General features: G+C 47.2%; 1 protein-coding gene across 2 annotated transcripts; it reads right to left on the bottom strand.

Annotated features, from left to right (window-relative positions):
* Window positions 1–28,103: 28,103 nt before the first annotated feature.
* Window positions 28,104–38,005, bottom strand: PAX1 (paired box 1). Of its 2 annotated transcripts, XM_049699125.1 has the most exons (6): window positions 37,747–38,005; window positions 36,707–37,336; window positions 35,039–35,181; window positions 34,329–34,551; window positions 31,632–31,635; window positions 28,104–29,480 (listed from the first exon to the last, which is right to left on the bottom strand). In XM_049699125.1, exons 1-6 carry the CDS (start codon window positions 38,003–38,005, stop codon window positions 29,387–29,389), a joined length of 1,353 nt encoding a protein of 450 aa, XP_049555082.1. In that variant the 3' UTR covers window positions 28,104–29,386. The 2 variants fall into 2 exon arrangements, with proteins under 2 accessions (XP_049555082.1, XP_004270473.1); XM_004270425.2 differs by lacking the exon at window positions 31,632–31,635 and having other exon boundaries at window positions 28,104–29,494.
* Between the last annotated feature and the right edge of the window lie 33,800 nt (window positions 38,006–71,805).

The raw sequence follows: 71,805 nt of genomic DNA on the forward strand, positions 1-71,805 counted from the left end.
TCCAGTCCACACTCAAGGAACAAGGACTTCAGCTCCATCTTTTGAAAGAATGTCAAAGACTTTGTGGCTATACCTTAAACTCCCATAATGACCATGTTTTTCTTCCATCCCCTCTAAGCCTACCACACAAACACGTCATTCTCAGCCCACACTCAAATGTCCCAGCCCTGTCATCCCAACTCTATCCGCCAGCCCACTCTTTGATACTCCTTATTCTAACCCAAGCATCTGTTTGCAGGTCCTCACACACACACAGGGCTGCTGCATCCGTAAGCCTTTCTTATGTTTGTTCTTTGAACAGGAATATTCTGCAGACATTTTGGCATCGTCATCTGCTACCCATCCATCAAACTGAGCTTGACCTTCACCTTCTCCATGATGCCTTCCCAGTACCCCCACGGAAATCCTAAAGCATGTTGTACCCTCTATGGTTCTAGTCACTTTCTTATACTTTAAACATATTAGTGTTCGTGCCTTCTCTTTCTCAATTAGACGGTAAGTTCCTTGAGGTGAGGCCCAGTCACATCACCGTACGTTCAAGAGTGTATCTCCCGATAATCTAATCTTTACCAGATGAACTAGACCAGGAGTCAGCAAATGCTTTCTGGAAAAGACCAGATGGCAAATATTTTAGGCTTTTCAAGCCATGTGGTCTCTGTCACAGCTACTCAACTCTGCGGTGTATTTCCCAAGCAGCCAGAGACAGTCTGTAAACATATGGGTTCTGTTCCAATCAAACCTTACCTACAAACAGACGGCCGGCTGGATTTAGCCCACAGGCCATGGTTTGCCAACCCCTAAACTAAATATTTCTTATAGATTGTCAAGTTCTAGAATTCTAAGATTCAGATACAGGGATTTCTATAACTATTTTTACATAATTTTTTTTTCTGTTGTGGAACTGTGCATATTTTCTACTGTTTCTAAATCTGGGTATATTTCCTTCATAAAAACAAAAAAAGATATTTTAACTTTACAAATCTTTCATAGTTTTAAAAATCATCTCAAGGGAATAGAGGCTAGATGAGGTATACATACAATTATATATTAACCACTTTATTCCCATATTTTTAACACAAAAGTCTCTAATTATTGTATACTTTCCTATCTCATGTGAAAAGCAACTTGTTTTATTCCCAGTTTTAGCAAGACTACAATTCTTTAATGGTTAAACAATAATTTCTGTTTGAAGCTGAGTTTTAGATCCTTGTTCTAGAGGCAGATCTTAATTTCATCTTTGACTCATATATTAGCTTCCTTTATACAAAGAGAGTTGCATGAATAGTAATAGTTTAAGAATCAGTGACCCACAACCATATACATGGATATAATATCATTACTTAAGGAGTGAAGTTGAGCTCAATAAGGGTATAATACAAAAATAAATAACTGTCAAGTTGTATTGAAACAGCCAGAGGATGTGAAGGGATGTTAGTCTGAAAAGTGGAATTATGGGTTTTCACGAGGAAGTTACAGTGCTCAACAGAACCACTCCTAAAAAACTCAGCTCACCTTTACAACAGTGGATATGAAGCTTGAAAACTAACCTAGTGATAGAAAGAAACTTGCCGTTTTCAGGGAAATGTCAGGATGCAAACTATATCCTTGTTTAAACAGAGCTAAAAGAGACGCCACTGTGTGTTTGACAGTGACAAACGGCTTCCAAAGTAAACGGCAGGGTCTGCCCACTCCTGCTGTCTGTAACCTGTTTTGCCGGCTGTCAAACCTTTGGCCTCCTTTCTACCTGTTGCAAGTGATCATGGGAAACGATCATGAATTACCTAGTGTCCTGAAATGTAGATAGACCCCTTCATTTCAAGTAGTTCACATCACCTCAAACTCTATATACAAGAGGAGAAGAACGTTGAAGTGTAATTCAAAAGCAAATGTAGAAGACATTCAAACCAGCTTTTGACTGACTTCTCTGCCTTTTCAGAGGGCAAGCCTTCCCTAGTTGTCCGTGGGACTTTGAGGATAATATAATTAAGCCTCAGTATTTCAGAAAATACTTAGAAGAAAAAGAAGGAAAAAAAAAGATCCTGATCTCACAAGTGAGAAGGTACATACTTAGGTCAAATTCTTTGACCGTTTATTTCAAAGGATAGTCCAAATTTGATGAGCTAGATCTGGAAAATGATGGAAGAATCTAGAAAGTCTTTTCTTATACTGTGCAAAGACCTCTATTTTAATTATGGGACACTATTTGTAGGTAATTAGGTTTACTAAAACGTTATTCAAGAATATGCCTGTCCCAACTCCCTGGTGGTCCAGTGGTTAAGACGACACACTTTCACTGCTAAGATCCCACAAGCCGCGCAGTACCGCCAAAAATAAATAAATAAATAAAAATAAAGAATATGCCTGTCCCATCAACAAGAGAATGGATAAATAAAATGTGGTTTACTTTTACAGTATAATACTACACAACAATAAGAAGAACAAACTACTGGTACCCTTAAAACATGGGTGAATCTCACAATACTGGGCCAGACACAAGAGTACTAACAGTATGAATCCATTTACATGAAGTTGAAGGACAAGCAAACTAATACATGGTGATGGAAGTCGGGGTGGTGGTTAATTCCCGGTAGAGATGGAGATAGACTGGGAGAAGGAGTGAGAGAACCCCATGGGTTCCTGATCTTGGTGGTAGTTAACACGGGTCTTTACGTTTAGAAAAATTCACCAAAGTACATACGTAAGACTAATGTACAGTACACACTTTACTGGTCTATGCTAATCCTCAATTTTAAAGCTCCCTAAAGCAAAAGTCAAGCAACTGTAAATAACTCTGAAATCAAAGAGAGTAACTGTAGGAAAGATCCAACAGGAAACAGGCAAATCACTCACGGGGAAATAAAAACTTGGGAATATAAATGGAGAAAAGAGGAAGAGAGAAGGAAAACAGGAAAGAAGGAAAAGGAGTGGGAGCAGGAAATAAAACACTAATTTTGAGTGAAGGACAAGAAAGAAATTAACTATGTGCTTAACAACTCTACCGGAGCCTGTGTGATCTACAGTTTCTTCACACCTATCTTTTAATCTTTTATTTCCTCATCAAGAAGAATAAATTGGTAAGAAGAGCTAGAATTTTTGCAATAAAAAGAAGAAGGAGAAGGAGGGGGGGAGGGGAGGGGGAAGAGGGGAGGCGGGGGGAGGAGGGGGAGGAGGAGGGGGAGGAGGAGGAGGAGGAGGAGGAGAGGTAGAAGAAGTGGCCCGTTGATCATGTATCAAAACACACTAGAGGGCTTCCCTGGTGGCGCAGTGGTTGAGAGTCCGCCTGCCGATGCAGGGGACGCGGGTTCGTGCCCCGGTCCAGGAAAATCCCACATGCCGCGGAGCGGCTGGGCCCGTGAGCCATGGCCGCTGAGCCTGCGCGTCCGGAGCCTGTGCTCCGCAACGGGAGAGGCCACAGCAGTGAGAGGCCCGCGTACCGCAAAAAAAAAAAAAAAAAAAAAACACACTAGAAAAGCACAAAAATCCAATCACTGTGGCAACAGTGCAAAATACATAGGCAAGCTAAGAGAGTAAAATAGACAACCCAGAAACTAGCACATTTAATTTAATATATTATAAAAAAGTTAGCAAACGTGAATAAGGATGGGGGAAAATATTCGATATAATTGGTTAAATCCTGGATAACCTTCCCAATGTGAAACCAGATGCATTCCCTAAAGGGCCAAAAAGCCTGGAAGTCTTAGGAAATCTGATTACTAGGAAAGATAAGCATTTGCAGAAAAGGTGAAATAAATATAGGCCATGAACACAGAGTTATCCAGGAACATGTTAAAAGAAATACAAATTTGTGGTGTTGTCAGAAGCCCGTATTGAAATATCCACAGGTCTCCCTCTCCCATGGGTTCAGAGGCTACTCAAGGGAGGTGTATCTGTTACTGTCCCTTTTCTATTTTGTGATAAAATCATCCTCTTCTCAAACCCTCTTGATGGAAGTGGAGTTCCCACAGGGTCTTACAGACTCACACACAACAGCATGGTCTCTTGCCCGCTTTTCAGCATTTGATGATGGTACCTGGGGAGATAAAGATAAGAAGGAAGGAGGAGAAACACTTGCTCACATACAGTACTTCATAAACTTTATATGAACAGTCCTGTTCAAGAAAATGTGTTGTAAAGTGATTTGTAGCAAAATTTGGAAACAAGCTACATGTCCACCTAAAGGAAACTGATTAAATAACTGTAATGTCCCTATGGTGGAACATTATACAACCGGTAACACTTGTGCATTTGAAGACTGCACGAAGCACCTGGCATGCATTATTCCATCTACTCCTCATCAAATCCTACGGGATGTGTACTATTCTCACTCACATTTTACAGAGAAGAAACCCCTCAGCATGGTTACTGGCAGGGGTCTCAGCTCCTCGCCATTCGGACTTCTCCATAGAACTGCTTGAGTGTCCTCAAGACACGGCAGCTGGCTTCCCCCAGGGCAGGTGATGTGAGAGCAGCAGGGCAGGAGCCGCAGTGTCTTTTGTGACCCAACCTCAGAAGTCACGTGCCATAATTTCCATCGTATCCTGTGGGTAACACAGGTCAGCCCTGTTCAGGGTGGGAAGGGCTACGGAAGAGATGGACACCACACCAGGAGCAGAGAGTCAGTGGAGCCCCTCCTGGGTCTTCAGGAAGGGCAAGCTGCCCAAGATGCTTCCTGGGGCTTCACTGGGGAACCAAAGACCAAGCCAGAGACTGTTGCTGAATGTCTTCTGTTGGATTTTTGGCTACCCATTGGAGAGTCATTCCTTCAGAGACTGAAGAACAAATTCTCCCCTTGCTTGAGGATGTTGGAGACCTGGTGGTGTTGTGGATCCAACAAACACATATATGTGTAAGGCCTGGAGATACCAAGCTGGCGGTGCCTCTTCCCAGGGAAAAACACCCCTGTGGCCCACTGACCCTTTTCCCCTTCAGGCTGTAAATTCCTCTCCTATGTATCAGCCTAGATGGCATCTGGCAGGTAAATTGCTCATGCCTTCATTCAGCGAGAGGACTCGAGTGTCCGCTACCTGCTAGGTGCCGAGAACTTAACACTGAGACAGACACGTGTTCAGGAGAACAGGTAGCAGGTGTCATCTGTGGGCAGATCTTCAGAACTCTTAGCCTCATCAATGCAGAATCCACTTGACCATCTACAATTTAAATTAGAGGAATGCAGTCCAGTTTTCCAAGAGTAAGTCATCTCCATCACCATGGCTGCAGAGGCGTGTTCTGGGATAAGGTAATGGTTCAAGTCCCTGCCCCGAGTGAGGCCGTTTGACAAGGATGCAACCTGGCACGTCATCTTGAAGTTCCTCTTCCAAAAACCCAGAGTCCTCACTCCCCAAAGTCTCAGGCATTGGGCCTGATGGAAAAACAAGGTGGTCTTTGGAGGTACCAGTGGATCAGCCCAGAGTTCCCCCAGAGGAACTATTCTGAGGTCTCCCATAATATAATTTTGGTTGAACAGTAATATAAAGCGCTATATATTTTGTGACCAACACCGGAAAAAGGATATGAGGAATGTGGGGAAATTTTCTATTTTATTTCTATTTCAGGTAGACCCTTTCTCCAAGGAGCTCTGGGGGCTGCTTGAACACTAGTCAACATTATATATGGTGCTTCTGTTCACACATTTTCTTAGATTGTCCAGTCCGGCTTCTGCTGTGGTTACTTTTTTTCCTTTCTTTCTCTCATTGCCTCTCACGGTTGTAATGTTCTGGTTTATCCATTTACTTAAGTGACCTGAGACTTCTGTTTTAGAAATCTAGAATACCGAAACGACATGCTTAAAAATAGAATAGTTTTTACGATCGCAACATGTCGATCCAGGCTTTTATATATTACATGGTGAATAAATGCATTGACACGCTAAGAAATATTAACAGCGTGTCCTGCTTTTGTCAAAGTGCCAGTAAATGCACATCCAACCACGGGGAGCAAAGTGCCTGCAAAAGTAGGGACAGATGTTCTTCCTGTGAAGGATCAAGTTCAAGGTGATTCTCCCCAGAGGATGGCATGTGACCCACGGGGGATCAAAATAATAGCTTTAGTAGGAGATTTGGCAATAGTCAAATGGGAGGATGTAGCTTGGATGTGAGGCCATGGCGGGCTCCAGGCCAGCCCTAAAGTGGGGAAACCCACCGCTCCATGGCTCTGCCATCAGCTCCAGGTGGGGAGCTGGGTCCCCTGCACAGAGCTTCAGCAGAGTGGAAGGAGGAGAAGCACTTGTCCTGGGCTGCTCACGGCATGGGAGCCTGGGGGTCCAGACACATTTTCCTGATTCGTGAGAGGCAGCACAAGAAAGGAGGAGGTGGGGACTGGGCCCTGTTTTCTTGTTGTTTTGTTTAGTTTTTGCCTTTGAGGCCCAGTCACCCCACCCTTGACATGCAGACCTAAACTACCAGCAAGCTGTCACCAGTCATGTTAGCTCCTACCTTTGGGGCAAGGAAGCAAGAGAAAGGCTGAAAGTTTCTGTTCCATGTTACTCCCCCTGAAAAGTGGAGATAAAATGTACGAAAGGAAGTAAGTGCCCATCTCACGTGCATTGGCCAGAAGACGGGGTCGTTGAAGAGACTGTTCTGATTTTGGACGTTGCTAATCCTCCTTATTCTTGAGGCTGTAGAGGGAAAGGATTTGGGCAAGAGTCTCACCCTGACCTCCATTTTGACACCATGAGTCAACCTCCATGAATCTGGGGGAGAAATGAGGAAAATAACCATTACTGTGTCATCCCCAGCTGTTGGGGGGCCACTAAAAAGCAGTCTTACGGTTTGAGCTCCTCCACAGAATAGCAGACTGGCTTCCCCTTCGGCCTCCTCCCCGTCCATACCAGCCCTGGGCGGCATTCTCTACTTAGCCTCCAGTTAGGGTCAGACTTCAAGCCTCTTGGAGAAATGTGTTGGCTCTTTTCCTCCAGAAGGAGAAATGGTCTGTGGCTAGAACTTCCTGGTGTTACGACTAAAGCTCTTATGTGCTCAGTTCCTCTGAGGCCAAACCAATTGTCCTTCAGGCCCAAGGTGTGATTGGCCTCACGGCCTATGTGTCCTAAAAGCAATAAAGATCCTTGACCAGTTTCCTAAATCAACTGACCACGGGTGGCCAATATTGCCTGAGGAGGCTTCTTACTGTATGTGCCTCTTCGGATCCAGTGGGCCTGGTCACACGTATGGCTGCAAGTCTTACGTTGTGTCCATGAATGAGTGGTGAATGTGGCTTCATCAGAAGTGTGGCTTCAGCCAAGCTCAGAATGAGAACAGTGGCAAACAAGGTGAGCAGACAAGCTGGCTGACCCCTTCAGGCCGTCCCTCAGCTCACTCCTCCCCTCCTGACAGGTACAAACACTCTCTCTGTTGCCTGGGCTGAGGCATCAGCTCTTAGATGTGATTGCTGTGGGGAGCGGTGGCATCTTGAGAGCAGACTGGACAAAGACCTGGTCCAGATTCTGGTTCTGCTCTGAACTAGACAGTTCACCTTGGGAAATAGTTCCATCCTCTTAGTCCTGGATTCATGACTTACAAGATGAGAATAAGTGAGAACTTTTTCTAAAAATTTTATATGTGATTCCAGCTATGGTAGACTAGCTCATGATAAACCAAACCTCCCATACGGAACAACTAAAAACGTTGGATAGAATATTTAAAATACCTGTTCAGAGGCATCAGAGTTGAGAAGGCAGCAAGAATTTGAGGGGCCATGATCCAAGACAGAAGAAGAACAGAAGGGAGCCTGCATTTGGTCCAGCCTTTCTCCTTGAGAGATTTCTGGTTTCCAAAGCAGCAGCCTTAAGGGCTTAGAAGCCTAGAAACTGGGTGGCGGGGGTGGGGAAGAAAACAGCAGAAAGTGACAGTCAGAAGTCACTGAGACACGCTAGGTGGCAGTTTAAGTGGTGTCACGGTCTCACGAAGCTGGGTGGGGGAAACAGATCCCAGCAAAGAGGAGAAGCCCTGGACAAGGCATGGGCTGTGGGATCGACCATGTCAGGGACACAGCCCGGAAGTAAAGGCAAGCCAGACACAGACCAGCCAGGACAAAGCCTGGGCTCTGCTGCTGCCTGGACGTGGATGGTCTCCCCCTTCTTCAGCAGCCTGCAGGAAGCACAAGTAAAGTCTACAGAGAGGAAGATAAGACTGTCCAGAGCCTCAAAGTATCTCTGACGTTTATCAAACAATGTCTGGTATTTAAGAAAAATTACTTAGCATACCGAGAGACCAGACAACACGACAGGACACAAGTTTAAAAAAACAGACCCAGAGAAAACAGGCAACAGAATTACCAGCAAAGGACTTTAAAACAGCTGGGATAAATTTAATGTTCCAGAAAAATAGAAGAGGGAGAATTTCAGTAGATAATTAAAATAATTTAAGGAAGAATTAAATGCAGATTCTATACTGAAAAATAAACTGAAAAGAAATGCTAAATAGATAGGTTCAAAAGCAGGTAAGAACTGATGTGTTGGAAGAAAGATTAGTAGAAATTAACTGAGACACAGAGAGGAAAAAGATGGAAAATACAGAAAAGAACATATGGGACATGGTGAAGAAGTGTAACATATCATATAATTGGAATCTCAGAAGTAGAGGCACGAGAGAATGCGGCAGAAACATTACTTTAAAAAAATAATGACCAAAAACTCTCTAAAAGTGATGCAAGACATCAAATCTTACATTTAGGAAGGGCTATACACCCTAGGCAGAAAATCGTACAAAGCAAACCACATTTAGGCCCATCATAGTGCTGTTTAACAGAGCAAACAGGAAAAAGTATCAGAGGATATAGAAGTTTTAAATGAGAAAATTATCAAACTTGACGTATTCAGTATATACAGAACATTGCAGGATATACACTCTTTTTGAGCTCTTGTGGAAAGTAGAAAAGTAAATGTAAATATTAAAGCAAGTGTGGGGTCTTTAAAGTTTTAAGGAACTTCAGAGGTTTTAAATCAGAGAGGGGTATATTCTGAGAAGAGTGGAATTAAGCTAATAATCAGTGCAGAAAAGATAACTCACAAAATCCCCTAATGTTTGCAAATTAAGTAATACACTCCTAAATTCCTCATAGACAAAAGAAGAGGTCACAGTGGAAATTAGAAATTATGTAGAACTGGATAGTCATAAAATATAACATATTGAAAGTTGTGGGATACAGCAAAAGTCATAGTCAGGGGAAAATGTACAGCCTCAAAAGAATATTTTAGAAAAAAAAAAAGGATAAAATTAATGAGCAACTCCAGAAGGTGGGGAAAAAAAGAGCAAATTAAACCCAAAGCTGGGAATAATAAAGGTGATAACAGAAATTGGTGATACAGAAAACTAACATATAATACAAAAATCTAGAAATCCAGAAGTTGTTCCTAGAAAGGAAGAGGGAAGGAGGACACAGAGTACCAATATCAGGAATGAAAAGGAGAACATCACTGCAGATCTGAGAACTTCTTTTTAAATGAGAGGATAATATAAACAACTCATTTAAAAACAACTTGCCAACATCATACAAGAGGAAAATAAAAACCTGAATAGTTTTATAACAATTAAAGAAAATATTAAATAAACTGAATATGTAAAAACAAATTTCTTTTACATAAATAAACTGAGTATGTAAAAACAAATTCCCTCAGGGAAAGTACAGCTTCACTGGTGAAATCTACCAAGTACTGAATAAAGAGATAATATCAATCTTACACAAACGTTTCCAGTATACAGATAAAGAGACATTGTTCCTAATAATTTTATGAGGCCAGCATAACCTTGATACCAAAATTTGAAAAATCCATTACAAAGAATGAAATTTGCAGGCCAATGTTACTTGTAAATGTTGGTGCAAATTTTTAAACAAAATTTTAGAAAACCAAATCAAGTTACACGTAAAAATACTAACATGACAAACTTGAATTTATTTCTGAAATGCAATGTTGATTAACATTCAGAAATTAGTAAATAATTCATCACATTGTGAGAATAAAGATAGAATCATATGACTATACAATAGATGCAGAAAAAATTCAATACACTTGTGATAGAAAACAAAAATGGTTTGCACATTGGAAATATAATAAAACTTCCTTAATATAATATAAAAACCAGTATATGTGAAAATCTAGAAGAAACATGATTCATAATGTTGAAATACTGAACATCTTCACTTGAGATCCGATGCCTATTCTAAAATGCAATAAAGCAGACAAAGAAATGTAAAGATAAAGGCTGAAAAGAAAGAATAGAAAGTCATTATTCACAGAATGCATGAATGCATACATATAAAATATGCAAAATATACTTATAAACTATTGAAATTAATAAGTGAATTTAGCCAAGTCAATGGTGTGAAATTAATATACAGCAGTAAACATCTAGAAAATAAAAACTTTAAACAGATACTGCTGATACTACAGATGCTAATTATAGAATCAAATTCTCAGAAATAAGCCTAACAAAAATGTTCAAGATCTCTACACATAAAACTATAGAACATCATTGAGAAAAATGACTGGACGGATATATCATGCTTGGGGATTAAAAAACTCAAGATTGTAATAACATCAATTATCACCAATTTACTCTCTAGATCCAACAAAATCCCAATTAACATTCCAGCAAGCTTTTGTGGAAAAATTTGAAATTATATGTAAATGCAAAGGGCCAAAATAGCCAAGATGATCTTAAGGAAAAAGCTGAAAGATTTACAACACCAGATATCAACTGCATCTGGGCTTCCTTTTTCTGAAGACACTTCAAGAAAAGTTATCTAATTCAAAGAGCAGAAAACAAAAGTATTGAAGGAAAATGAATAGAGTCTCAGAGACCTGCAGGACACTATCAAACAGTCTAACGTGTGTGTAACTGGAGACTGAGAATGAGTCAGAAAAAAAAAATATGAAGACTAATGGCCAAAGTATTCCTAAATATGATTTTTTAACCAATTCTTAGATCCAAGAAATTCATCAAACCCAAAACAGAAGAAAATACAAAGAAAGCGTACCTAGATATATCATAAGCTTCTAAAAAACAAAGATAAAGAAAAAAAAATCTCAAAATCAGGAAAGGGGAGTGGGGAAAGACACATTACATGGAGGAAGAAAAAATACAAACAGCTGACTTCACCTTATAGACAATAGGGGCCAAAGACAATAGAACAATATACATCGTCCCCCAGGATTGGTTCCATGATCCCCCAAGGATACCAAAATCTGCAGATGCTCAAGTTCCTCATATAAAATGGTGTAGTGTTTGCATATAACCGATGCACATCCTCCCATATACTTTAAATCATCTCTAGGTTACTTATAATTCCTAATAAAATGTAAATGTATGTAAATAGTTTTAAGTACAACGTAAGTGCTATGTAAACAGTTGCCAGCATGCAGCAAATTCGAGTTTTGCTTTTAGGAACTTTATGGAACTTTTTTCCAAATGTTTCCAATCTGTGGTTGGTTGAATTTGCAGACATGGAACCCAGGGATGCAGAAGCCCGACAGTATTTAAGATGCTAGATGGAGGGGATGGAGGAAACTATCAACCCAGAATGCAACATCCAGCAAAAATACCCTTCAAAAATGAGGGTCAACTAAAGACATTTTCAGACAAAAGTAACACGGAGAAAACTCTATCTCTAACAGACCAGTGTGGCAAGAAATATTAAAGAATATTCTGCAAGCTGAAGGGAATTGGTAGCAGATAGAAACTTCGATCCACAGGAAGGAATGGTAAATGAGTAAGTATAAAATAGCGTGGAAGGTTTTTTCTTCTCAAAATTTCCTTAAAACACAACTGACTACACAAAATAAAATATAACATTGTAAGGTGAAGTTTATCATGTATGTAGAAGTAAAACTATTGCAACAAAGGCACACATGACAGGGAAAGTCAGTCCTGGAGGCTGGAAGTCCAAGATCAAGGTGTCTGCAGGGTGGGTTCCTTCTGAAGCCTCCCTCCTTGGCTTGTAGATGGTCATCCTCTCCCTGTGTCCTCACATGATCTTCCTCTGTACGTGTCTGTGTCCAAATTTCCTCTTCTTATAAGAATGCCAGTCATATTGAATTAGGGACCACCCGAATGACCTCATTTTAACTTATTTCCTCTGTAAATTCCCTGTCTTCAAATATAGTCACATTATGAAATACTGGGAGTGAAGACTTTAACATGTAAATTTAAGAGGGAGACACAATTCAGCCTACAACAACATGTACCAATAATGGGACAATTAGACAGCTTGTGCCTCATGATACAATAAATTGTAATGAACACAGCATCACTTTTGTGACATTCTTGCCAAAAATCCATAACCTGAATATCACCATGACAAAACACCAGGAAAACCCAAATTGAAGGACATCCTACAAAATTACCAACATACATTCAGGAGTCTAAAGGTGATGAAAGATTAAAGGAGGCTAAACATATACACAACTAATGCAACCTCTGATGCCAGCTTGGTTCTTGGGACAGAGAAAGGGAATAACTGGCCAAATTTGAATAATGTCCACCAGTTACCTAATAGTATAATGCTAATTTCCTGGTTTCAATCATCGTACTGTAGGAGAAGAAGAAAATGCTCTTATTTTTTAGGAAATACACGTGGAAGTGTTTGGACAAAAATCAGAGGAATCTGGGTGAAGAGTTTATAGAAATCCCTTATATTATTTTTGCAATTGTTTTGGAAGTCTAGAATTATTTCAAAATTTAAAAGTTAATAGGGAATTCCCTGGCAGTCCACTGGTTGAGACTCCGTGCTTTCACTGCCAAGGACCAGGGTTCAGTCCCTGGTCGGGGAACTAAGATCTCACAAGGCATGTGGTGTGGTCAAAGGAAGGAAGGGGGGAAGGAAGCGGGGGAGGGAGGGAGGAAGGAAGGAAGGGAGGGAGGGAGGAAAGGTAACAGAAGAAAACAAGCAAAAAAATTAAAACCCCACAATTGGAAAAATTACATCAGGATATGTGTGATGAGCACCAAGCACCCATCCAGGTGCCTAAGAAAACCAGTGACGTTCCACTGGCACATTCGTGCATTTTCAAATGAATGGGAATGAATGATGTAATAAGTTGAAACCAACAGCAAAGTGTGCCTGAACATGCACCTTCTGGGAATCAGATTAACTCACAGATTAAATGGGGTGGGGGAAGGAGGAGGTTTCCCCAGAGATCTTCCTCTTGGGCTTCTCAACTGTTAATATAGCTCAGCTCACATTCTGCTTAAAAATAAACTCTAGGGACTTCCCTGGCAGTCCAGTGGTTAAGACTTCACCTTCATCCTGATCCCTGGTCAGGGAGCTAAGATCCCACATGCCTCACAGCCAAAAAACCAAAACATAAAACAAGCAATATTGTAACAAATTCAATAAAGACTTTAAAATGGTCCATATCAAAAAAAATCTTAAAAAAAAAAGTAAACTCTAAAGAGCATGAACCATTATTAGAACATCAGCGGTGTCACATAGATTTAACTTACATAAAACCAGGTGAAAACACAGGTGAGCTTCCTGTGCCCTGTTTCCCCAGGTGTCACCTCTGAAAACATTGCTACCATCACACAAGCCCCCAAATTTAGACAACTGACAGGAACGTCCCATTCCCAGATAATTATTTCAGCATAGATCCAAGTTATGACCCTCACCCAATTAGGACTCTACTCAAGAATCTTCCTCTTCGTTCACTCCTTATTTAGTCATCCAGCTATTATTGAGTGCCCAGTGTGTACCAGGCACAGTGCTACAAGTTGCATGAATGGAAAGATAAATAAGGCAGAGTAGTTGTCTTTGACAAGCTCACCTTTACTTAAGATGTTGCGAATAAGTGTTTTCCCTTCTTTTATTTAAAAATTTTTATTGAAGTATAGTTGAAGTACAATATTATATGAGTTACAGGTATACAATATAGTGATTCATAATTTTTAAAGGTTATATTCCACTTATAATTATTATAAAATATTGGCTATATTGCCCATGTTGTACAATACATCCTTGTATCTTATTTTATCCATAATAGTTTGTACCTATTCCTCCCCTACCCCTATCTTGTCCCTCTCCTCTCCCCTCTCCCCACTGGTAACCACTAGCTTGTTCTCTAGATCTGTGAGTCTGCTTCTTTTTTGTTATATTCACTAGTTTGTTACATTTTTTTAGATTCCACATATAAGTGACATCATACAGTATTTGTCTTTCTCTGTCTGACTTATTTAACTTAGCGTAATGCCCCCCAAGTCCATCCATATTGCTGCATACGGCAAAATTTCTTTCTTTTTATTGATCTATTCATCTGTTGATGGACACTTAGGTTGCCTGCATATCTCTTTTCCCTTCTTTTTTAAGATTATTATGAAAACTGGAATTATTGGGGATTAAAATCTTGAGTACTGTATTCATATCCTAGAGCTGTCCTAACAAACAGCCGTGACCTGGGTGGCTTCAAACAACAGAAATTTATTTTCTCATAGTTCTGGAACCTAGAAGTTCAAAAGAAAGGTATCAGCACGGCTGGGCTCCCTCTGAGAGTTTGGGTAGAACCCCTCCTTGCCTCTTCCCAGCTCTGAGGGTGGATGTCATCCTGGGTACTCCCTGGCTTGTAGCTGCATCAATCCAATCTCTGCGTCTCTCATCATATAGCATCCTCCTTGTATGTCTTTGTCTTCGTATGGCATTTTCCTCTCCTTATCAGAATGCCAGTCATGTTGGATTATGACCCTCCTAAACGACTTCATCTTAACTTGATTACATCTGCAAAGACCCTGTCTGCAAATAGGATCACCTTCACAAGTACTGGGGCTAAAGATTTCAGCTTATCTCTTGGGATGACACAATTCAACCCATGACATGCAGGTTTCAGTAAACAACTTTGGCCATTTCCTCTGGGAACTTAAATCTTCCTAAGAGAAGACAACATTGGTGTGTTTTTAGGTTTGATTTCCATGATATAAATGAGAATTTTTATGATTTGAGGGGCATATTTCTGGGCCTGTGGAGGAAGTTTAAATGTAATACTTGCCCAATTATGTGGACTGAAAAAGGCCATTTGAGGGGGGTGCCACGTGGGGATCTCAAGGGCTTTCAGATCTGTTATCACAGAAGTACTAATATATATGCTTTAGGTTGGAAAGGGAGGCTGCTGGAAAGAGAGAAAAGGAGGAAGGAGACTGTATAACTGATAGGGTGGATGGTCCAGTCTCCACCCCTGCCATCATTTCACTGTTACCTGCTCCACACAGTGGGCTTCTGCAGAAAGATTCCCTTTGGGGAAAAACTAAAACAAAAACAGTTCTCCAACTTAAAACATTTGAAAACCAAAAGCTTAGATTGCTGGGAAATTTTTCAACATAGCTAAATTGGTAAATTTCATTCCTACTGGTAGTAAAATTAAGTGGATCAATTTATTTTCTAGTTTAAATTATATTTTCCATTCCATTGTTTTTCTGCTCCTGTAAGAATGAAATGCTACTGTCCTAAGTCCCACCGATGGTAAAGTTGTTTGGACAGTAGAAGACTAGAACATTTTGCCTTGGTTTTTCTTAAAAATTCAAATTCCAGTGTTGATTTAAAATGTTATGACTACCATTGATGGATGAAATCTTTTGCATTCACTCTTTTTCTCCTTCTGAATGTTTTCACAATAAACTTCAGCCTTCTAAGATAACTTCCTGTTTCACAGAAGACACATTGCATTAATAAAGTTATTCTTCTTGACATGATTCTCTATGTACCTGCCTTTCTCACTTCTTTTTATATCCTCCCTATTTTATTCTTTTGCTGTTCTCTTCTATTATGGTTAAGCTTCTTGAATTTTTAATTCCTTTTTATTGTAAGCCTTCTTTATTCCTAATGTCATTAGCCCAAATTTTTAAATATCTTATACTTAAGTTATTTGATTTTGGCAGTTTTTCTTTATTCCCTCTTACACCACTTTTAGTAGAAATAAAAAATATACTTTGTCTTAGTAAATGAACATGACCTTTACTGGAAAATTTTCAAACTACGAGTAGATTGTTTTTTAAAACTCCTAGGCTATCACTTCGGACAGCATTTTCAACACTCTATGCTCTATCTACATCCAGCTCTTTGCTTAGCCCCTGTAAATACTTATTTTGTAAAAATGTAAGCATACTGTGAACTGATACTTGTGGGTAGGCCTAGAAAAGCTGCAAGAAATCCATCAGGGAAATCTCAACCGGGAGCAGCCAGCGTGGCCTCTGGGCAGGTGCAGGGGGACTTAGCTGCTGCCCAACAACAGATGGACGTGTCGCACCCAGTTCTGCACTTGCTGGCGCCGGCCCCCAGCTCGCGCTTGCCGCAGGCACTGAACCACAGACTTGCCCTCGAGAAGCTCAGAAGGCACCCCCAAGTGTCCTCGACCTCGTAGCTCCTCTGTTCTCCGCCCCTGATGGCGTGGAGTGTGCAGAGCGCAGGGCCCACCACGTGGGGCTGAGAGTGCCACAGGCACGAAGTCCGTGCAGCCTTTACGAGTGACTTAGCTGCAGAGAGCAGCCTGTCCCCTTGTCCCAAGGTGACCCACTTCAGGGATGGAACGTCCTGACTCTCTCCCACAGGCTGGGACAGCCCTGGAGGGCCATTCCATCCTCAGAGCTCTCACCCAGGCAGCTCTCCCGCAGCCTGTCCTGCATCCTTGCCTCCCTTCCAGGCCTGTGATGCCAACAGCCCTCCCAGATAGGCACCCCTCATGCTAATCTCCATCGGAGTCCACTTCTGAGGACCCCATCCTGAGAGACTGTCATCAGACTGGGCTCCACAAACAGCAGCAGCAACTCTCCTCCCTTGGCCCAGCAGCCCCCCTGCTCCCAGCCCCTCCATGTTTTAAAAGAATCTTTGTGTATTCAGTGCACAAAGGAACAATGATAACCAGTTTTATTTTGCCTTCCTTTGGTTCCTACTGAAGTGTGATTTTGTCTCACTTGCTATCTGCTCATTTGCTCTTATCCTTTGTGACTGCTGTCTAACTCCTGTTATTTTCAGTGGTCCATTTTCTAAGGCAGTGATCATCTTTCCCCTACTGATTGCTATTTTCCCAAAACTATCCTTTGTCTTTGAACTTGATTTACAATACTTTTAAATAAGCTGACGTTTTCATTTGTATGCAGTCAAATCTCTCAGGCTTTTCCTTTGTGACTTGTGTTTTTAATATCTTATATAGAAGGTCCTACCTCAGAGGGAAAGAGGTATTTGTAACTATCTCAAAGAGTACGAAATTGTCTTTACAGATTGGGAAAACTCTGTTAGAGTCTGATTTGTTCCATCAGTGTTTAAAAAAATTATTTTGTCAGGATAGAAAGTAAAAGCCAGCCACTCTGACACCCAGAAAAGTCTGTCCTCCCACAGGCTCTTAAGTCACAGTCATGTCCAGGGGCCAGTCAAGGTCTTGGTCAACCTTCTCCAGGACTAGCTCAGCCTTCACTGCCTTTTAAAATGTCTTTCCTGGGACTGGGACCAGTTCCATAATTTCAGGGTCCAGTACAAAAAGGAAATTGGGGCCCCTTGTTCAAAAATTATTAAGACTTTCAGAATGCCATTTGCAGCAACATGGATGGACCTAGAGATTGTCATCCTGAGTGAAGTAAGTCAGACAGAGAAAGACAAATATCATATGATATTGCTTATATGTGGAATCTAAAAAAATGGTACAAATGAACCTATGTACAAAACAGAAATAGGGTCACAGACGTAGAAAACAAACTTACGGTTACCAAGGGGGAAAGGTGGGGGAGGGATAAATTGGGAGATTGGGACTGACATATACACACTACTATATATAAAATAGATAACTAATAAGAACCTACCGTATAGCACAGGGAAGCCTATTCAATACTCTGTAATGACTTAAATGGGAATAGAATCTAAAAAAGAGTGGATATCTGTATATGTATAACTGATTCACTTTGCTGTAGAGCAGAAACTAACACAGCATTGCAAGTCATCTATACTTCAAAACGAAATTAATTTTAAAAAATTAATGCATTCATCTACCTTGAAAAACATTATTAAGAATTTCAAGAGACCAACAACAGAGCACTGAACCAAGTATGGGGTCCTTCTAAGCATGGAACCCTGTGTGACTACACAGGTCAAAAGCCCATGAACACCCCACCCAGAACATAGAGCCCAGTTCTTCCAGATCAATACCTTTGACCAGTTAGGTCAATCAAGTCCATCCAAAAATGTTTCATGAGTTTTTCACTTGAGTTGCTAAATGGTCGTGACGGTGTTCTTTTTAACTAAATTTGCTGAATCTACTGGGATGGGGGGAGGGTCGCGGGCGGAAGGAGATTATCAGGCTGAAAGTTCTGCAAACAACTTGAGGGTGATATCTGAAGTCTGTTGTCTTTGAAGATCCCAAAGACATAGCTCCAAATTTAAATACTAACCGCCAACCACTAATGATGGCCATCCTCTTAAGATGCTGGGCTAAGGGCACTTACAGGGAAGGTTAGTTGTGGCTCTCATGGCAACCCCATGGGGCAGGCATTGGACAGACCCAACTTACAGATGAGGAACCAGAGTCCTGAGGGAGAGACGGAGTCAATTCTCCAGGTAACACAGTCTGTTAGCAGTGAACGAGGGCTAAAGTCAGGTCTGAATCCCCACCCCCCTGCTTGACCTCCACATTGTTCTAGCACCGCGATCCCAGGCCCCACCTTCTACAGATATTACAAGAGAAAATCTGGATTTGGGAAGGCCGTGCGGAGGCTCACATGGTGGTCTGACACTTCCCTCGCCCTTAAAATGGGCCTCCTCCTTGTAAAAGACCCAGAACTCCCAAATATACCTGAACTTGCAAAAGCCCATACTTCAGGGCTGAGGGAAGTACAACTACTCTGTTTTCAGCTAAAGACAAGGATTTGTTTCCCTTCTCTGTATAAACAGCAGGTTGTTTTCCTAGTTCTTAGCTGAATGCCAGGCCTCAATAAAAAATAAAAGAAAAAAGAAATTCTTGCATAGAACATTAAGGATTCAGCAACATGAATCTCAAAAACATAGGTGTTCAGGCTCCGTGGACACAGCCAGCATTTCGGGTACGTACTTAAGCCCGGCCTCCTCCCGACAGTGTTTCAAGGCTGGAATTAAGAGCTTTGGCATTTAGTTAACCCTCTACTTTCGATCCTACTAGAAATAAAGCTAAAATGACCTGTTCATAGCACTGTGTGTTACTTATCTGCTTTCACAGCTGCCTCCAGGCCCAGGGCAAAGTCTGAAAGCAAGAATTGAACTGACTATGTGATTAAAGCCAAAATCGAGAGGTATATGTGTATATAGCCATATACATATATGACTTCCTCATCTCTCCAGTTCACTGTCTATGTATAGATACTAAAATAAAACACCGAACAACCATAACTTTTCATACTTCCCGTGTTCCCTTCAGGATACAGACAACTGGATAGAAGTTTAAAAAAAATTTATTCGTTCTTCTCACTCAGATCTAATGTGATAACAACCCAGGTGTGCCCCCGATTCCATATCTCATGTTTGTTTTAAACAATGATTGTCAATGCTCTTACTAAGAACCCTGAAACAAGACGCCAAGGTGACTTCCAAGTGACTAAAGATGACATTGTCAATACAATATTGTAAAACCTGTATTTTTTTATGATTACTTAGAAATATATTAACGCATGTATGTGAAAACTAGAAAATAGTACAGATAAACAGGTTTGCAAGGCAGAAATAGAGACACAGATGTAGAGAACAAACGTATGGACACCAAAGGGGGGAGGGGAGGTGGGATGAATTGGGAGATTGGGATTGACATATATACACTAATATGTATAAAGTAGATAACTAAAGAGAATCTGCTGTATAGCACAGGGAACTCTACTTTGCTGTACAGTAGATACTAACACAACATTGTAAAACAACTACACCGTAATAAAAAAAAATGGAATTGGTAATCCTTTTAATATATTACATATATTAATATACATAACATATATATTATACACATTATTTTAATATATATTACATGTATGTACTATTATATATAACATACAATAACATATACATTATATATAATATATACATTACATAAACATATATGTAATATATACTCTATGTGCAATATCTACATACATAAGTATATGTATATAAATGGTGTCTACTGTAGTAGGTTGCAAAAATTGATCATAAATTCCTCCCACCCAAGTATGCAGGCCCCTTTGCAATTGACTTTGCTGTTCTCAAATAAAGAGGTGGAGACTATGTGATCACCTCTAGTGTCTGAGTTGGCCTTGTGACTTGCTTTGACCAATAGAAGGCTGTGGACTTTCAAGGCTAGACTTTGAGAGACCTTGCAGTTTCCACTTTTGCCCTCTTGGGCTATTGCCCTGGGATTGCTAGGTTGGGAAGCTGGTCTAGCTCACTGCCTGAGAGGGGACCGTGCAGAGCAGACCTAAGGAGATCCTGTCAACAGTCAGCACCAACTGTCAGTCATGGAAATGAAGCCACCTTGGACCTGCCAGCCCTGAATGCAGCTTTGGAAGTGAGCCCAGGGGAGACCAGCCAACCAACAGAATCATGAGAAATAATACATTGTTTTTGCTTTAAGCCACTATATTTTGGAATAGTTTGTTACACAGAAATAGATAGCTGATACACATATACTGTAATGTTGCAAGTGTCAGGTACATATGATAAATCTGCCTTTCCTTGAAGCCAATCCCAAGGGTAGGGACTCTACAAGTGTAACATCATACAGACATCAGAAACAGGTAAGACATCAAGAGCAGAGACTCTCCACTTGGGCAGGGAAGGGAGGGGATTATCAGAATCTCCTGGTTTTGCAAGGATTAAGTGCAGGCTCTGAGGCCAAAGTGTATGGACTCAAGTTCTGGACCTGCCAAGATTAGTCGGGTACCCTCAGGCAAGTCATGTTACATCTCTGTTCTGTTCCTCAATTTCTTCATCTGCTGATGAGAACAGATGTAGTACCTCCCCCAAGTGAGGACTGAATTAGAACATATTCACAAAGTATTTTAAAGCATACATGGTGCCTGGTAAGTGCATAATAAATATTAGCTTTTCCTATCGGGGGTGGAGGGAGTCACATAGATGTTGTGTCTTTCTATCTCTGCTAGAACAGCTTGGGACAAACACGGGACTAACATTTCTACCTATACCAGGGTGTCCCATAAAAAAAATGATGGCTCTTTCAAGACTAAAACTTTTTCTCCCAATACTACCTCTTTTTTTTCAGCCATAATACTTATTTTGAAACAAGAATACTTTATATGTGTGAGGGTCTGGGAATTTTATTTTTATCCAAGGAATCCTGAGTTTAAAGGCTCCACGGTGATAAAAACAGATGGAAGTTAACTAGACCATTTATTGTTTTCATGTGTATTAAACTTTCAAAAGAAATCTCTTATGGGACCAATACTCACCACGGTTACAGCCACTGATAACATCACAACCAAAAGTGGAGCTCGCAAGAAAAAAACCTATGCTAATTTGTTTTCATTGAACTCAATGGAATGAAATTCTTGCAGCCAAAATTTCTTCTGATGCTGAGCCTAGTACAACCTGAATAATTCTCAAAGGCGATGTTATCATGACAATTCAAAATAAACTGTTGGCTACATTCCTGACGGAACTGATAGATCTTTGATTCTAAGGTATAAGCACTATTTACATTCTTGAAAGAATCCATTCTGTGGGACCATAAGGACCCAAACATTGTTTTCCCTGTGCTTTTTTCCTCTCTCAGGCTTCTTCTGCCTCAGTGTAAATATTATCAAGATGCCTCAGGTGTTTGACTTGACGATGGTGTTATCCAAATTTAAAAGAGAGTGATAGTATGCTGGGCAGAGCAACCCGGAAGGAGGTACAAGAAGAAATGAGTCCAATGAATTCAAATGGCAAGTGTTACTCTGGAGCGTCGTTCAAAAAAGCATTCTTTGGCGGGGGGGCGTATTAATCATTATCCCATGGTTCAAATGACATCATAAGATGCAGGAGTCTGCTTGCTTTTGAATATTTTAGGCACCTCTGATTATTTTTCAAGTCTAAATGAGAACTAAAAACACATTGTAGCCAGCACATTTTCTTTTAATTTTTAAATTCATGCATATTATTTAAAAAATGGAATCCATATGCTTATAAAAATTCATTTACACTTTGCACTTCACAATGTGTGACAGAGTCTTTTTATAAATCTTTTAATGTCTTTGTTTGCTTTGGAAAACATCCGGTTTGTGAGAAAAAACTCCAAACAAATTCATGTCAGAACCCAACTGCCATATTCAGTTAACATGCACTTTTCACGACTGATAAGGCTGCAAACATTCGGAATAAATCCGAGGTCACCCTCTAGAGCAAAGAAGCGTTGTTAGGTAAGAAGATCTGGATGGATGGAGGTGCATATCACTAAAATACTTGATCCTACAGCTACCTTTTAAATGTTATTTTGTCACATGGATTTGGTGTGTGTTTTCTTAAAGCTTTGAGCATTTGTGGATTTCCTCTAATTAAATTTCAGCAATAGATGAAGATTTCACCTACACTTCCAACTCCAAAATGGACACCTGAAGCGGATAGGTCTTCTCCCCTCCTAAAAGTCTGACACGGTCTTCCAAGGGAGGAGACCATCAGTGCAACTCTTCCTGAAGGTACCAAGTTGAAGGCTTTCAGAGCTACCTCTTCACGTCATAGCCAGAGGGACGGAGTCAGGAATGAGGTGACTTTGACTCAAAATTCATTTACTCAGCAAAGAACAGGAAGACACAGCCGGAGCCCAAGCAGCTCCCATAATCAGCGCGCTAAGGTAAGCAGCAGAGGCAACAAGCTGTTTAACCCCCTTGAGGGGAACAGAGTAGGTTGAGGTCTCTGTACATCAGTTTCCAGCCTCCTGACATGACAGGAAACATGGTCACATAACACTGATGTAAGTGTACTAGCCACACAAAATCTACTTCAGTGCAGTCATGGTGGCTCCTGGGCCATCACTGATCCCCACAGGGCTAGCCATAGATTCATCAAGCACTCCTAAGGTCTTGGTGAACGTCTCAGGGCTATCAGATTTGATAAGTAGCTGACAGTGGCAGCTCCCTCTGATGCTGTGGAAAGTTCCAGTCAATTCAGAGACTAGCACTGGCAGTCTCGGTGGCCTCTGTACCTTTCACAAATCTGATAGACAGCAAATATGGTCTGCAGGGTGGGACATGATTGAATTCACCCTAAAATGTTGATGTGCATGAAAAAAGGAAGAAAATGATAATAACAATACTAATAACAAATGAGCAGAACCCAAACTGAGTCTCTGCTCTTTACATATTATCAAATTTAATCCTCACAACTGCCCAGGGAGGGAGCTGTTAGTCCCATTAAACAGACAAGAAAACCAAGGCTGTCAAGTTTTGTCAAAACTTGACCAAAGTGACACAGCTGCTAAACAGTAAAACCAAGATTTGAACCCAGCCAACTGTGCCACCTTTTAATCACCCCTTACCCATCTCTTCCCAGATTACGTCCCTCGGGCGGGATGGGGGTCAGGGGGGTTCCACAGCTGGTAGTCTGAGTCTAATACATGTAAAAGTGCAGGTGAAAGACAATCAGAGAGCTCCCCCGCTTTGTAAGCTAAGGAGGAAATTCTCTTTACCCCAACTGTAAGTGATCTTTAAGGATTGTATCCTAAAACAAATACAAAAGGGAAGAAATAGTCATTTTCTACCTCTCTACAAAAGATCGCCCCTTACTTTAAATGTGAATCATGATTTTAAATGATTAAGAACTTCAAAAAGATGGCTAAAAATGCTTAAAATGGGGAAGAGTCAAACCCAAATTAATCAAAAGTATCAAAATTGCACGAATACAGATAAAATTCATTTCCTGAAGACAACAGTTTTGACAGGTTGCTCTTTAAAACTCATATTTGTTCTAGATTCAAAGCATTGAATATATGTATCTCTTAGAGTCAAATTTAGAGGTGAAACCTATTTCTAAGGTGATCTTGATTCTCATCTAACTTATTTAATAATTCCCACGTGGATAAGCCTAGAAAATCTGTTTTTCACTATATGCCGAGCCTGTCCTCTTTGTTCCAGAATCAAAGCAACTGATTATCAATTACAATAATAATCACAACAGGAAGAGAACTCCTCTTGTAAACAGGTGTTGTTCACAACTGGACAGGTTACCACTTGAACAGAATGATGAATTTTTTGTATATTTAGTGTTATCTTTGTATTCATCTTTATCTTGGTGGAACAATGTGTGCTCCCCCTGGTGGCCAGAATGATACCTTCGCTTCTCAGATCTAGTTCATCATATCACAGCTTGTTTGCCAAAGGAGAATTTGTTTGCTTTTTTATTTTTGTTTTGTTTATGTTTCACAAGCTTCGAGTTCCAATTTCAACTCTTTTTAAAAGATCAATTTCCTTCAATGCATTCAAATATCTTTCTCATTTTTTCATCCAAGAGGTTTGTTATGAAATTAAAAACATCTAATTAAAGAATTTTTTTTGTTTGTTTGGGGTAAAATTAAATCTTATAAAGCTAAGACCACATCCACCAGTGACCGGAAGAATGTCCCCAAAGTGAAAGTTGTATGGTCAATATAAGACACTGGAGATAATCCATCCAGTCCATATATCTCACTAGAGTAAAAGGAAATAGAATGTTACAGGATGGAAATGTAATTTAATAGCTGAGTGAACACTTGATCAGCTTATTTCATCCTCAAGAAGAAAAAGGGTGAAGGCAACCCAGGTGGTTAAATTGTAATGCAGTTGAAATTCCATCACCCATGAAAACTGTAATTGGGATTCCACTTTTGGACTTGGCCAGCCCAGAAACAGATGTGTGTTCCAACGAGGATCGCAGACTGCTCTCCTGGAGAAGAGCTCTTTAGAGTGAAACAGGGGTTTCAACTGGTTTCAACTCCAAAGAAGAGACTAGACTAAATTGAGTATAATTGTTCCAAGTGTTTAGAATTCCCAAGTTGGATTGTTACTAAATGTGTGGTTTCCCTGTTATTGCCTTGAAAAAAGAAGACAGTGTGATTCCTTCTTACTCTGTTCTTTCTTAAATTTGAGATCCAACAGTTTGGCTAGAAATATCTCAGCCACAGTGAGTGAGGCTATAGTTCAAACAGCAGGGTCAAGGTGAAGACCAAATACCATTTTGTGCGTAATTCCCGCCCATTAAAAGAAGAGAATCAAATGTTTCTCATTACATAGCTTGCCTGGATGCACAATCCTTTGAGCTGAGTTCCTCGGGCACATTTTGGCAAGATTCTAAATTCATATTACCTGGCCTAACATGGAGCAGGTAGAGTTTCTTTTGAAAAGAAACCCTGGCCAATATAATTCTACCTAGAGAAACTGATGCCAGTGGGCTTTAACCCAGACCACCGCTCCATTAAATAAATCCCATTCTCCTTGACAGAAGTCAAGAAACAAGCAAACAGGGAAATACAGTTGTCAATGAGTGGGGTCCACCCCACAGGAGATTAACGCCACATGGTTTTCAAGTGAATTGGGGATAAGTAAAAAGAATGCTCATGCCAGTGTTGGATGTTTACATTTTATTCCTATCCAGTATTTCTTCAAACGAGGGTCTTCCCCATCACTTTGCCTCCATCTCTCTTTCCTGACCTAGAGAGATGGTGTCCTTTCAAAGAAAGGAAAACTGCATTCTTCAGCCCCTGGCAGTTTTGAGCATCGTTGGGTGATCCGTAGGACAAGCCAGGATGTCTTCAGGAAGGACAAACCTCTGTGTCTCCTGTCCTTTGGTTTGCTTTCTTTCCTCCTTGCCCCGAAGCAGCCACCTTTCCTAGGGAAGTTCTTACAATCCATTCTAAGCCCTTTCTCCAATCATGAATGCCACAAAACCCAGTCTTTATTCATTTAAAGCACGAAGCTGGCCCTCTTTACAAATACTCTGTTTCTAATAAACCCTTGTTGATATGCATCCATTCAAGAGAATAAAGTGAATATGCTAGAGCTGGTGGTGTGCAAAGATCAGATCTCCAGACCCCATCTGTGTGCACCCAGCACAGCGCTGTATGTACCTTTAAAGCACAAACACAGAAACAGAGTTCTGCTGGCTGCATTTTTTTTCCTGGAAGGAATCATTAAAAAACTGTAACAGCGTTCACCTTTAAGGACAGAGATGAGGACAGGAAGAAACTTTCACTTTTCATTTCAATGTTTCTGTGCTGCTAGAATTTTCTAACGATGTACATATATTACTTTCATTCTTTTAACAAATCCAAGGGTTATTTGAGTGGTTACATGTCATTTTCTGTTTATTTTATTTTTGGTACTTTATTTTAAAAAATTTATTCTTAAATTAAAAAATAATAAAAGGCAGGTACTAGTGCAAATTGCCTCTAGAGAGTGATTCTTTCTCGAATTATTCTACCCGACATGGTACTTTGTAACCTTATCATGAGTCCCCAGAACAGATAGACCAACATGCAGGGAGAAAAAAAATGCAATCCTTAATGGGCTCTTTTGAAAAGTGTTTCAATGCTGAGTCCTTCCATCAACCATAAAAACGACTCCCCTGCCCTTTGTTAACAGCGAAAAAATAATCATCTCCAGACAGGTGAAGCAACACCAGGGCTGGGCTTCCAGCAGGCCAGTGGTGTCACCGCATGGGAGGGTGCATTTCACAGACAGGACACCGAGGCTTGGCGAAGTCACAGGCCTCCTCCCCACTGAATGGAACAGGGGTTTCACCTAAGCTCGCTGGGACTTTCCAGGGCCCGCAGCCTCCAGGGAGGAGGGAGAGCCCTGCGTATCCCTCAGGACGTGACAAAGCGTGCTGGCCCTCTGACCAGATGCTGTCCATCCTCCGTGAACGCGCCCTCAGCGCCGGCAACCCTGGAAGGCCCGCTTCCAGCCACAGCACACGGGGAGCTGCGGGGGACAATCTTGGAAAGTGCCTCCCTTTGCAGGTGGCAGCCTCCATCCTTCCTGGACTGCATTTTCCAGCTCTTCTCACGCCTGATCCCAGTCAGCCCATACACAGAGCACGACATGGCAGAGAAAAAAAGGATGACAGCAAGGAGAGATGGATTCTTCTCATTTCTTCCGAAAAGGTGAGGTGCTTTCTTCCTGGCCCAAGCCAGCCAGTCCTCCGGGCAGCAAGGATGGTTGTGTGAGATGCTGTGGACGACTGAGCACGTCAAGCTCATCTAAATACTTTATTCCTGTTATCATTATGGGCAGCCTCTCTGCAGGAAATGCTGGCACAGAAGGCTGAGGACCCCAGGCTCAAAGTTTGAGCCCCAATCCTGGCTCTCTAATGAGATGGTGTCACCCAGTTTCCATGTCCAAACCCTGTGATCCAAAGCTTGCTGTATGTGGTCCAGAGAAATAAACTAGGTCTCTAACCCTCAATATTCCTGTTTATAAAATGGAACTTTTTGTATAAGCAAGAGACTTTGAAGACCTGGGAAGAAAAGCCTCTATATGAAAAAAAGCAGATATTCTTTTCATTAGTTTTGATGAATACCTCCAGCAGGTACTATTGCAGTGAGATGCAATGAAAATAATTCCCCCACCGGTTCCCTCCAAGCAGACAGCTCCACTTACAAGCAAAACCTTCAATTCGAAAATCTCTGCTCTCAGTTTTAGAAAAGCAAACAGTGGGAGGAAAAACAAAACAAGTGGCCAGAGACTCCTCTGTAGTGAGAAATCCCTAGGTTATTTGGTAGCCTGTGATAGTTTTCTTCAGCTTTAGAATGTTAAAAAATGTTCTGGGAAAGTCCTCCATTGTTCCTCACTGCCTTCTGCCCATTTTTTCCCTCTAAGAATTAACTTCATTTTAGGATGGTTTCTGCATTCTGTCTCTCTACCTCGAGTTTCCAGGGACCATCCCTGAAAATGTTCCTCCCCTCTCATTTTCTCTTCCACCTCAACCTGGGTTACAAAGTGTTAAGGAGTAAACCAATAAAACAAATCCCTCTTTGCAGGATCTTAGTTCCCCCAACCAAGGATCGAACCCGTGCCCCTTGCGTTGGAAGCATGGGATCTTAACCAGTGGACCGCCAGGGAAGTCCCAGAACAATTCCTTCTCAATAGTGTTTATGCTGGAAACCCAGGGGCTAAGTCATTGAGACATACCTATACAACACTCCAGTCTGGACACAGACTTGCTTACCCTTACAAAGCACACATACAGATGCTTTCCTTTATTCAAAGGTAGCCATGGTTAACAGGTGATGTCAGACTCTCACCAGTGACATTTTTCTGACTACAGAGATTGAAGTTTTATGTCCAGGGTCCTGCCACCAGTGCTCCTGAACTTGGGAGCAGTGAACGGAGCTTGTGTCCTGCTCTAGAAGACACTTTCTGGATTTTTCTGACCCCCATCCCTTTGCAAGCCAGAAGCCAGATTGCACCTTTGTACCCAGAAGCAGTTTGTCGTTTAAATTAACAAATGTGCTGACCCCTGAATACCAAAAAACAGTGCTGATGCGTCTACCATATGCCAGATTCCCTCCTGTTGGGTGTGGAGGGGTAGGAGGGGGCACCCCCAGGGCACGCATGGTTTTCTAACTACAGAAAACACAGTGGCCCCAGTGCCCCTACTCCTACCCCAGTCTTCTTTGGGGTGACATCATCTCAGAGGAAGCAAAGAGAAGCCCAGCCACTGGGCACTGAGAAAACATCCAAAGAAGAATATTTCCTGATAATATCCTTGGGGGTGGGGGAGAAGAAGGGACAGTTCACCGAAGTTTTATCTGGGTTCATGGTTATAAAAATATGAAATAAAAACTGTGGCTTCTCCATTTCCCAGGTTGGAGCCCCTCGGTGAGGCCTGGGGCCCCCGGAGGGGTGGAGGCTAAAAAGAGGAGGGCCTGTCGTGGAGACTGGTCTGGTGCTCTCGGCAAGGGGGTGAGGGTCCGGGCAGTGCCAATAAGGAGAGGCAGAGTCGTGACTTGTAAAGGCCAAGGAGAGAAGACGGCGGACCCGGCTGGACCACAGGAAAGGGAGCCCACGTAGACGGGAAGACGGAGGGAGGAAAGGAAGCGAGATAGAGAGGAAAATGAAGAGGGCGAAGGTGGGGAAGGAAAGGAGGCTCAGGAGGAAGGAGGGAAGAAAGGGAGGAAGAAGGGAAGCGAGGCAGAGCGGGAAAGAGGGAGAGAGGGGAAGGGAGAGAAAGGGAGGGAGGGGCGGTGCCAAACAGCCCGGGGAGAAGTAGGAAAAGACGCTGGAGACCCGCTGGACGAGGGAGGCCACGTCAGAGCAAAGGTCGCGGCGACGAAGATGCAACAGTCTGAAGCCAAAGTTCAGAGAAGCCGAAAACCCCGGCCGATGGAGGAAGCGCGGCTGCCGGGCGCGGGGCCGGGCGAGGCTGGGGCTGATGGGCACTTCGGCCGCGGCGAGTCCTCGGGTCCGCGCCCCACTGCGCCCGCCGCTCCGCCGCCGCCTCCGGGCTCGGGCTTGGGCTCGGCTCACGGACGCGCGGCCCTAGGAGGTCGAGGCCGGGACGGGCAGTCCGTGTAAGCTCCCGAGGCCGTCGGGGGCCTTGCCGCCGGGGCTGGGCGGCTTCCGGTCGGCCACTGCGGGAGGAAGCACACGGCGTGGGGTCACTGCAGGGAGCTGCGCCGAGCGGGAGACCCGGGGACCGCGATACCCGGGAACACGGCCGACAGCGCAGGGTCCCGGGGAGAAGGGGCGGCGCGCGCTCCACATCTCGGGGTTGCAAGGAGGCAGCGAGACCGCGCTCCCCGGAGCCCTCGGCACCCACCCTTCGCGGCCCCGCGGAAGCCTCTCGCCCTCCCAGCCTGGGTCGCGGCTCTCCGCGCAGGGCCCGCCTGCAGACGCCCCGCGCCGCGGGCCCCGCGCCGCTCAGTAAAGCGGGCGCCGGGCGCAGGGAGGCGCTGCAGAGCCAGGCGGCCACGGGCGGGGCGGTGGTCCGATCGCAGACCGGGGAGGGAGCGGGGAGCTGAGATCCGCGCACCCCGCCTCCCGAGCCCCCATCCACGCCAGACCCAGCTGGCGCACCGGCCCAAGAGGCTGCCAGCGCGTCAGGTCACGGTCCTCAAAGCAGCTCAGGGCCCGCGATGGGCCGGGGGCGGGGGGGGGGAATCGAGTGGGGGTGGGTCACCAAAATGCCCCGCAGGGAGGGCCCAGGGTGGCCAGGATCACCCCCGACGTGGGAGGCGGTCGCGCGTTAGGCGGGCGGCAGACTTCGTTCTGCCCCCGCGGCCCGGGGATCCAGATGCGCTCATCACTGTGGGCACAGCACGTCCTGAGGCCTGTGGGCCTCCGGATTTAGTGACAGTGGACTTGCCATATTAGGCAGCATTCAGCGAGTTGCTCTATTATTTAGGGTTTTGGGAAGGGGCCCAAGTTTTGCTACTGGAAGCCAGAAAATTGACGCCACGATTGTGCAACCCCTGTTTTTCCCTTTCCCGACGCCCGGTCCCTCGGCTTCTCCTGCGCTGGAAAGCACAGGCTTATTTATACCTAAAAGCGCCTATTTTCAACTTTCTTTTCTCCTCCACACGTCCTCCTTTAAAGGGGGAGTTTGGGGGCGCCTCAGTTTGGGGTGAGGGGGAGCTCCCGGCTGTTTCCTCCTGCAGCTGCCCTCGCCCCGGCTCTGGCGCACCGCCCCGGGGCCGCGCGGAGCCGGGCCCACACCTCTGCGCCAGGGGCGCGCGCGCGCACATCTGGCTTCGCAGAGGTGGCGAAGGGGTCTGGAGACCTTTCCAGGACCGACCCCTCGCTCTCCCTTGCCTCTCAGCTCTCTTTCCTAAACACAGTTGTGGCCGCTCAGCCGACGAGGTTTTCAGACCTTTTCATTCCACCCAGTACACACACTTGGAGGTGAGGCCCTGTTTAGAAAACAACTCCGGAGTTGGAGGTTTCTCAGCCGAGGGCCGGTTGCCTGAGAGACAAGCGAGAAAATGAACTCGTGAAAAATAAACACCCGGGAGACCAGAGACAGATTTCACTCCGCTCTATGGGGCCGAGCCTGCTGCTGCGTTTGTAGCTCTTCCCCCGCCCCAGTCCCTCCCCATAGGACCCCTCTGCCCCTCCTTTCCCACCTGCAGGAATCTGGGCGACGGAGTGGGTACGTCGCGGGGCCCCCACGAAGGCTCGGGCCGGCGTTAGGCGCTCTGCAAGCTTTTTTAAACTTAATGGGCAGGAATGGGGACAAGCTTTTTAAAAAATATTGGTACTTCCATTCCAGGGCCACTGGGACCCTGGGGTGGGGCAGGGCGGGGATGGGGGAGATGTCAGCGGAGTCCTGGAAAGGGGTCTCCCAAGGCTGTGTCAAAGGAGACCGAGGTTGGCGGCGGCGGGCTCTCAGGCCAACGCTTGCGCCCTAGTGTTCCTGGCAAAGTTCGCTTTTAGGATCCTTCAAGAACTAATCCGGAGCAGGGGCGACTGGAACAAGCCGCGAGTTATCTCTAACAAATATAAAAGACACATATTCTTTGAGCCTATGCAATATCTTATAAATTTGATTTCCAAATCTTTGGTCTTTCCAAAAGCCGGCTGGGAGGGACCTCAGAGCCGGGAGGTTTTGAGGTTTCTGAAAACACTCTGTAAATACCATTTGTCTTGAGGGAATGCCTGATGGGGTCTGTCACCTGTCTGGAAGGGGAAGGGGAGGGAGATGGTCTTGTCTGGATAGGGGTCGGAATTCCTAGAACACGGGCCCCCCTCCACTTGTAGATGAAGTGGAACTTTCCTATGCTCTCAGCCCTTAAGAATTAAAGTTTCCTTCACCGTCGGGAAATGTAAATCACACTGTCTTGCCTAAATAATAGGGAACCCAGACTCACAACCCTCTACCAAGATAAAGTTAATAAATTGTAATGAATAATTTGACATCTGAGTAAGCTTATCTTAGGATAATAATGTTCATTTGTACCTGATGTGGGGACATATTGAAATATATGTATATACATATACAAAATATAATATATATTATTATGTGTATATTGTCCGTGTATGGACTAGGTGATCAGAAGTATTTGTTTTATACTGAGCTGTCGTGATATTAAACCGCCTTCAGTAAAGAAACTGTTTTCTTACTGAAGAAGTTCAATAGACACTATTCCTACTACTCTTATGAACAATTAATGATAGTAAATTGTCTTATGGGATAGGTTTCTTTGAAGACAATTTCTTAAGCAATGATTAGAAAATTAAAGGCAGTGATTCACATTACTTTGCTTTGTAATTTTTCAAAGACCACTTGTGGGTGGGGGCAATCTTTCAGTTCCGTTTCTCTGCCAATGAGAAGAGTAAAAATCCATAACCCAAGTCGATATGCAATTCTCATTATTTATATGTTCCTGTTCAAACACAAACATTTGTGTGCCAGCTGGAGAAATCATTTTCAATGATCGACCTGATTTATTCGATGACCCTTTACTTGGATCTTTAAAGAACTGTCAGGATCAGAACATTGTTATTAATTTAACAATGAATGTAGCTAATTACTGCTGCAGATTTTGGAAATGGGTGGGATGTTTCATAATAGGAAGTGAAAATAATGGTGAAAGGGACAGGAATGCCAGTGTCATTCAATGGCTCTGTATTTCTGAAAGGAAAGTATCTTCCAAAGAAAATTAACCACCAGTGAGTACCCCCTGCCCATCAAATTAACTAGAGTTATCCTAGAACTCAGAACTGTGTGTTTCACCTTTGGATTATTACCTACATTTCATAATTTGTTTCTAAGGTAGCGCTTGAAATACCCTGGGACAGAATGGCTCTGTTAGGAAAGGACCGCATCACTCTGAAGATAGCGAGTCCTTTTTCTAAGTCTTCCTGCTACTTGGGGTCAGCCCAGGGGGAATCGTTTAAATTTGTGGATACACTTTTCTAAATCAAATTAACCTGCTTAGTTAAACGATTAGTCTAATGAGTATAATTTGGTAAATTCCATTTTAATTTCTAGTTCAACAGATAACCTCAGGTGTCAAGAAAACGAGTAGGTCCAAGTCCCAGGACAAGGCTCTGAGCAAAACACTTCCCCTAAGACCCCTTATCTGTCCTTAAAGGGAAAGATCGAAGGAGCTCTGAGTCTCGACTTTTAAAATTCCCTTTACTTAGATTTTCCTGTAAATGAACAAGTCGAATTTTCCTATTATTTAAATTAAATTTAAAGATTGAAGGAGTTCTAAGTCTCAATATTTGTAAATTGATATCCCAGAATTTTCGTGCTCTAAAAAAGTGACAAAAAATTTTTTAACTTTTGTTCCTCCGCTTGACTGTTAATGATGGCATCTTAATCCTCTCTCTCTCTCACTTTCTTTCTGTCTCTCTCTCTCTCTTTCATAGATCACGCTATTATGTCTCAATGAAACTACTTGGAAATAAAGTTTTTGCCTGGGTATCACCAAAGAGGAAGCCCCTCCTTTCCTCTGCCTACCCAGTGCCACCTGCCCCCACTTCTGCCTGGGTGGGTATAAGGCAGATCAGCTGCAAAGACCCTTCGGGAATCTGGAACATCCTTGTGCCCCACGCAGCCCCCAGGTTCGTGCTCAGCCACCTTTGCTACTGAGGCCTAGAGGCCCCACCTCCACCCCGGAGTGACTCCTGCCTTTTCCTAGAGGAGTTGAAGTTGCAAATTCCTGGCGCTCAGAACCTAAAAGCAGGCAGGTTGGAAATTGGCAAATCCAGTCATTCCTTTCACCGTGAGGAAAATGCAGAGTCAAGGGCAGGTGAGCTTTTCCCAAGTTACAGGAAAAACTAGAACCCAAAGGTCAGTGTAAGAAGATGCCCCTCTCACTGTGGACCGTGAATTAAATACCTCAAATCTGTTAGTTGGCTTATCAGAGAGCAGATTTATGGAGGAGGAGGGGAAGAAGAGTCTAGACTTAGAGACACATGATTGAAATGCTGTCTCCTCTCCCAAAGGATGTGTTGAAGAAGATGAATGCAAGGGGAGAACAGGGCCTGCTTGGGAAAAAAAAAAAAACTCGGACATGGAAGAAAGAGATGGGCAGTGCGTGGAAGGGGTCGAGGGCAGGTCCAACCCCACCTGCGGGGTTCAGGTGCCACAGCAGGTCCTCCACAGAAGGTACAGCTCCACAGGCCACAGGAAGGTGCCCCTGGAGGGTGCCTTCTAGACCCTTCTACGGACAGAGAAATGAGACCCAGAGAGGGGGTCTTCTTAATCCATACAAGTTAGGGGACAGTCCTGGGGCCTCTCTCAATCTCTGCCTGCCTTTCTAGGGACACGGCTTATACCTATTAGAAATTAATCTGCTCTGGCTTAAAGTGTAACCCAGAGGAAGAATCTATGCCGGTACCCACTCCAGCCTCTCTGTCTCCTGTCTCTGTCTCTGTCTCTGTCTGTGTCTCTCCTTTGCACCCTTCCTAATCCTCCAGCATTCGTCTGAACCCCTCCCGCCGGCCCGCGCCCCTCACCTTCTCGGCTGGGATGCTTGAAGGTCACGGCTGCGGCAAGCTCCCCGCCGTGTACGGTGACACCGGCCCCGGGGGCCGCCAGCGGGGGCCCCTGCGCCGGCGGCCACGGCGGGCCCGGGGCGAGGTAGCCGCCGGCCGGCGAGCTGTACACACCGTGCTGGTTGGAGGCCGGGTAGGCGCAGGCCGGGAGGAAGCCGCTCACCGCGGGGAGGCCGGAGGCCGACTGCGGGGAGAGAGAGCGACAGACCGTCGGCAGCGGGCAATCCCGCAGGCTTCTCCAGCACCGGCAGTTACCGGGGTGGGGGGGGGGTCCCCATTCTCCCTGCTGTCCCCACAATGATTCCCCATGCGAAGTCTGGCCTCTAATTGTCCTGGCAAGGACTGTGGCAAAGCGATGTCCACTCAAATTGTTAGAAATAATAACAAAAGGTGAAGGGGGGTCATCATATTCACCGTCCGGGACTTAGAGAAAGGGAGTCAGTCCTCAACCTTTTGTGTTAACGGGGCCCAGGTTTTTTAGCAAAAGTGTCTTGGCAAAAGGCAAGTCAATCCCCTCCTAGGAAAGGAGAGAAATATGCCCGCAGACCAGACCTCAACCTTCAGCCCAACTCGCCTCCCCTGGGGGTGGAGGGGGTCTCTTCCCTTTCTCCCTACTCCCTCCCTCTCCCTCTCCCCTGATTACGGACACCTCCTTCCCCGCGCTCAGTTACCTGCGTGTATTTAATGTCTGCCTCCAAGGCAGGTTTCTCGAGCCCGTTCACGGCTGGGCTGGCGGGGAAGGCCGTGCGGTTCACGCCGGCCCAGTCTTCCATCTTCGGGGAGTAGGCGGCGCCTTCGCTCCCCCCCAGGGCCCCTGCGGGGACACAGGAGGATTAGAAGAGGCATCTGAGTCCGCGCTGGGCACACGGGCAGCCCTCCGGCCCGGACATCTAAACGCGTGCCTACAAGCGCCCAGCCCGGGTCCGAAGGCACGACCCAGGCTCCTCTGAACACCCGGCGGCAGATGCTCAGGGCAGCGGGGACCCCAGATTTCGCTGTTGCTCCCAGCGGGGCAGAGAGAGGGTGCTGGGGACCTGCCCCTCGCTCCTCCCAGGTCTCCACCCGCTTCCCACGAAACAGGAAGTTTCTCACAGGGAGAGGCTGACGGCCAGATCTGGGCACCCTCCGCCCAGGCGGCTTTTCCACTTTGCAGAGACGGTGCCCCAAAAGGTCCAAGTTCAAATCCACAGCAGGCTCAAGAGAACTATATGGGCTTCTCAATGTCTCAATAAGCGTCTGGAGGGCTGGAAGCCGTTTCTACTCACAACTCCCTCCAGAGACATCCCAGGCCTCCAGAAAGAGGCATCAACCCAGCCACCCGTGAGCGTCCCCGGCTCAGGTCTGCTCCTCGCACACGTGTGTGTGCAGAAAACCGAGAGAAAGCTCCAGATCTGAGCTCAGGCATGGAGAGGTCACCTCCCCGCTAGCTCCCCACCGGACGCTCCATGGGAAGCTTTGGCCCAAGCCTTCGGCCCAGGCTGGGTTTGAGCCACAAGGAGAAATGAAGCCTGTGCACGGCCTGGAGGCGCGGCCCACAGCCGCTGGAGCTAAGCCTTCAGTTTCTTTCTGGACGCCCCTCCTGTCTCTTGGGCTACGGTGAATTTTGCCTCTTATGCTCCTGCTGAGTCTGCGCACCTAAGAACACGCCACTCTCTGGCCGGCTGCTGGGGGCAGGGGACAGTGCAAAGAGACTACGGACCCGGTCCCGGCCCCCACCCATTCTTCCGAGCCCCTCACCAAAACTGCCCCTAACCTTCCCCCCTCTCCCCGTCCCCTCCCTCCACACCCAGAGATTGCAAGCAAAGGGCAAATCCGTGGGAGCTTTCACCCTGAGGATGGCTGCAGCCTGCAGGCGCCTGTCACCCGCCAGGCCACGGGGCCTGCTGGAGATTCAGGCCACACAGCAAGACCGGCCAGCCAGACCCTTCGCCTTTTACTCAAAGAGCCTTTTTTGGGGAATGGTGAGGGATCCTGAAAGATCGGGATCTTAAGAAAGGGTCGCAGAATTGACTTTGCGGTTTGTTTGGCTTAGATCTGGCGATAGGGGTTTGCATACTTTTTGCAAGAATGAAAAAGCGCAATTTCAAGCCTCCGAATTTGTGGTCGGTGATTGCTCTTCTATTTGGGAAATATTTTCCATATTTGTCATAAAAAGTTCAAGATGTCCGAGGACTCCCACAGAAGGCCCAGGACCCTCAGTCTCCCTGGCCAACCCGGAGCCCTCCCCTGAGCCAAAACCGGTTGGAGAAGGCCCGCGAGAGTGACCCCTCACCCGCATGCCTCCCCCCGCTCCACTTCTGCCCCTTCCAGGAAGGCTACAGAAGGCTGGCGCCACTGACCTGTTTGCTCCATAAACGTCCGGATGCCCAGGATATTGCTGACCGAGTGAGCCGAGGGCCATGAACGGGGGATGCTGACGTGGCCCGCTGTGCCCGGGACCCCGTGGTGGCTGCCCATCTTGGCACCCGTGGGCGACACGGGGCTGGGGTAGGGATACTGGTAGATGTGGTTATAGGGCAGCGCCGGCTGCGGCGGCGGCTGCTTGCTCGCCTCGTACGGGCCGGGCTGCGCCAGGCTGCCAATCTTATTGCGCAGGATGCGGCTGATGGAACTCACAGAGGGCACGTTGTACTTGTCGCAGACGCCGTCGGCTAGCAGCCGGTCGCGGATCTCCCAGGCAAAGATGCCGGGGTCGCCCTGCTTGTAGTCCCGGATGTGCTTGACCACGTTGGGGGTAGTGACGCGGGGTTTGCTGCCCCCAATGGCCCCGGGCAGGATGGAGCCCGTCTCGTTGTAGCGCGCCAGGATCTTGCTCACGCAGCCGTGGGATACGCGAAGCTGCCGGCTGATGTCACAGGGTCGGATGCCCAGCTGCGCCAGCTCCACGATGCGCAGGCGGATGGCGTTGGGCAGGGGGCGGCCGTTGACGAACACGCCGCCCAGCTGGTTCACCTCGCCGTACGTCTGCTCTGCGGACGCGCCCGACGAGAGTGAGGGGAGGGGAAAGAACACCGGCGGGTTAGCCGAGGGTGGCCGCGCAGGGACAGGGGCTGCACCCGGGGCACCTCCGAAGGTGACCGGCGGGTCCTCGGAATCCGAGCAAACGGACCCAGTCCGGTCCCGGGAGTTGGCACCCGCGCAGGGACCACGGCGGGGGGAGCCGCGCACTTCAGCCCTCCGTGCCCTTTCGCGACTTCCGACGCGTCTACTTGGGACATCCCCTCCCGCGACACGCCGAGCGCCCCCCACCCACGCCCGGGGCTGGGAGCGTGCGGAGAACGCGGCCAGTCTGGGACCCGGGACCTGGTCTCCCAGGGACCGCGGGCGTGAGGGAAGGGAGGCGCCGGGACATCCCCCGCCTCGTCCGCCCGCCCCTTACCCATGGCGCGCGGGCCGGCCGGCTGCCTGGCGCCGAGGCGGCCGGGGCTGGGCCCGGCGCGGTCCGGGAGAGCTGGGGCGCCGCCGCCGCGGGAGAGGCATAGAGGGAGGGCGCGCGCGAGCCGAGAGCCGCGGCGGCCGGGCCGCGGGCTGGAAGAGCGCCGTGAGCCGCTGCCGAGCGCGCCGCCGCCCGCCGCCGCCGCCGCCCGCTCCCAGGACACTCTCCACGCCCGCGACCCCAGGCCTAGGGTGAACTTCATCCGATTAGGAGAAATTCGTCTGACCGGGAGGCTGCGGAGTGCGGGGATCAATTTGACGTGTCCTCCACGTCAATCTAGGCAGTCACGCCGGAGACGCGCGAGTTGGCAGCTCATTGGTTCCCGTCACTGCGCCCCGACGCCCCCCTCCCCGCGCTGAAACTCTACCCCCTCCTTCTGTGCTCCCCCCTCAGCCCTCCTTCGGAACCCAGCCCCCTACACACACACACACACACACACACACACACACACACACACACACACACACACACACACAGTCCTAACCCCAGCCGGGCCTGGGACCTTCCACTTGCTCCGCTTCCCTCGAAGCCCCTCACCCCTCGGGTTTTGAGAATGATGGGCTAGTCATTTCAAATTGATGAGTACTTATTAGTACTAGTACTAGTTTGGGTTTTAGTTGTATCACTAACCTCCGCTGCCATTACTACTAAGATATCCGAGGATTAAAGTCGATTACGGCACGGTGGTCAGTGTGGGGCTGCCTCTCCCATCTCTCTCCCTGGGCAGGGTCAGGGGAAGAGCAGTGTCAGCGCCCCAACTCCGGGCGGGCGGGCAGCGTGCTGGTGTCGCAGTGAGAGCCCAGGGTAATGCAGGGCGCCTGGCCAGCCGGGTCCAAAGTGTTTGCGATGGAGTGACTCCAGAGTGCCCCACTTCTGGCTGACACCCCAATTTCGCTCTCAGAAGATCTTTACAATGTTTAACAGCTACCCACTCCTTGGGATAGTAGTGTGATTTCAGTGATGTTAGAGGGGGCACATTCTAGATTCTGTCTCCCCCGTGGACAGGTCCACCCACTTGAACTCATTTCTCTCAGAGAGGTGACCCAGGACTCAGGTCAGAAAGGGATTCTGACCTGCTGCTCCCAGAACAGGGACCCCACACTGTCCAGACCCCAGGGGCGTCCTGGTGGCCTGCCAGAGGTCAAACGCTATAGCTCCTGCTCTAGGTCGTTCCAGTTCCTTGTCTTCCAAGCTGGAAGCCTGCATCTGTCCATGCTGGGTGGGGTGGGTGGGCGTAGCCTCATCTTTCACCCAGCACCTGTGGCTTCCAAGGGGTCTTTGTTAAACCACTGAATGGTCCTTTCCCCTTCCTGTAAGTGGGGTTTGCACAGCCCTGAACTCTTTGGACTTAGCATTAACCATCAACACTTTTCTCTACTTCTATCCTGCATCAACATCGAGTTGTAGATTTCCCAGCCTGTGTCACTAACTGTGGTAGTCCCAAAGGGAGACTTGAGGTGGGGTTCAGGAGAGAGCAGGTAAAGGGAGAAAGCTCCTGGTTTTGACAGGAGAAGACTGGGCCCTGGGAGTTCTGAGCTTGGGGCCAGTAATTGCCAAGGGCATTTAGCTGAATGCGTAGGAGCAGAAAGGGGGGCCTTGGAGGGAGCCTAGGAAAAGCCCTGGCTCCTGGGATTCCTGTATGCTCCCAGCTCTCCTCAGAAGGAAGGAAGTGTCCCCCGCCACCATCTCCCCAAAAGTCCAAGTGCTTGGGGGCTGGCAGAAAGCGGCATGCAGCTCCTGGACGGTGATGCTGCTGGAAGCACAGACCGACCCACCAACGCAGCAGGGAGTAGTGGAGACCAAGTCCCTGACTCCTTTCCCTCCTCTGCTCTCGGGAGGGAGTGCACAGGCCCCGGCAGATAATTCCAAGAATTATCCTTGGAAAAAGAAAAACCGGGTTCAAAAGAAGTGAGGACTCTCCCTTCCTGCAGCACAGAAAACATAGTGCAGACTCGGGCTCCAGGGACTTCAGGGAGGCCACAGGGACCGGTAGAGGTTAGTCAGTACACTGGCGAGAGCTGGGGGTGGGACTCTTTGGAAGATAAGGCCCGTCCACGACCGTGCAGCGTCGGGTTTCAGAGAGGGGAAAAGGTGGTTTGGATTAAGGTGGGCAAAGCCAGGAACTCTGCAAAGGCCCCAAGCAGAGCACTGAGTGCCCGATGGACGTGGGGCCCTCCGAGGCTGCGGGCAGTGGGATACGCCCTGCTCAGTTCTCTCCAGGTGGTTTGCAACCTGTTAGCCCCTGATCTAGACTTTCGTTGTCTGAATTTCAAGTCGGGCGCCGGAGACCAAAAAGTTTTATTCCGGGAAACGCAGCGTCCATAACCCGGTGCGCCCTCAAAATAAGGTGAAGCAGCTAAAGCCGTTTCTACCCCGCCCCCGCCCACCCCGTAGGCGCGCTCGGAGAAGAACAAATAGAGCTGGGGTGTCTGGGTGAGAGGTGGTTCGCCCCAATCTCCCTGTCAGGGGAGCATCACCCCACCTATGCCAGTAAACCGCGGGGCGCGGGCAAGGAGGTGAGCCCAGGTCCCAGGACGGCATCTTCTCCCCACTCCCCTTGGCGGAGATCTTCCAGGGCTGGAGGAGACGCTAGGAGGATTGCGCCGGCGGCTCCCTGGGGTGTCGGAGCCCGCCGGCCCTCATTTCACAGCCCACATCCCTCGCACCACCACCCCTCCAGCCGCCGGCTGCCCGCTGCTGGACCACACATTGCTCGCGACAGCCTGCTCCCAGCCCGCCGCCAAAAAGCTTACAGTTTGTCGCCCCCTGTCGGCCCGCGGCTCGGCTCCACCGGCTCCCGCGCGACGGGCTGGGCTGGAAGCGAGGTGGCCCAAAAGTGGGCTTGCAGAAGGAAAGGAAAAGACTCTTCCACCTCCCCGGGATACAGCTTGGTCTCCTCCATGGCAGGGGGCGGCGACGTGGTCGGTGCTGAGCGCGCAGAGGTAAAAAGCTCGCGGGTTCCACGTCTCTGCTGGGCTGGGTTTGGCTCCGTTGTTTCGAGCGCCTCGGCGCAGCGTGGAACAAAGTGAAGAGCGGCTCCCGGGGACGCAGGGCAGAGGAGCTAAGGGCGCCCGCCGGGACCCGGGAGACAACGCGTCCCGCTGGGGCTGGAAGCCCGGAGGGCGAAGGACAGATTCGAGGGTCCCTGAGTGGCTTCGGAGACTGACGCGGGTTTCCCAGGACAGAAAAAGGAGTAGCAACTACGTGCCAAAAGCGAGCGGCAAAGAGGAGGCAGGAAGAGGGTGTCGGTCCTCCCGGGAGGCAGGATGGGCTACGGGTGAGTACTCCTGCGGTTTGCCGCCTGGGCCCAGAACCCGAAAGTTAAGGCTGTGAGATAAAGGTTCGGTGACAAAGTCATCCTTGGAGCGACAGTCACCTCACTTCACGTCTCCTGCGTCGCTTTGCTTTTTGGTGGGACTGTATCGGGGAGTTATTTGGGTGCAAACGAAATGTGCCAGTCGCGATAGACCGCGGTGTTCCCGGAGCCCGTGCATCGCAAAGGCTTCAGGAGAAACCTAAACCAGCAGAAGTAAGTCCCGCTCGGGTCCCGCGGGGCTGAAGGAGCAACCGTCGGGCCGGGCGCCCTTCGCTTCGGCGACCTGGAAGGACCCGAGCGCAGAAAACAGAGGCAGCATCCCGGGAGGACCCTGGGCCGAGCCCGCTGACTAACGGCGAACGCCGGTACCCAGCCACCTCCCGCCGGGGACGCTGGACCAGCTCGGGCTCCGAGGGAGCGGGGACGGGATGCCGGGGCCTCCCTCCGGCCCGCGAGCCCCAGGCCTGCGGGCCTGCACGCGCTCCGGGGGAGTCCTGGCTCCGCGCACACCCCGCACTTTTTTTTTTTTTTTTTTTTTTTTTTGCGGTACGCGGGCCTTTCACTGCTGTGGCCCCTCCCGTTGCGGAGCACAGGCTCCGGACGCGCAGGCTCAGTGGCCATGGCTCACGGGCCCAGACGCTCCGCGACATGTGGGATCTACCCGGACCGGGGCACGAACCCGTGTCCCCTGCATCGGCAGGCGGACCCCCAACCACTGCGCCACCAGGGAAGCCCCACACCCCGTAATTTTGCTGTGATTTTAAGTGCACTGTGCCGTGAGTCGTGTGGTTGGAAAGCAAAGTCAAACCGAGTCTCTTCACTTTCTTTTTAAATTAGCTTTAAAAAAAAAAATAGGGCAAGCTACGGAAAGCGCTTTGTGCACCAGGTTATGTTGTGCCCTCACCCACCGCACTCACACAGTTTTGCAAAGGCGATCCCGCGCAAACTCGTAAGAAATAAGTAAGGAGTGGACAGCTGCTCAGAGACGTAAGGGAGGAAGAGCTGGCCCAGATCAGGGAATTGCAAACCCCACGGAATGCGCGAACCGAGAACTAGCTCGCCGGAAACGGGACTGTGAGATAAAGCAACGGAACCCCACCCGGAGTGACCGCGGCGTTGGGGGCCTGGGGGGAGGGGAGGAGGGAGGAGGACTCGCGGTTGAACTGGCCCTGTTGCAGGCAGCGGAGTGGACTCACAGGGAAGAGGGTGGGTGCGTCACGCCCTGCACCTGCCGCTCCAGATTGGGACACAGAGACTCCCCAGACCCCGAATGGAAGATGTTGAAGATGATGCCAGTTAGCATGAAAATAGAGCCCCAGGCACAAGAAATACCGTAGGCTTCTCAGACAGATTCCCGAGGCTTGTTTCCACTTGGCCTGCTGGTGGCCACGCTGGCCTTGAAGTTGGTTGCCTAGCCTCGCCTTTTAGTTGCCAGCCTGGAAACGGGTCGAGTAGGCAGTGATGGGAAGGAACGCCGTTCCCCTGGGGGCTGTTCCCCTGGGGGCCGTTCCCCTAGGCGCTGACCCGGGCATGTCCTTGGAAATGCAAGGGGAGAGAAGCAAGGAAATGTTTTTTTTCATTTTCCTAAAATGAAACGGACAAACAAGAATAGATGAGTATTGTCCGTGTGAATAACAGTTTCCGGATTCCATTCAGAGGGATAGGGGGGAAAATCAGAAAACAGAAATCTGCCCTGAAACCCCCACTAGAAATAGAGGGAAATTGAACACAGCAAACGAAGATCTGAGATACTTCCTACCCTGCAATGCAGGGATATGACTACTACATTTGTAACATTTCTTTTGGAGTAGAAACGTTTTAAATGTCGCATTTGGGTGATAAAAATTAACTACAGGAAGCTGGTGCCATGTAGGAAGAAATGGTTTCTTTGAGTTTTTCTGAAGGACCAGCGGGCGTCCCTGCAATTCTTTCGTGGTTATTCTCATGGGGGCAAAATCCACAGTTTCCCTCCTCTTCCTGGCAATGGGCGTATCAGATAAGCTTCAATTTCCCCTTATATAAAATGACCCAGACTGTCTAATTAGATCTATTTCATTTCATTCCATCAACCAAAAGCCTCCAAAGGGCTCTCCAAGCACTGGTCAAAATTCCACCTCTGCAGTGAGCTCTCAGAAATGTTTATATGACAGTGCTAAGAGTCTAAACAGCAATATTAAAATGGAAATATTTGGGAAACTTAAAATGTCCATGGGGCATATCTCCTGTACATGGTCTGGGCACTTGGAAAAGGAAAGATCTAACAGGGGTACAGAGGACGGAAGGGACATTTTCAAAGGAGACCAAGAGAGTGATGGCATGTCTGCCTACAGGATGACTGGCACAGGCGGCAGTGGGCGAGGGTCTCCCACTGCCTAGTGGATGCCCCTGTGGATCAGACTTGCTCTGCTACAGATATTGACATGTGTGAGACATCCACACCGGCCAGCCTAATTGGAACCAGCTTGAAGTGTGCTGCCCTTGAATGCTTTGGAAATTTCTGATCCTCCATGGACATAGGACCTGGAGAATGGATGGAGGACATGGCAACTGAAGGACACATGTAGAGCCCTTTTCCTTGAACTAAAGAAATGCCCATCCAGTTGTGATTCACTCGGATTTGTCAGATTTCTCATTAAGGATCAGTGCTCTCCAATCTCCTAGTGCAAGCGCTAGAAACAGGGCAGTTAGGAGGTTTGCACTAAAGAACTCTGAAACCTGCTGGCAGAGGGTTTCCAACTTCCCCTCAGACCGACAGTGAAGCAGGCATCCTGCCCCCATTTTCTGTTATCCATTTCTTGCAAGCTTAAAATTATCATTCATAACTAGATGGTAATGATTTTACTTTTTGAATCCAGCATACTATTTGGAAACCTTGCTGTTTGGGAATAAAGTCTTTGTTCCAGGCTTGTGGGTTGGTTGGTTTAGTGTAAGCTCAGAAGTCTTAAAGGCCTCTGGAATTGTATGTTCTCATCAGAGTAGGATCTCCTCCATGTTCATCTAACTTTCCATATAGATCCCTATGTTATTTCTCCCTGCAATGCTGCTCAAATCATTTTCTTGTCAGAAATCAAGTGCCTTTTATGAAGAGCTTTCTTTCGGGCACAAATGGGATTTTTACTTGTGAGTAACTTTTTACTGCCGGGCTACTTGGTCACTTTTAAGCGGTTACCGCTTGATATCTTTTTCTCTGTAATTGCTGCAATATCTCAATGCCTGCTACATATACATATATATAACATGTTCGCAGCTCGGTGATGGTTTTAATTTTCTCCCCCCCCCTCCCCACATGTATGGGCTATGGAGTTTTATTGAAGACCCGTAATGCCTCCGGTTTTGATTTAGTGTTTTGGAGTTTGTGATCTCACTGCCCGGTATGGAAAATATTAGACAGGGTCTGCAGATTGCATGCCGGAAAAGACCCACATCACCACTGTGGGCCGAGCGCTCGTCACCAGCTCCCCAATAAGCCGAATGTGCGGCCATTGGAATCAATGCTCAGTTTTTGTGTCTTGGATAGAGACCATCTCAGCCAGTCCTGCTGAAGCAAAGCTTCTTGAAGACACTGATTCTCCCAGTGGCTGCACTTTGGAATCATCGGAGGAGACTTCGAATGCCCGGGCCCCACCCACAGAGATTTTGGCTGAATTTTTCGGGGTGCAGCCTGGTGATTCCAATGTGCAGTAAATGTTGAGAATCTCTGCTTTAGGGAGGGGGTGATGTAACTTGATGCCTCCCGCTTTGCAGCGGTGTTGCAGGATGCCCGAGACCGGCTGGCGACTGACCTGCCTCATTCACCTCTGTGGGCACCTTAACATGACACATGAAAACATGTGTAACTCCATGGAGCAAACGTCCTTCCTGTGTGTTTTTACACTGTCACTTTGGCCCCTCTCGAATCAGCTGAAGAGGGAGAAGGCTGCCTTCTCAAGCTTGCTTGGCTGCCCTAGGTTTGCTGTCTTTAAAAGCAAGAAACTTGTATCCCTGCCCTCACACAGGTGATCACAGCCTCCCAGTTAAGTGAAGCCATCTTCAAAAGGAGCTGGGGTCGGAAGCGGGGGGGATCATGGAGACGGAGATTGGCTCAGCTATTGGTGCTGATGAAGATGGACTTGGGGAGAAGTGGCAACGAATCATAAACGCTGCCCATCGGGGAGTCAGAGTAACTGCATTGTCCAAGGAGGCGAGAAATGAACTGGCCTTTTTAACAGGGTTAAATAACCCTGCCCTCTTGCCATGTAAGGTAGCAGGGCGGGCATAACCCTCAAGTTTCTCATAGCATCTAAGAAAGACTGAATCTTCTTTAGGGCTAAGTGTAGCTTAGCATTTTTATGACTGTTTCTGCTGTTAACATTATTTAATTGCCACGCACATTGGAAGGCGAAAACTTTATCACAGGGCTGCGGCAGTGTTGCATTTTAGATCTCAGAGTTGCTTGCCCCCCAGATCGCTGGTTTGCTGTGATAAGGACAGAAGTGTCAATTCATGAGGGGAGGGTAAGGGGGGGGGCGGAAAGAGAAAGAAAGAAAAATGCTTGACTTATCCTCTTTAAAGTCTCAGAAGTCATTAAAAGGAAAACTCCTTTTCATTTTTAATTAGTCTCGCCTTGGTAATAAACGTGAAGATTTAGATTGCTCTATTTGATTTGGACTGTTTTCTAAGCTTAAAGCTTAGGCGTATTCCAGAATATGAACTGCATTTCATTTTTAAACAAGTTCCAAGAAAATCTGAGGTTAACTCTGTTGCTGCAGTGCCTTTATGTCCTTAACTTCTAAGGTGCAGAGTTTTAAGATCCTGTTTAGCTATAACATTTTGTTTCTCCATCACTATAGGATCAAGAGAACAAACACACTAATTCTTGTGGGGCTTTTAGGTCTCGTTCATTTTTTAAAATCTTACATGAGCACCTCTTGAGGAGATCTTAAACTATCTATTTTAGGAACCACATCAATTTTTTAAAGTGTCTTATAAAAAATTCTTTGTGTTCACCTAATTTAATAAGATGATACTCTTTCTGTTATGTTCTAAGATAATGGTAAAATAATTTAAAGGTACAGGGAAATTAATCATAACAATAACAACAGTAAAAATTAAAATGCCCTTAGAATGGTTCGGCATTTCTCAGCAACAACTGGAAGCTTAAGATTCGGAAGGTTGTACCCAAGGCAATACCAGATTCAGAACTCAGTGGCAGGACACCGGCCTTCCAAATGGATGTGCTGAGAAAATGTGTTTTGACAGGGTTTCTAAGCATCGAGACGTGGGCAAAGGGGATACGTGAATTAACATCCATCCAACTGGGAAATACTCAGCGTTGGGAATACTCCTCTTGACAGACCATCCAGGGAAAGGTTGGCTACCCCATGACGGGACAGCATAGAGGTGCTGTCCATGTCGCTTTCCGTAATAACACCTCAGGCTGAGCCAAGACTCTGCCGGGTCTAATCTCCTTCTGTAATTATGTCTCACAAAATACAAGCCAGGCCGTGATGCGAGGGCCTGGTCTTTGCATGTGCGGGACATGTGTTTGTATTCTCGATGTCAGCCAACTGATGTGGGCAGAACGAATCTGGTACTTCCATCTTCATTTCTCTTTAAGCTGGGGTGTAGGTAACTGCAAGGGGGCCGGTGGGGTTGACTGGGACTCAGCACACAGCAGAGGTTCAATCTAGACGAATGGCACTCCGTGAGGTTTGATGGTGGTTTGCTTCGCCTTTGGGCCCCAGGTCCTCCTGTCTTTTTAGGCTGGATTCATGCTGCCCCTCATTACCGAGGGCATGCGAGTTCGGCTGAGGGCCTTCTGTTCTCATTACGCCTTTAGAGCTTCTCTTTGTGTCTCTAGTATTTAAGCCGCAGGGAGTTGGAGGAATTTATGATCAGATGGGAGCCGAGCCGAGCTGCTACCCACAGTGAGAACACGTGTGTGAGCACCATCGTGGAGCTGGCACACAGAGGTCGACGCACCCTCTTTAAAGCGGACGCATCCATGGGTCCCAAATGTACGTGCATCTCAAACTCAGCAAAGGACCTGGCTACAGAAAAGCTTCGTATAGCTGAGTCGAGGCTTTTTATTCACTCTGAAGTCTCAGTTTGGAATCCAGGCTCTGCCACTTACTGAGACCTGTACTCTGAGCCTCGGTCCCTCTGGGATGGGGTCATAGTAAGGATTCGTGGCCTGGCTGTGGAAGATGCTTCACCACAGCAGGTGGTTAATCCGTGGCCCTTATACTCTACATTGGTTTTCTATAGTTTTAAGAAACTCATGCATTTTAATTCTTTGCCTCTTGGATAGGACATCTGTTAGACATGCAGTGGGTGATTTGCTCATAGAAATGTCTATAAATCAAGCTGTCTTAAATCAGGTCTTGGGAAGGAAACAGCTTTAAGGTATTTTTCTGAGTTTCTGTTTGTTTGCCACATTCTTTCGTGGTTCCTTCTGGGGAAGGGCCACTCCTGGGGAGACAGGGTCCACAGTGAGGAGGTGGTGAGTGGCAGCTGTGAACACTCGGGTCTGAGAAAGCTGAGGAAGAGGAAATCCATGCATGGCCCAGAGTTTTCCGATGTCCTGGGAGGACAGTGATTCCTACCAGGCCACTTCTTCCTGGGATGCGAGGCCCGCACTAACAGGACTCCCGGGCCTGTTCTGGCTTTACCCGCTGGAACACCAAACTCTTCCTTTGTCAGAAATAAGAAGATCTTATGTCTGTGTTTGCTTTCTTGCTTTTTTTGTCTTGAGTGGAGGTTTTTCCTTTCCTTGTTTGCCTTCTGAACATGTTCTTTCTGCTTGAGGAAGTGCTGGGCACTCCCTCAGGGAATGGGCCCCGTCCCTTGTGAACCAAGGCTTGGGCTTGGCTGTCAGGGGGCTGTCTCTCCGAGGCCTCCACAGTGACGGGTTGCCCCTGATGGAGCCAGAGTGAGGTTTGACTTCCGTGCCTACCACAAGTTACCATCCCCCTGCAAATTTGCATCTCTCTTGGGTTGCCCCCCATTTTAACTTTTCCCCATTCCCTGAAGTACCTCAACTCCAAGGATTTGGTGAAGTGGCAACTTTGATTCTGAAAAAGGTCACACCCTTGAGATAACCAGGCTGTTGCCTGTACCTTATTCATTTGGGCAGAATGCTTTAGTGATCTGATAGCCTCTGTTTATTCTGGGGCTGGCGCCTTCCGTAGAGCAGTGGCCACTATGGGGCGCTGCCCCGACCCACCTCCACCCCAGGTCTGAGCCCCTCATCCCCGGCTGCTGGGAGTGTAGATGCTGACAGCTCCCAGCCAGCCCCTCCCCACTGCTTCAGCTGATGACAGCCATCACACTCAAGGATTCTCCCCTTCCTGGGGGCAGCTCACATCCCATGACTGCAGACGTGGGGACCCAGAAACCTCCACAGGGACAACTGTGAAAGGCCATCCCAGGGCCAGGGCTCGGTGTGGGGTCAGCAGAGGCCTTCCCAGCACTGCCGCTTCTCCTGCTCAGTCCTGACCCCTCGCCCCTCAAGATGTTGATCCAAGAACACCTCTCGGTAAACCTCCTGCCACAAATCCTGACTCAGCCCACTTCCCTGGGAGACCAGCCTGTGACAGACGTTCCCTCCTTTGCCAACCATGTGGGCTCGTTATAGCCATTTCCTTGCTCCACAGATGAAGGGAAGAGGCATGGAGATAAAATCACGGCCACCAAATCACACGGGGAGGGAAGCCAGGGTGGCTGCCCCACCATCCTCCTGCCCAGCTGAGGGAGCTGCTCCGAGTGGGTGGGACTTCTCCCCGGAGAGAAGTGATTGGGCTCGGGCCCACCGGGGGCCAGGAGGGGGCTGTCTGGGCTGCAGCAGGACCACCTCAGATTAGCATCAGGGATTGAGAATCTGAAAAGCAAAAGAAGGCAACAAATATGAAGGTGGGAGTGCTCCTTCCCTCCCACCTTCAAATGCAGTGATTTTAAAACGTGATCTGGACTTCCCTGGTGGCGCAGTGGTTAAGAATCCGCCTGCCAATACAGGGCACACGGGTTCGAGCCCTGGTCCAGGAAGATCCCACATGCCGCGGACCAACTAAGCCTGTGGGCCACAACTTCTGAGCCTGAGCTCTAGAGCCCACAAACCACAACTACTGAGTCCACATGCCACAACTATTGAAGCCCGCACACCTAGAGCCCGTGCTCCGCAACAAGAGAAGCCACCGCAATGAGAAACCGGCGCACCGCAACGAAGAGTAGCCCCTGCTCGTCGCAACTACAGAAAGCCTGTGTGCAGCAACGAAGACCCAACACAGCCAAATAAATAAATAAATAAATTTATTAAAAAAAATAAAAAGAACATCCCACTAGTGTTCAAAAAAAACATAAAATAAAATGTGGTCTGGCTCTGTTTCCAACATATGTACATTTCTGGAATGGAAATACAACAGAACCTCCTAAGGACGCCACAAATTAGAACTTGGGAACATGAACCATGCTGGTGGGCTTATGCCAGCTCTAAAAAATAGCTTCATTCAGCAAATTAATCAAGTAGCTTCAATTACAAGGGAAACATATCTACTGAGAAAGAAATGATTTTCAGACTTTTAGGAGCTTATGTTAACATGTAATTCATTTGAGCAAATATAAAGTTCTTTCTACAATCAACACACGGGTGGTGATGCAGGGATTAGGAACAAGATGCAGTTTTCAGTCTTTATGGTCTTTATGTTCTGGTTACAATTTCTGAAATTTGGGTGTGCCTCCCCTGCTGGGGCTGGCAGTGAGAGAGAGGGAGCTCCCAGCCATGCAAAAGCACATCCTCCTGAAATGTTCATCTCACCTCATGCTTTTGGAAAATAACACGATTTTGATAGCCAAACAAGCACGCGTTGTTCATGGCATAGGAGACAAGTTTGTTACCCTTTTTCAGGGCAAGACAGATGTCAGAAACACCACCCTGGCTCCCTGGAGCCGGTGATCAGACGGGGCATTCACCTGGGACATTAGAGGGGTACTGTGGGGAAAACCTTGGAGCCCCGCTGAAGGCAGAGCAAGCAGAGGTAAAGCCACAGTTCCGAGGCAGAAGAGGTCACGAATGGCCGGGGGCCACTGGGCGTTTCAGGAAGGAGTCGGCATCTGAGAGGTACCTTGAAGAGTGGATTTTGACAGGTGGAGGCCCAGAGGGCGGAGGAGGGGCAGGAAGAGCCCTTCCAGCAAAGAGAGGGTGAGCAAAGGAAGGTCACAGGAAGGCAGGGGTGAAAAGTAAACAGTTTGGCTGGGAGGGAAGCAGGGCCCTGGGAGGAAAGTGGGGGCAGAGAAAGCAGGCAGGAGGGTTAAGGCCGTGCAGTGTCGAGCCTGGAAGTTAAAGGGCAGTTAAAGTGGGGGTGTCAGAGTGGGGAGGCTGGGGAGCTCAGACCCCAGTTCTGGGGGGAGAGCTTGGACTTCAGAACACAGGCTGTGCAAACTGAAGGCAACTCCTGCTCGACCACCGTCGTACTGGGGCAAGTCATCAAACCTCAGTTTTTCCATCTGGAGAATGGGGTCACAAGAGAATGCATTTCTTGACATGAAGAGACTTAAATGAGATCAGGAAGCTAAGGCATGCTCTCGGGACAGTGCCAGCCACATAGCAAGTGCTCGATAAATGATTGTTGTTAGAATAATAGTCATTAATGATTATAATCACATATAACAATTTTATTATAATATATACTCGTTATCGTGGGTCTCCAGACAAATTAGTGAAATAGTGAGAAATCAAGAAGAGGCCAGGTGAGCTGTGACCTGGCAATGCTGAAGGGGAAAGACGCCCAGACAGGCGTTTTGCTCTGCTAATCGTAAAACGATCTTAGTTATGCACAAAGGCAGAATTTCTGCAAGCCACAGCCTGCTGGCTTCCGATATATTTTTCCCTGGAGAACAACAGAACCTCATTCCTACAGACTCCTCGGAGTCAGGTGTGTTTTCCCAGAGTTCTCCTCCCCCATTCCCACCCAATCATCTCAGTACTGGGAGCAGCCACTGGAAAACAGAGGGCAGCGTGTATATGTCAATCCCAGTCTCCCAGTTTATCCCTCCCCCCTTCCCCAATACTCTGTGATGACCTATATGGGAAAAGAATCTAAAAAGGAGTGGATATATGTATATGTATAACTGATTCACATTTTTGTACACCTGAAACTAACATAGCATTGTAAATCAACTATACTGCAATAAAATTTTTTTTTAAAACAAAGAAAAGAGCAGATTTGAGCTTCACCTCCTGGGGCCTGGGGCCAAGAGGGAAGGAAAAGCGTACCATCCAGGACCTCCCTGGGATCCTGGGGTTGATGGAAAAGGTCTATGGGTCTTGACTGCCTGCCACACCTGCCAGTAACAGGCCTTCTCTTCCCAGAGGTGACCATGGACCTCTGACACCATGGACCACTCTTTTTATTTATTTTTTTAATTATTACTTTATTTTCATGAAATTGACATTATACAATACTATTTTTATCACTCAACTGTATTAATAAGTAAAGCAAAAAAGAATCAGCCCTCTGAAGTTATTTGCATTTAACCTGGCTAGAAAAGTCAACCCGATTATTTAATCTTTCTAATTCTCTTCTGCCCCACATATGGCAGAACATCTTTCTTATTTTAACTTGTATATTTTGCACTTTATGTTGTCTCCTTTATTTCCTTCTTAACAATTTTTCCCTTTATTTTCTTCTTAATATTTTTTCTTTTTTTTTTTTTTGCCGTCAGTTTGATTGGGTCATATCCAGTATGTCAACTAAAACTGATATAAAATGTATACAGTGCTTGTATCAGTCTGGGTCCAATCAAGAATAGGAACCACACAGTGGGTTAAGTTTAATATAAAGAATTATCAAGTTCTGATAAAAGAATGGCTAGAAGGAAACTGTGTACGGTATTCTAGGGCTAAGGGAGAACACCCAAAGAAGGACAAACTTAGAAGGGTCCCCCTCCCCAAGGCTGGTTCGGATCTTATTGGAGAAGGTGTAATTCAGCCCATTGGATAGCAGAGAAGCTTGCTGGTTTGCTCTGGCCACAACTGTTCTTCCGTCTCCTCTGGAGTGTAGGTGATCAGGAACCAGTGGGGTGAGCTTGCAGAGGGAATGGGAGGCAAGGCACAAGTGTGCTGTGTCCAGGTCTGCAGTGGGAGGGGGGCAGGTATAGGGGAAGGGGGTGTCAGCTCCAAAGTGAGCAGTGACTCAGGCGGACCACTCTTTAAAATTTCATTCTGTCTTTTTATCTATTGACAAAAATACAGTCACATGACTCAAGTTCCCAAAAGGTTTAAAGCGGTCCCCTTTAAGTACTCTTGTTCTCACTCACATCCTGCCCTGTTCCCCCCCTGAAATATACAGGGACCCACTTTTATCTGTTGTTTTTGTGTTCTTTTATGCAAATAAATGCAAACAAGAACACCTGGTCTTACCCCACTTTCTTACACAAAAGGCAGCGTGCCAGGCTCGCTGTTCTGCACTTCACTGTTTTCACTCACCCTGGAAAACTTTCCATATCAGCACAGGGAGGGCCTCACGTCCTTCTTTTAACAGCCGAGTAGGTTTCCACCGTCTGAGTACAGTGCTTATTCAGCCTCTTAATTGTGTCCAGTCTTTTGCTATTTTGTGGGCACACAGATATGCATCTGTGGGATCAATTCCAGAAGTGGAATTTCTGTGCCAAAGGATACGTACATTTGTAACCCTGATAAATGTTGCCAAATTGTCCTCTACAGGAGTCCTACCATTTTGCACTCCCAAGGGCAACTTTTTCAGCCCATCTGTTAGGGGCTGGCTGGGGTATTATTACCGTTATTATTGGCATTTCTCTTCGTAGGAATGAAATGGAACATCTTTTCGTGTTTCAGGCCTTTAGTGGCTCTTTTTCTGTGAAAAGTCTTTTCTATTGGCTCTTTTCTCAGTTTCTAGGAAATCTTCACATATTGGGAAGATTCACACTTTATCTGTACTATGGTTTTTTTTGTTGTTTTTACTTAAAAATTTTTAAATTTTATTTTGGAGTAGATTTGATTAACAATGTTGTGTTAGTTCCAGGTGTACAGCAAAGTGATTCAGTTATACATATACATATATCTATTCTTTTTCAAATGCTTTTCCCATTTAGGTTGTTACAGAATATTGAGCAGAGGGACTTCCCTGGTGGTCCAGTGGTTAAGACTCCCCGTTTCCCATGCAGGGGGTGCAGGTTCGGGGAACTAAGATCCCACACGCCACATGGTATAATATTTTTTTTCCCAGATTCTCACTTGTCCTTTGACTTTGCTTATGGTGATTTTTTTTCATGTAGAAGTTCTTGACTCTTAGGAGTCAGATTACTTGGTTGTGTTTTGTTTTTTGTTTTTAATGTTCTGGATTTTGTTGCACCCTTAGAAAAGCTTTCCTTCCTCCCTGACATAAAGAACTCCCCCATGCTTCCATCTGCTACTTTCCTAGCTTCATTTTCTTCTATTTAAACTGTGATCCATGGGCATTAACCCAAGTGTATGGTGGAAGGTGTGGGTCTGTCTTTCTTCAGAGGGTCACCTGGTAAAGGAACCCCTCATAGGAACCCTGGCAATTCCTAGCTTGTCAATTACTGAAGCCTTTTACCTGCACTGTCGGCATCCTGTCACCCCCTGTGGACAAGCGATTGCCCAGAGACTCATTCTAAAATACCTGTTTGGCGGTACTGTTCTCCAGCCCCTGAGCTCAACCTACCTGTCCCTTCCACAAATGGCCCTGCTCAGTGTCACCCTTTCACAATTCTGGCCACCCAGGTCATTCTGCCCAGGGGGTGTCCTCCAGGTGGTCCTCCCTCTCCCTGGATCACCAGACCCTTTTAGGGAGACAGGGAGGGAGCAGAGTAAAGTGGTTCAAATGAACAACAGCAGTAATATCATTTATTATGCAACCTTGTTATGCCCAAGACACTGCTCTCGGCACCTTGCACGCATCCACAGCGTTCAGCACAGGTCCCGGGCTGTGTGTGTTCGAAAAACATCATCTACACGTCCGGCTCTCTCTTGCCTTTTATCCTTCTATGAGGTCTCTATTTTTGATACTAGTCTATTAGCTCTTTCTGGAACACATTAGAATTCAAAAATTGTCTTCAAATCTTCTATGGCTCTAATGAAAAATTGTCCATTAATAAGACTGGCAACATCTGAACCCAGTGATCAATCTTCACATCACAGAAGAGGAACAGCCAGACCTGTGTGCCTCCCTGGGGGGCAGTCGGAGGCCCAGGGCCCAAGCAGTGAACCGGAATCGGATCACCTCATCACCAGCTTACAGGGTATAAAAGATAAAGGTTGTTTAAATGACCTCACAGGGATGCAATTAGCCCAACCTAAAATGTGGGAAATTCTACAAAGCAGGGACTCCATTTATCCAATAAATAAATGGCAAGGGGGAAATAAGGGTATATAATAGATAAAAATAAAATTAAACTAAATAAAGGAGACCTAAGAGATCTATCAACCAGGGGAAACGGTTGACTTTGTTGGAATCATGATTCAAACAAAACAACTGCAAAAACTCACTTATTGGTCAATCACGGAAACGTGAACACTGGCGAAATATTAGAAGATGCTAAGAAATTATTGTTAGTTGTTTAGGTGTATAAATGGTGTTGTGTTTTTGTTTTTTAAAAGTATCCTCATCTCTTAACTCTACATACTGAAATATTTACTGATCAAATGGCATCTGGGATTGGCTTTAACATAATCCAGCAAATGTACTTGATGTGTTCCAGTAGATTTCCTACCCTTGCCTGCTAGGTCCCAAGCTGTTCAAGGAAGGTCAGGGAGCAGGCTCTACACCTTGGTACTGGGCCTTAAAGCGTAGCATTTCCAGGAGGTATTTGCTGAATTTGCTGAATTTCCTGAGCACGGAATCACTTGAGTCCAGGAGCTTAGCTTGGTTTCCAAATGTCCCCCAGTTTGAAGGTTGCCTCGAGGTAACTTGGGTCATCACATGAATCTGATAAGACAACAGTAGTTTGGTGAGAGTTGGCATTCTTAGTTTTTCATTGCAGACACTGTCAAACCCATCTTCAACACCCGTCTCCTCCCACAAGCAGGAGCCCAGAAAATGGTGGTAGCAATAGCTCTCAACACCCCTAAGGGTCTGGGGGACAGGAAAATCAATGATGGCTCTCCAAAGAATAGCCAAAGCCACCTGTTCTGTTCTCTTCCTAAATGTCCACTTCCTGCTCACCTATCATGCACAGGTCTACAATTCCTGCTTTTGTACAACATATATATCTAAATTGGAGGGCTAAGTACGTGTAACATGAAGCACACTTTTCCAGTCTTGACTTTATTACCAAGTCACCGTGGGGACCCCGAAAACCTTGTGCATCAGTTTCTCTGCATGATATCCCTAGGGAGCATTTTTCCGGGACCCTCCCCTCTATTTGTCTTTCTTAAAGAACTGGTCTGTTTTCTCTTCAGATGCAAAACTGTTTAACCTATCATGTTTTCCCCAAATGTTAGTGTTCAGCTGAGCTAATTATATTGTATATTATTGCTGGAGTATTTCTTTCACCATCCTTTTGTGACCTTCCTCTTTTATTGGTCTGATCGATAGGCAACCTTATCGACAGGATATGTTGATATAAAATGAAACAGATGTTTCAGATACAGCAACGACACCATGCACCACGCCCTTTGGTGTCCTGCTTTGCTTTCTTTTGTTTCATTTTGCTTTGTTTTGTTTTATTGAAGTATAGTTGCCTTATAATGTTGGGTTAATTTCTGCTGTACAGTAAAATGATTCAGTTAGACATATATATACATTTTTAAACATTCTTTTCCGTTATGGTTTATCACAGGATATTGAATATAGTTCCCTGTGCTATACAGTAGGACCTTGTTGTTTATCCATTCTATATATAATAGCTTACATCTGCTGACCCCAACCTCCTGCTCCATCCCTCCCCCAACCCCCTCCCCCTTGGCAACCCCCATCTGTTCTATATACCCAGGTCTCCTTCTTGATCTTGGCTTCACCTGCACGTGCCCCCACGGAGACATCTGCAGATGTCCGTCTTCCTGAGCCACCTGGAACAGCTGGCTCTTGGCAGTTCGAGCGATCTGAGTCCTCCCACCACCAGTCAGACCAGCTTGCACTTGACTTGTCCTGAGTCATCTCCACTCCCACACCAGAGCTGCCCCAGACAAGGCCCCCCACCCCGAGAAACAGCGGCCCAAGTCACGGTGTCGGCTGTACCCAATGACAAACGAGGCTCCAACAGTCTCTGGAGCAGTGAGAAAACAAAGTTATTTAATATTTCCAGCTAGGAATAACCTGCATTGCATTACACTCACGATTCAGGTCTTGAAAATAGAACTGGAACTCTGAATTTCGGAAGAGTTGAAAGACTTCCTGTGTTATAAAGAAAATAACCAATAAAAAACGAAGATGAAGTGCTTTTAAGTCAAAAGAAAACTGCTCAGAGGGAACATTCCATCTATGCTTAGAAACAGAAGCTGCTTCGGGGGCTGAACTTCTGAGGTGAGGATAGTTATAACCAGGTGCCCAGCCCTTGGGGCAGGTGTGGCACTGAATACTGCGAGACATGGACACAGTGCGAATAAACCGCTGCAGGGGGCTAAGAGAAGGTGATACCGAAGAAAACAGGCCCTTTTTGCTGAAATAGTCTTCACCTGAGCAGATTTGGGGGTACATATACCAAGTAACATGGAGGAATTGCCAACTTGGAGGTTTAGCCCACGCAAGAACCACAACTGATGAGCAAAACCTTGAGGTCAGCCTCCCCCGGCTGCTGGAGCACCAAGGCAGCTGCCTCGCTGTGACAATGTCCCACTCCGGTACCACACGACCCAGAACCGACATGCTCCTCCTCCTTAGCCTTGATAGCGAGAGCTGCAGCTTCCTGTGTGCCTTCTTCGGGCCAGGCATTGTTCAAAGCATTTGTACATATATCTTGCATGAGGCTAAACTGACATCACATCATCCCTGTTGTCCAGATGAGGAAACTGAAGCACAAAGAGGACAGCTCGTGCCTGGCCACACAAACCAGAAAGTGGCCAAGCCAGGATCTGAACCTGGCATCTGCCTTCAGAGTACACACCTACCCCTAGGCTGTGTGCACTGGGCACAGACACTGTCCTCAATTCAGGAGGCTTCATCCTTCCTCTGAGACCTAGCACTCAGCCAACTCGGAATTTCCCAGAACTGACTTCTGGGCGGCAGGCTCTCCAGGCCCTGAAGGTCTCCAGGGCCCCTCTCACTTACCACCTAGGGAAGTGTGGACTGCTTACCGGTGCCACCCCCACCCCGCCCTCCGAGGAGGTGGCTGGTGGGAGGAGAGGTGATGATAGGCAATTGGGAAATTTGGCTAAGCCTGGTTTCAGAACCATTTGGTAGAGGACACTCTTGGAGGTGATTTATAAAGTGAAGACTTGGGGTAACTTGAAGGCTTCCGTTGTCCATCCATTCCGTTTTAACTGGAGGTCCCTTGTCCCAGGTCCCTGGCTGCATGTCCTCAAACTCCTAAAACGGATGGTGTCATTGTGTCTCTGTATATATATATATTTTCCCAAGAGAGTATCCTTTGTTTTCATCATATTTTCAAAGAATTTAGCTAAAGAACTCAAATCATCACTGTCTTTCTTACTCAAACTTGTGGATAAATGAAAGTTTATTGTGAAATAGGCTACTTGGTGGCAAACAAAAAACCATTGAGGGCAGCACAAGAAATTTTACTGTTTACTACCAGGAGTCAACTTAGCATTTTATAAAACACAAGGTTAGTGGAACTTGGAATCAGAGGACCTGAGTTCTCCTGCCAGCTCGGCCATTGACCGGCTGTGTGCCCCAAGGGAAGTCTTGAATTTCTCAAAGTCTCAGCTGGCTCATCTGTAGAAGGAGCATAGCAAGGTGTGCCTTGCCCGCTAAACACGATGGTTCAGTTGTGGGTCTACAAAATATTGAGCCTGGGCCTTGTCCTTTAGCCCTGGAAAGTGTCTGCAGTATTTTCCTAAGCTTTGGAGAGTGACCTGGAGGACACGCCATCATCTTGTCTGGCCACGCCCACTCTAGACCTTTCCCCTCTGTGAGGGATGGGCGTGGAGATGAAGGGAAAGGCCCGCACTAGTCTGTTCTTGGGTTGAAAGTGGGGAAATACTACAGAGACCCCGGTCTCCTGAGCGGCCACAGCGCCGTGGTTAGGGCTACACAGAGAGCAGTGCCCTGGGTTGCAGGAGGGCTGCCAGAGAAGGTGAAAGCCTCAGGGCCCCCTTCATCCTCATATGGGGTCGGCTTGCATGGCCGCAGCTCCGGCTCAAGCACTGGTCCACACTGACCTTGACCGACTGGGCTGGGATCGCAGCACCCCCAGATCAACTGTCTGTCTTCATTGATTCCAAAGGCCCCAAACTCCAGCCATCACTCGAGCCTGTGTTGCAGGACCTCTCTCAGACCCCAGAATGCTCGTTGGGGGCCTCTATCTGAAATAATTTATATTCTTTTGTCTCGTGGCTTTGTATTGCCGAGCCTAATGACTGTTTCTACTTCATTTTCAGATGCTTAATTACAGTGGAACACTTCAACACCATTAAATTAGAACAAGCTACCAGCTCACTTTTGATTGTGGCCTGGCACCCTTCCCAATGACGTTTGCAGCAATATCAGACATTTAATTCATACCACACATTTTGCTAACTTCGGAACAAAACGGGAAAATGCCTTCCGAAAAGGCGCTTGTGAGCCGGGGACGCGTCCACCAAAGAGAGAGCTTGGGCAGCACATCTCATTCTGCTAATGAGTGTTTAGTGTGTCGAGGAGACCAGAGTCCCTTGTCTTGGAATATAATGATTTTCCAATTTGGCTTAAATAAGGACTGCTTATATTACATTTTGTGAAAACTAATGAAATTACGTGTTTCTTGTAATCATGCTTTTATTTACACGGCCACGTGATAAGAAACCTATTATTTGGACTTGGCAAACGAGCAGACATGTCATTAATCCCCAGCCTTTTGGTGTGGAAAGTAAGCTTTTTAGGTGCCATGAAACCTAGTAATACAGGTACACAGGTTTGAAGGGAGCTGAAAGCAACCTAAGGCCCCTGTAAGATAATATTCTTTGGGAATGGATGTTAAGAGTTAGTTTGTGTCTTTACAACATCAGTCATATGAGTATTGTTTGCATCTGACAGTTTTTCTTTTAAGATTAATGTGCTTATGAAAACCTTGTGCGTTCCTCTACAAGGCAAGCTTGAAATCCATCAGCATTACCATCGGAATGACACAAAGCTGGGAGAGCAAACCAAATGACAAACAGAATCTGGTTTTCAGAGGCCAGTGTGTGTTGAAGAGAAATGATCTGAAGCCAAAGTTGGCCTCCTTCCAGAAATTCCTCCTGCTGCACTGTTAGCACAGCCCACCAAAGGGTGGGGGGTAGGGGTGGGCAGATGAACATGGAAGGGGGGACAGGACCGCAGGGAGAGGGGAGTCGGAGAGGAAGCATGATTGATCGAAAGACTTGGTCTCTACAGCAAACAACAGTCATATGTAAAACCAAGTCGTGGAGAAAAGCTTTGTGAAAAATGGGGCTTTTTCTGGATCATTAGGGAAAGTCATTGCTAACCTCAGCATTTGACATGCAGTTGGTGTTGTGCAGTTGAAATGCATGATGGGTGGATTTGAGAAGAACAGAGGAGGGGGACAGTGGCCTAAGGGGAGACCTCAACTCTGTAAAGAGCCTGTACATTCTGCAAAGGGACGCTTGAGCTCGTGGGAGGGGGAGGGAAAACGTGGCTTGGTCTCTAGGCTGAGAGGAGATCAAATCGGTGTCCCAGCTCGAGAAATCAGGGTGATGCCTGCGTAAGCAGGAGATGCATCCGGCACCTGCAGGGCTCAGGACGAATCATCATCAAGACGGAGGATAGATGCGGGGCCAGGCAGACAGAGCGGCAGGGAAGGGGAGCTAGCAGGGCTCCCCACAACTACCCCGTGTCCTGGTTGACAGCCCAGTGAGCTGAGAAGGATGGAGAGGTTTCTTACCCACCACTCCACCCTGTTAGCTACCACCTTTATTGACCTCAGAACGTTTCACTTCGCCTCAGCTTGGCCGGATCCCACTTTCTCGGCTCAGAAAGTGGGTGGCCAGAAACAGAAGAGAACAACGATGCAGAGTTCCCTCGATCTGCAGCCTTTCTGAGTCCCAAATCACTTCCAAATGCGGCAGCCCAGTGGAGCGCCAAGAGATCGTGCTGCCTGCAGCGACGGCACATTGAGACGTGATGAATCGATGAACCGGTGGGACCCCGAGGCAGCCGTGCCAGCGGAGCGGGCCAAGAGGCTGTCACTGCTGGGGGGAGCTCGGATGCCTTCGGGGGAGGCCAGGTTTTCACACCCTCCCAGCCCAGGCCCGCACTCTTGGCAGGGCCGGCTTCCAATGGGCGAGGACTGGTGTCTGGCTCTGGAGAAGCTGCAGAAGACCAAGTGTCTGAAACAGACATGGATCCAAGAGCGAGGAAGATGGAAGCGGCAGAGAGCGAGTCCCACCAGCTGCCTGGGACCCGTTCCTAGACATCACATCTGGGGAGACATCACATCTGGGGCAGCTGCCGGCCTCAGAGAAGCATGTGTGAGCAGAGATCAGCCCGGCTGCCCGAGAAGGCAGCCCTGCCCATCTCCAGAGCTTTCAAGGAAGGGAGAGAGGCCTGGGGGCCGAGTCTGCAGCCACCAGTGCCCAAGGGCTGCAGCCCTCTCTCTCCACCCTCCATGACATCTCATCTGCAGGACAGATGAGGGTCATCCTGTGTGCATTCACTGGGTGGGCTATTTAGTGTGTCCAGGAGGGGTTTGAAAGCAGAAATTCTTATAATGCAAAATGTGTCTTCACCTTGGCTTCTCTGGAAGCTGCGTGGATTCCTCTCACCCGCCCCCCACGATGATTTCTTTCCCGTGGAGGTGGCCCTCTTCAAAGCCGGCGCTGCAGGGAGAAGCAATGGTCTGGAACTGGCTGAAACCTCTGTCAGGCTCTTTTTATTTTAATCTCCACGTTCTGTGGAAGGAAGGCAGCCTTCCAGTCTCACTCCTGTCACTCACTCCTAAGCCAGCCCTGAACAGATGATTAACAACCCAGCAAAATGGGAGTAACCCTCACCTGCGAGATGCAAGCAACAGTGACCACGGATGCAGGAAACACCAGCCATGAGGAATTTACAGGTCAGTGGGTTTTTAAATCGTCATCATAGACCTAGTCTATTGACAGAACACGGGATTTTTTTCAGAGTGAAGCTCAAAACTCTTGAAAGAGAAATAAATGGAAGGCATTGAAACGTGGTTAAAAGGAGCATCTTTCTCGTGATGGTGATACGGATATATCTATTCCATTCGAGTGACCTAAAGCTCTTGAAAATTCAATATTTCTTTCATTCTCAGTAAATAAATAGTGTTTCCTTTCTCTTCCCTGTAAGCGTGCACCATAAACCAGCTCATTCATTCCTCTGTTGTGCCATGAAGAGGTCCAGGGGGGACATGATTGTACATAGATTGAAAGAGCTTACCGCATCATTTTTTTCCCCTGTTCAATGGTGCATTTTGGAAACGTCTGCAATCCATGCACACAGAGTGCCCACCCATCCTTGAGGGTGCTTGGTGAGTCCCACGCCCACAGCAGGTGAGAAATGGTAGGTCCTCAAAGGCTCTCATAGACACAAACATAACTTGCACACGCTGTCATTTTTCTGAATGACTGAAGTGGACATTCATCATATTTTCTGATCTGACTCTTCTAAGAAGACTGAACATTCCTTGTCTCCTTTTGACTTACCAGTACGTATACTTATAGCCTCTCATTTAAAATTTTTAACCATTTTAACTTGTGGTAAAAGCCAATTTTCTCGGTATACGGTGGTATGAATTTTGATACATGCACAGTCACGTAACCACAACCTAATCAGGATTCCCCTTCTTTTCTTTCAGGGAACACTCATAAACATGGCAAGTCTCTGGATGTAGTGATTCTTTGGAATAGTCTCCTTCAGTTCATCTTGTACCTGGAGAAACAGAGGCTACACGAAGATCGTGGAACTTTTTTGCTCAAAAACAGCTTTTGAAGTACTGTCTTGTGGAATGTTTACTATCTTCACGAAACAAAGTAGATTCCAGGGAAAGAAGTTAAGTAAGGTGTGGAGTGGAGGAAAGGCTGTGTCAGCAAGCGAAATTGTCATTTTGCAACATGAGTTCAAAATTTAAATGCTGCACACAGCTGGGTGGTGATGTCGGGCTACACCGACGCTGACTAGAGCCTGGATGCTACAGCCAAACTCCCTGGGCTCAAGTTTTTCTTTTCTATTCTTTCCTTTTTTCAGCTTTACTGAACTACACCTGCTATAAAAAAAAACAAAAACAAAAAACTGTATGTATTTAATGTATACAATTTGATGATTTATCTGGGTTCAAACTTAGTTGCCACTGTGTAACCTTGGACAAAATGCTTAACCTCCCTGTGCCTCAGTTTTCTCATCTGTAAAATAGGTTATAATTGCATCTGCCTCATAACGGCATTGTAAGGATTGAATAAGGACTAAGACACATGGTAGGCAGTCAATAAACGTTAGCTATTATCTTCATTAGTACAGTACTGTCAAGAAATCTTCTTTTCATGCATATGATTCCGTTTCAGACGCGTAAGCCTGGATCCAGTCGTGGTGAAAATAACACCAAAAGTCAGGAGAGGAGAGTTTGCCTCCGACTTCAGGCAGCTTTTTAATGTAAAGTCTATCATGTAAGAGGGCTGGTGGGGAAAATCGCAAAGCTTTAGCTCCAGGGTGGACAGGAAGCTGATCTTACCTGGCGTGGAGACAGAGCTGGCCAGGCAGGCGCTCAAGGATGTCACGGGAACAGTCCCACCTGGGGGGAACGATTCCTCCCACTCCAGCACTGGAATGGGGCGCCGAGGAGGGTGCCTCTGAGGCAGGGGTGCTCTGTGCTGCCTAAGATGCTGGCTTTGGACGGAAGGCAGGGCCCCTGGGCACGGACACGTCACAGCCCTATTCGGGACCTCAGGCTTGCTGGCCAAAGTGTCCCACTGTTCTGCTATCTGTTGCAGTGTAACTGACCATTCATACTTAGTGATATGAAGCAATGTGCATTTGGTCCTGCCCAGAGGTTCTGTGTGTCAGGAGCCTGGACGGGGCCGAGAGCAGGTGGCTGGTGTCTGCCCCTCCATGTCTAAGGAGTGACGCCAGCCTCAGGAGGCTGGGGTCCCCTGGAGGCGTCTTCACTCCGTCGTGTGTTGCTGGGCTGGGATGACTGTCCATGTGGCTTGGGCTTCCACACAGTGTGGAGGCCTCAGAATGTCTGTCTGTTCGACATGTGGCTCAAGGCTCTGTGCCCCCGTGGACGAGTGGGAAGCTGTGTGGCCTGTGATGACCTCATCTCAGGAGTTCCGTGGCGTCAATCCCCCCACCTACTGTAGGTCACAGGTGAGATCAGATCAAAGGTCAACTCTGTGGGAGGAGGGTTAAAAATCCGTGACCACATTTTAAAATATCTGTGCCTGCCCTTATGAAGTTTACAGCACTCTAAACAGACATTAGTAAATAAGTTTTTTTTCCTCGTCCCCCTCCCCTTAGCCTCGAAGAGGCAGGGGTTCTCCCCTCAGCCTCTAAGAGGCAGGGGTTCTCCCCTCATTGACTCAAGAACCCCCTGTCTCTTACTAGCACTACAGAGCAGCCCCGGCCCCGGCTCCTAGTTGGTCCTCAGCCTGGTTCCTTGCCCTGTGGTTCCCCTGGCATTTCCCCCTTGCTGTGCTGTAAATTCCCCACTACACTCTTAGCTACATTCTTGTGACTGTTCTACAACAAAGCTGCAAATTCTTTAACACTCTGTCCATTGAGAGGTGGTGCTCTATCCTTCTCTCTTGAATCTGGGCAGACTTGTGCCTCCTTTGATCCATAGATTATGGCTGAAGTGAGGTTATGTGACTTCTGAGTCCAGGTTATAAAAGACCATGCGAACTTCCGCCTAGTTTCACTGGAATGTTCCCTGTTATAACCACGCGCTGCCGTGTTAGAAGTCAAGTGCACCTGAGGCAGCGTGTTGTGAGGAAGTCCAAGCCACACGGAGAAGCCACACGTGGTACTCCGGGCAGCAGACACGAGAGTGGAGACGCCTTGAGATGATTCCAGGCCCCAGAAATCTGAATCTTCCCAACCGAGACCTCAGACATCATAGAACAGAGACACGTCATCCTCCCGGTGCCCTTCTGAGCTCCTGACCCACAGAATCCTTGAGCATAATACAATGATTAGTGTTTTGGGCCACTAAGTTTTGGGATGGTTTGCAGGGCAGCAGCAGCTGATTTGAACAATTGTCACCCCCGCTCGGGCATGTGAGGACTGTGGCTTCTTCTGTGCCACACGGGAAGATTGGGAGAGTGAACTCTGGGCCATCTTTTGGCCACCCGGGCGTTCCATGGCTGCACCTTTCATGCAGCCACCAAGCCACCCTACAGGGTGGTCTGCATCCAGCATACACGGCACTATGGGGAAAGGTTAGCTTTAACCCTTCCAAATATCCAAATATGCTTGCCGGATTTGGGTTCAGAAGTGGAAAGCCAGAACACGTGCACATCTGATGACCTGTCTCTCCCCATCATTCCCGGGCTGACATATGTACCATATCTTTATCTTCTTTCCCTGTGGCATGGACTTCCCTTGTATCCAGTCTCGGGATTCCCTCTGCCCCCGATTTACAGTAAAACTTCACGATGTTGCCCACAGAGTTAGGATCCTGATGTGCTAACGCAGCTAAAGAAACTTAGAATCTACCTTTGTCTCTCCCCAAAGCCTGCTTCTCAGCATCAGAGTCGGGAAATCCAGAATGTCTTCCCTCACACATCAAAACACTGACTCTTGTCTCGCATCCTTGCTGTAACAATTTGAAGCCTCCCTCAGGCTAATGGACCCTTGCAGACCTGGGCGGAAGTCACGAAGACCAAAGCCGCTGATATATTCACAAATTTCAACATACATAGATACTCAGACTGCAATATCTCCAGTAATAATAATAATAACAATACCTTAGGATGTGAACTGTACAACTTGAAATGAGATTTCCCCTACAATGTCTCATTTCTGTTTCACAGCCCTCCTGTGAGCGAGTAAAGGTGATCCTCGTTACTGACCAAGAAACAAAGGCTCAGAGAGGTTCAAAAGCTTGCCTGTAGCCACACAGCAGACAAGTGAGCAAGGAAGAGTCAAGCCTTTTGCCTTTACAATATATGATAAAAAAGTCACTGAAATGTGCAGTGTTTCGTGGTCTTTTTTATCTGGGGTTTCTGAGCGTATCAGAGATTAAAGGGGGGTGAATTGCAGCAGGGTGGCATGATCCTTTAAACCCTCCAGCCCCCCTCATCAAAAAACATAGAGCAGGGCTTCCCTGGTGGCGCAGTGGTTGAGAGTCCGCCTGCCAACGCAGGGGACACGGGTTCGTGCCCCGGTCCGGGAAGATCCCACATGTCGCGGAGCGGCCGGGCCCGTGAGCCATGGCCGCTGAGCCTGCGCGTCCGGAGCCTGTGCTCCGCAACGGGAGAGGCCACAGCAGTGAGAGGCCCACGTACCGCAAAAAAAAAAAAAAAAAAAAAACATAGAGCAACTAAAATAGAGAAACCAAAATCCCACGAACCTCAAAACATCAGTGGATGGAGACAAACCGTCCAACAGGGTCTGAGAGGTGTCAGCTCCTGTGCGTGAGGACGAGCAGAAAGTGAGAGCACATCTGACGGCCCTGAGACAAAGTGACCCCTCAAACCAGCAGCTGAAACTGGAGGCGCGTGTGTTCGCCAAGGTGCTTAGTTAGTGTCCCAGGGGCTGGAGCCGGGGAGACCAACAGGTTCTCAAAACTGACCCCTAAGCTCAGGCTTATCCTGAGGTTAAGCTGCAGGGGTGGTGGTCCTGCCTGGACGGACAGTCGTGAGAGAGGAAGAAAGGGAGGCCCAGACCCTGCGATCTCTGAGATCAGCGGCCAGGCTGCTTACCCCTCACACCAATAGTGCAAGAGGCCGTCTGAGCCAGGAGACCATATAAACTACCCTAAGCCCCACCTACCTTCTAAAAGTTCCAGAAATCTAATTAAAAATGAAAATGAGAACCAAAAAATGCCCCAAGTCAAATCCTGTACAAAATTATTATAAGAAAACAGAGAAGACAGCGAAGGAAAGGGAGCACTTCCTCTGCAGCACATCTTTCTGGAGTACTTTTTATGCCAGCACAAGGAGAATTTCACAATAAATTATGATGATATTCAAGGGATAATGAATGCATTTTCAAAGCCTAAAGAAAGGATAAGTAAGAGTTAAAAATTCCTCAGGACTGTGAACTTTCTCCTGGAACTACAGGAAGGTAACTAACTTCTCAAAAGACACAATTTCCAAGAAGCATGTGTGACCAAGAACCAGGAGTATCCTCAGACCCATCCGACCTCAGCCACACTCAGAAACAGGAACCAGTCCCTTGGGCCACGTCCACACCATCAGGGGGAGGGGAGGTCTCTGTGTGTGCATGTGTGTGTGCTGCGTGTGTGTGTGCATGTGTGTGTGTGTGCATACGTGTGTGTGAAGGAGGTTGCAAACCCAACATCAACAACACTCTCTGAAAGATGAAACAAAGACGATTCCCCAATTTCAACCCAGCCTGGGTGAACACTTGTACTTTGGACAGGGTGCCAGGTTGGGGATGAACGTGAACAGTCTGAACATGGACTTACCAGATCTCAGAGGTGACAGAAGCGGCCAGAACTGTCCATCCACCAGGCAACCTGAGCCTGGAACTGGAGGCGATAAGAAGGCCTCCTGCCTGGGGCTGATGGCTCTGCGTTTGCTGTTTGAAACGCTTCCGATTTTTTCTGAATTTGGGTTCGTAAGTGAAGTCGTGTGGGAAGAGGGGCACGGACCAGGGGCCGGGAGGCTCGTCCCACGCGTGGTCCCCAGCCCATGGCCCCCTTTCCCCGGATCCTACCATGGCCACCACCTCCTCCCCAGGGGGCGGTGACCTGGTCTCAACAGGGGCACTGGGACGGGGCGAGGTCAAGATCAGACACACCCCCTCAGGGTGTCTGGGCAGAGCGGCAGCCGTCCACCCGGCTGCAGCACCTTACACACTGGGTGAGTGACTTGGCGGGACCCGACCCACCGTGTCCCTGCATCAAGGATGTTGTAATCACTCGGGCTTCACCCATCAGCTGTTGGCGGGGGGGCAGTGGGAAGGAGACATTAACTTCCCTGCCCCCAGTTGGGGCCCCACGTTTTTATCTTGCACCAGGTGCCACAAATTATGTCGCCAGCCTTGCACACACTCTGGTCCGTATCAGTTTGGAGGTTCGTCCCAAGTAGCCCATAGCGAATAGTTGTTAAAGTCCTGAGAAGGTTCTAATAAGACGCTTCTTTCCATAAACTAGAGCAGATTTGAGGTGGTTCCTTTCGCTCGCTTGCTTTCCTAGAGAAGGAGGGACAGGGGTGGAGGCATCCTGCCCGGTGACCTTGGAGAGCTGCAGCTGAGGTCAGAGAGGGCTGGGTGATCTGGGCTGGGCACACGTGATTTTGGTGACTTGGGGGAGTGGAAATAGAGTGGAAATCAGATAGGAAAGGGTTGGGAGGATGTCAAAGTAGAGGCATGCTGGGAAGCAGAAGGAGGGAAAGAGCAGGGGTCGAGCAGAGATTTCTTTGAGATGGAGCAAACCTGGAGGGAAGAGACCTAGGAGGCGGGTGTGGGTCAGAGAGCCGCGCGCCCATGCCACACCCCTTCCCAGGCTGGTCCATGTCCAGTGGCTGGTTGCCGTGGAAGGATAAAGCCTGGCCGTCTTGACCAAGTCAGGACAACTTGGAAAGGCCACTCCACCGCAGAGCTCCCCGTGGGGCGGGCAGAGGCAGTCCTTGGACCTGAATCGTGGTTGCACGCCTCCCGTTGCCCTCTCCTGCTTCCTGCCCCTCCCATCCACAGGCATTGATCCCAAGGACACTGCTTAGTAAGCATCCTGCACGCTCCACTCTGTCTCAGAGAAACGCTCCTGAGGGTTGGTTTGACAGGTGCGGTCAAGGGGCCAAGGGGACCTCCAGGCATGGATGGGGGGGCAGCCTTCTAAGAAAGGCCTGGGGCTCGAGCACTGAGCCGTTGGTCCCACTCAGCCCACTGGCTCTGAGCAGCCGCAGCCGCCTCAGCTCTGTGTCCCTAGAACCCGTTGCTAGTTCGCAGCCAGCCCTGGGAGCCACTGGACCAGCCGGTCCCCAGGCCCCCAGGGTGGGTCATGCTGGCAGGTCACTTAGAAATGTAAGCTGTGTGTCATCAATTGTGTGATACTGAACTGTTCAAATTTGGTTCCACTGACATTTCATCTTGGAACTATAGCACTATAGAGGATAATGCCAACATCATGGAAAGAGAAAATAAGTATAAATAAATGCAAGACCAGTCCTCATTGGAGTCACAACCAGAGCTCACACGCCAGGCCTGGACCCCCTTGACTCCCGAAAAGATGGAGGAGCGGGGCCCGCTCAAGCCGGCTTCTGATCTCTTGGCCCACCACTAAGCGAGTTTTGGTACCCTTCCTCCGAGACGGAAGAGCAGGAAGAGGAGATGCGGGCTTCTTCCGGAGAAGGGGAACGCCCCCGAGTGACTTCTTGTTAAAATGGGCGTGCTTTCATCCTCGGGGCACACAAATCATTTCTTGTGGTTTATTGTCAATATTGAGGAAGAACAAGATGTAAGATGCTGTGCACAACACAGGATACGTGTACTTGTTTCTCTCTATCGGATTTACTTACTAAATTTATTAATTCCCAAAACGTGACATGTATAAAGAGTTCTACCATTTATTAAAAAAAAAGACAAGCCTCGGAGATCAAAGGGTGTTAGTAGGAAATACACCTGAGAGACATAGTAAATGAGCAGTGAAATGTTATAACTGGCAATGTGTGTCAGGGCCATAGAAATGGACACAGGAAAGGAAGGCTTATCAACATGTCCTCGAGACAGGACCACCACCTACAACCTGTGAAGATTTGACCACAAGGACGTCCACTGTAACACGGTCTGCTGTAGTGAAAGCTGAAACCAGCCAAAGTGTGCAACGTTATGGATTTGGTGAAATAAACCCAGGTACATCTACAACAGAATATGACACAATCACACAGAAAGGATGCAGTATATTTAGGGAGTAAACTAAGAGTGATTAAAAGTGAAGGTTCAGGAATTCCCTGGCAGTCCAGTGGTTAGGACTCCGAGCTTTCACGGCCGAGGGTCCAGGTTCGCTCCCTGGTTGGGGAACTAAGATCCCACAAGCTACGCAGCGTGGCCAAGAAAAAAAAAGTGCAGGCTCCAGGATCACACAGCCCGGCTTCAAACTCTACCTCCTCTGCTCACTTGTGTGACCTTGGCGAGTTGGTTAATTGCTCTCTGCCTCAGTTTCCTCATCCGTAAGATGAAGACAGCCATGACATCTTCATGGGGTTTTGGCAAGGAGTCAAGGAGACAATGCTAGAGAAAGTTGGCAGAGGATTTGACATAGAATAAATGTCATGTGATAGCAGTACCACAGGTGTTTATCAACTTGGAAAAATGCTCCCTACAGCTCAGTGATTGAAAAGATATAGAGTGTACTAACTAGCTCCTACAGACCGAGAGCTTATTAGAGAGGAGAGAAAAGAGAAGTGGCATACCCTGGAATCTTGTACTCCTAAGAACCTGTATGGAGAAAACTTGAGGCCATGGACAACATTCTGACACAAACAAAACTTCTCTTGTCTGAGTGATCTAAACTGGGGCTTCCTCCGTTTTTCTGGAAAAAAATATTCATTTTCTTATGCTTTGCCTGCATTGGGGTTTCCTTGTGGTCAGGAGTAGCTTACAGATTCTTAAAGGAAACTGATGGTGACTCAGGTGAGATTTTCTGGAAGAGGTGGTATCTTCAGCCCTGTATAAACAAACTTCAAGAAGCCTGTGACTGCTGGCCCACTGACCTTTGAACGGGTTAGAATTTGGGCCATTCCAGCAGCTTCATCCTCTGGAGGTGTCACCAACCATACAGAGACAACCATTTGGAGAAAGAAAAAAGAGCTTTGATCAAAAGAAGAGTAGAGGAAACTCAAGTTCTTCAAAGCTGCTGGCCTGGCTCAGAGGGTAAACACCCAGATCTGAATCAACGGAGATAAACAGGATCACTAAACAAATGACAGAAAGGGTCAGGCGTGGGCTTCCCTGGTGGCGCAGTGGTTGAGAGTCCGCCTGCCAACGCAGGGGACACGGGTTCGTGCCCCGATCCGGGAGGATCCCACATGGCGCAGAGCGGCTGGGCCCGTGAGCCATGGCCGCTGAGCCTGCGCGTCCGGAGCCTGTGCTCCGCAGCGGGAGAGGCCACAGCGGTGAGAGGCCCGCGTACCGCAAAAAAAAAAAAAAAAAGTAGAGCCAGACCCTAATCCCATCCTTTCTGGAGCTATTCTTGCATCACCCCAGATCCACACTTCGAAACCTGCCCCTCCTGCAGTCTCACCGTCTTGGAATCTGGCACCGCCATTCACCCAATGGCTCTGGCAAAAAGCCTAGGAGTCATTCTTGATTCCTCTCTTCTCCTCAGTCCGCATATACAATCCATCAACAAGCCCAAGTGGCTCTACCTTCGGAACATATCCTAAATTTGACCGTTCCTCATTACCTCCACGGCTGCCACCCTGGACCGGACCAACATCATCCCACACCTGGACCACAGCAACACTCCTAACTGGTCTTCCTAATACAGTGATCGGAGTCAGCTTTTTAAGCTATAAATCACATCACGTCACCGAACTCAAAACCCACCAGCGGTTCTTATGCCACTTAGAATCACAGCCAAACCCACAGTAGGGCCCCAAGGCCTTTGGGGTCCAGTCCACACCTCCCTCCCCAGCCCTGGCTCTCACCACTCTCACTCTCACCATCCACCTTGCCAGCCTTGCCCCCTCATCTCCATGTGCTCCAGCCACACTGGCCTTCCTTCTTGGCATCCTGGACAAACCAACCTGTTCCTGCTGTTCCACCTGCTGAGAATCTGTCTCACTTCTTCACATCATTCAAATGTCACCTGATCAGAGAGCCCTCCTCCAACACTCTATCTAAAATAAATAACTTCTTGTATTAGTTAGGTTACATTCAGCTGCAAGTAACAGCTTAAACAATACAGACATTAAATAACTCAATTAACAAGAAGACCAGAGGTAGGCAGTCCTAAGTCTGATTTGGTAGCTTCACAACACCCTCAAGAACCAGGCTCTTTTCAACTCTCTGTTCTGCCATCCCAATAGTTTGGCTTTTTATCCTCCTAAGTGGTGATGCGTGATCCAAGATGGTTGCCATAGCTCCAGCCTTCACATCCTTTTACAACCAGGTTCAAGGCAGGAAGCAGGAATCATCAAGGCAGAAACTACTTCTCAGACCCTTTTCTTTAATCAGCGAAGGATAGGGGTGGGGGAAGCTTCCATAGAAGTTAGCACACGAGGCTTCCCTCTCACATCTCTTTGGCTAGATCTTAGTCAGCTACCCCTAAACCAATCACTACAAAGGAGAATGGAATTTTCATGCTTGTCTTAAACAAATCACATTTCTTTGGGGGAAGGAGGATTCACCTCCACTGAGCCATTTTGCCACCTTAACAAAATTCATTTGTATAAATTGAGAAAGAATGGATGTAGATTAGGCAACCATGGTGTCTGAACC

This window comes from Orcinus orca, chromosome 16 (assembly GCF_937001465.1).
Source record: "Orcinus orca chromosome 16, mOrcOrc1.1, whole genome shotgun sequence".
NCBI lineage: Eukaryota > Metazoa > Chordata > Mammalia > Artiodactyla > Delphinidae > Orcinus > Orcinus orca.

Bases quoted from the DNA above. Each gene is read 5' to 3' on its own strand.
- PAX1 (XM_049699125.1), bottom strand. From the start codon at position 38,005: ATGAAGTTCACCCTAGGCCTGGGGTCGCGGGCGTGGAGAGTGTCCTGG. The intron at 37,337-37,746 runs GTAAGGGGCGGG...GCGCGTCCGCAG, and splicing joins GGCCGGCCCGCGCGCCATGG to AGCAGACGTACGGCGAGGTG. The intron at 35,182-36,706 runs GTCAGTGGCGCC...GTGTCCCCGCAG, and splicing joins GACGTTTATGGAGCAAACAG to GGGCCCTGGGGGGGAGCGAA.